General features: G+C 32.9%; 4 protein-coding genes and 1 pseudogene across 4 annotated transcripts; all 5 read left to right on the plus strand.

The window, feature by feature from the left end:
* Window positions 1–20,564: 20,564 nt before the first annotated feature.
* Window positions 20,565–21,515, plus strand: LOC141519575 (olfactory receptor 10AG1-like). The gene has a single exon (XM_074231779.1). The coding sequence runs from the start codon at window positions 20,565–20,567 to the stop codon at window positions 21,513–21,515; it is 951 nt and encodes a 316-aa protein (XP_074087880.1).
* An 8,537-nt stretch (window positions 21,516–30,052) lies between these two features.
* LOC141519576 (olfactory receptor 10AG1-like) lies at window positions 30,053–31,003 on the plus strand (annotated as a pseudogene).
* An 11,490-nt stretch (window positions 31,004–42,493) lies between these two features.
* On the plus strand, window positions 42,494–43,444 carry LOC141519577 (olfactory receptor 10AG1-like). The gene has a single exon (XM_074231780.1). It carries the CDS (start codon window positions 42,494–42,496, stop codon window positions 43,442–43,444), a length of 951 nt encoding a protein of 316 aa, XP_074087881.1.
* An 11,049-nt stretch (window positions 43,445–54,493) lies between these two features.
* On the plus strand, window positions 54,494–55,444 carry LOC141519578 (olfactory receptor 10AG1-like). Its single transcript, XM_074231782.1, has one exon. It carries the CDS (start codon window positions 54,494–54,496, stop codon window positions 55,442–55,444), a length of 951 nt encoding a protein of 316 aa, XP_074087883.1.
* Window positions 55,445–68,183: 12,739 nt separating this feature from the next.
* LOC141519579 (olfactory receptor 10AG1-like) lies at window positions 68,184–69,134 on the plus strand. Its single transcript, XM_074231783.1, has one exon. It carries the CDS (start codon window positions 68,184–68,186, stop codon window positions 69,132–69,134), a length of 951 nt encoding a protein of 316 aa, XP_074087884.1.
* The last annotated feature ends 2,955 nt before the right edge of the window (window positions 69,135–72,089 follow it).

The following is a 72,089-nucleotide window of genomic DNA, read 5'->3' on the forward strand; positions in this document are numbered from 1 at the left end:
CTCACACCTCTCAGGCTGACCAATCAGATGAGAAAGGACAATGACCGATTTTGGAAGAGATATGGAAAATCTGGGACACTAATGCATTATTGGTGGAGCTGTGAACTCATCCAACCTTTCTGGAGAGCAATTTGGAACCACATCCAAAGGGCAACAAAAATTTCCATAAACTTTTATCCAGAAATACCACTACTGGGTATATACCCTGAAGAGATTATGAAACAGGGTAAAAACATCACTTGTACAAAAATATTCATAGCAGTCCTGTTTGTGGTGGCAAAGAATTGGAAGTTAGTGGATGTCCTTCAATTGGAGAATCACATAACAAATGGTGGTATATGTATGTGATGGAACACTATTGTTCTATTAGAAACCAGGAGGGATTGGAATTCAGGGAAGCTTGGAAGGGCTTGCATGACCTGATGCTGAGCAAGATGAGCTGAATCAGAAAAAAACATTTTATACCCTAACAGCAATATGGGGGGTGATGCTTAACCTTGGTGGACTTGCTCATCCCACCACTGTAACAATCATGGACAATTTTGGGATATCTGAGTTGGAGAATATCATCTGTATCCAGAGAAAGATTAGAGGAATTGGAACAAAGACCAAAGACTATTACCTTTAATTTAAAAAAAGTTATTATTAGGTAATTCTTCTATGTCTTATACTTTATTTTTCCTCTTTAAGGATATGGTTATTCTCTCATCACCTTCAATTTAGATCAATGTATACCATGGAAACAATTTAAACACTAACAGACTGCCTTCTGTGGGTGTGGGGTAGGGAAGGAAGATTAGCGGGAAAATTGTAAAAGAAAATATGTAAAATCTTAAATAAAAATTAAAATAAAATAAGTGACCTGGGGAGAAAGATTTTCCCATAAAAGATCCTAGAGCACAATCCCTGTCTATTTAAATAATTCTGTCTTCCTTGAACTCCAAGGTCATTATTGGTGAAAAAAAAACTGTTGATTCCTATTATATTTTCCAGCTTTCATTCCTGGAAGTATTTAATGGAAAAATTAATTATATTGGATTGGAAAATGAGGTCAATTAATAGTTGGTATAGGTTCTGCGTTCAAATATCTTCTATTATTTCTATTATCTTCATGTTTCCATAGATCTTTTATATGTTCTGGACATTTTATTATTATTTTTTACACCTATGAAATGATGTGGTTAGAGCGAATGATGTTGGAGTTCCCTTCCAAAGATCTTTAAATTCATCATCTCAAAATCTAGAGACGTTTCAACCAACAAAGAGGTAAGATTTGAGAATATTTTGTATCCAATATCACTCATGACTCTTAGTAATGAATCTGAATAATTCGTTCAACATGTATGAGCTGCAATAGGAATCTAATAATTATTACCATACTTATCTCCCAATGGTTTTTGTAAATCTTATGATCTAATGTAAATACATGATTAATCAAGCCAAATTTTTAAAATATGTTTTCACTAATTTGCATTATTTTCCATGCATTCATCAAAGAAAGAAGGACCTGAATCACATTTTCATTCATTATCACAAGCTAAGGAAGGTATTTAAATGATTCACTAACTCTGTTTTCAGGTGTGATTGAGTGCTGTCTAGATGATTTTGAGCAAGTTTTATATATCATATATATCTATCTATATCTATATCTATGTGTCTGTGTGTGTGTGTATGTATGATCATAAGATCTGTATTTGAATTTAGCTTGCTGGTCTATAAAAGGAATGACTTATTCAAATTATCATTAATACTGCTTGAACTCTGTTTTCCATGATTTCTAATTTCCCCATTTACTCTATAATCAGATGATCCTTATCAGTCTTAAAAATTCAGTAAATAGAATGATTATATAAAAAGTTCTTTTTTTTTACACCATGGCATAACCTCCGCGATGTTGTGGTATTCTTTGAAAATGAAGAATAAACAATATTATCCCAATGCATTCATATACCATAACTTATTCACTTATTCCTAATTAATTGATAACCCCTCAAATTCCAAATCTTTGTCTCAAAAAAAGAGCTTCTAAGAATATTTTTGTATATGTGAGGCTTTTCTGCTTTTTTAAGCTCTTTTGGGGATATAGACTGTGTTACTGAATCAAAGGATATGCACAGTTTTATTGCTTTTAGGGCATAGTTCCAAATTGTTCTCCATAATAGATCAGTTCACAATTGCAACAACAGTATTTTAATTTTCCCACATCCTCTTCAACATTGATCATTTTCCTTTTTTTGTAATTTTAACCAATCTTATAGGTGAAGTGATACCACAATTTTTTTATTTTTTTTTTTTTGCTTTTTATATCACCTTTCTCCCCTTTGAAAGGAAGCACTCTAATATAATACAGGGACCACAATGTTAAAAAATATTTCCATATTAACCATGTTGTGAAAGAAAAATCAGAAGAAAAAGGAAAAAATGAGAATAGACATTAAACATAAAAATTACTTTTAAAAATTGAAAATTGTAACCTTTTACCTGCATTCAGAATCAACATTTTCTTCCCTGGATATGGATGCTATTTTTCATCACAAATCCTATTGAGTTTCTTTTATTATTGTATTGCTGAGAAGAGCAAGTCCACCAGAGTTCATCATAACAATTTGCTTTTAATGTGTTGAAGTTCTTCTGCTTAGGATCAGTTTATGCCAAGTCATTCCAGATTTTTCTGAAGGCCTGCCCTTCATGAGTTTTTATTTTTTTCTTATTTATTTTTACAAATACTGGTTATGAAAGTTGTTCAACTATCATATATATGTATATATACACACACATACATATATTATGTTACAACCCACATGACTTGGAAAAATACAATAATATTCATTTCTATTTATTCAACTATGTCCCAGTTGATGGACATCACTTCAGTTTCTAATTCTTTGCCACAATAGAAACCACTGCTAGTAATACTTTTATATATGTGGGTTTTTAATACTTTCTTGTGATTGTTTCAGGTTACTGACTGAGAATTGTTATTGTGAGATGAAAGGATATACACAGTTTTATTGTCCTTTGGACTTGTCAAGTTTATTGGCAGTCATCAATTATTTAATAATTAAGAGAACTTCTAGTATATTTTATCTCTTACTGATTTTTGAATTTTCTATGTATGCTTAAGGGAATCTTTTTTTCCTTTGTAGTCTTTTTTATAGCTCTAAATGGCTGAGTTATATAAGTATTTTATAAATATTTTATGGATAACATAAATAAAATAAAGGATCTGACCAAAAATAAAGGAGTTTGCATCATACCTGTTTTTCCTTCAATGGAGATCACAATAATGAATACTTTGTTGCCATTGCTATCTTCTAGGAGAATAAGGAATTGTTCATGCAACAAAAAGGAAGGAAAAAATTAAATATAGAAAATTAGAAATTCTGACAATCAAAGGAGAGTTCAATAAAAGTGAAAGTAAGAAAACTTTTGAATAAATTAATAAAACAAAAGTTTGTTTTATGAAAAAATAAAACCAAAAAAAAGATAAACCTTTGGTTAATTTAAATTAAAAAGAAAGGGAAAAAAGCCAAATTACCACTATCAAAAATTAAAAGGGTATATTCAACAATTAAGAGGAAAATTAAAGTAATAATTCACAGCTATTTTTCCCAACTGAATGCCAAATTGTCTGAGAATGTAAGTAAAATGTACGAATATTTACAAAAATATAAATTTCCCAGATTAATAGACAAAGATATGAAATACTTTTCAGGGAATAAAAGATATTCAGAAAGCCATCAATGATCTTACTAAGGAAAGATGATCAAGGGCACACGGATTTGCAAGTGAATGTTTCCTAATATTTAACAAACTTTTTTAAAGTACTGTGTATCGGGGTGGAGCCAAGATGGCAGCATGAGAACTGGCTTTCTCAGGAGCTCTCTCTAAAATATTTCAAAAGCCTTAAACTAAAATTTCAAGAGGCAGAACTCACAGAAAGGTCCAGTGAGACAATTCTCCAGCTTAAAAGAACCTGGAAAATAGTGGGACGGCTCTATTCTAGGGGTTGGAGGGGTGGCAAAAGAGCTTCAATCTTCCAGGAAAAGCCCAGGGCACCTGGGTCCCTGGGAGCACTGGCTCCTAGCTGCAGAATCAATTTCCTGACCTGCCACCCCAGGGGGCACCAAACAAAATTGGAACATCATCAGGGAGACCTCTGCTAGAGCAAGCACAAAGCCCAGGCCAGTGTGGCCCTCCTCAGCTACAGCTAAGGCACTCAGTACAGCCCAGAACCCAGGAAATGGTGGCAGGCCCACAGAGCCACCCAGCAAGGTGGTTTTGATCATATTCACACCCCAGTCAGTCTGGGCAGTCATAGAGCAGGGACCCCCCTCACAGCCACAGGGCAGAGTGGTATGCTTGTGGCCATCCAAAAGACCAAGCAAGTAGTTAGAACCTCACATACTAAGTCTCTGTGGGGGTGTCCAAATATTACTCAAAAACTCAGGAAGCACCCCAAAACCAGGGACAGGATGGGAAAATAATAAACAGGATAAAAAGTAACCTGACCAAAGACAATTACTTTGATCCCATGGAGGATCAAAAGACACACTCCGAAAGATGACAAAGACCAAGCTTCTACATCTAAAGACCCCAAGAAATATAGAAGTGGGGCTCAGGCTATGACATCTCAAAAAAGATTTTGAAAATCAAGTGAGGGAGATAGAAGAAAAATGCGAAAAGAAATGAGAGAGATGAAAGTGAAAATAAAGTCAACAATTTAGTCAAGGAGATCCCCAAAAAGATGTTGAAGAAAATAGCATATTAAAAACCAGTTAAGGTCAAATAGATAAAACAGTTTGAAAAGTTAATGAGGAGAAGAATGCTTTAAAAAACAGAATTGGCCAGAGGGAAAAGGAAATAAAGAAAACTCTCTAAGGAACACAAATCCTTCAAATGGAGAAAGGAACTAAAGGAAGCTGATGACTTTGTGAGTAATCAAGACGCAATATCTTAACAACAAAAGAATGAAAAATGAGAAGAAAATGTGAAATATCTCATTGAAAAGAATAAGGGATCTGGAGAAAAGATCCAGGAGAATATAATTTTAAAATTATTATGTTACCTGAAAATCATGATCAGGAAAACAGCCTGGACCTCATTTTTAAAGAATTTCACCAGGAAAATTGCTCTCATATTTTAAAGGTAGAGGGTAAAATAGAAATTGAGAGAATACACCATCTCCTACTAAAAGAGATTCAGAAGAAAACAGCCCCTAGAACTCCCAAGTGAAAGACAAAATATTGCAAATAGTCAGAAGGAAAAATTCAGATATTGTCTAACTACAGTCAGGATTAACCGGGATTTAGCAACATCCACATTAAGGGCTCACAGGGATTGGAATATAATATTCTGGAAGACAAAAGAGCTTGGAACGCAACCAAGAATCAACTCCACAGCAAAAATGAACATGCTCTTTCAGGAGAAAAAATGGACCTTCAATGAAACAAGAGAATTTCAAATGTTCCTACTGAAATGATCAGAGCTGAACAGAAAGTTTGATATTCAAGTTCAGGACTCAGGTGAAGCATAGAGGGAGTGGAAGATAAGGGTAAATTATGAAGGCTTTAGTAATGATGAAATGAGTGTATTCTTGCATGGAAAGATGATACTGATAATATTCATGTGAACATTCTCATTTAATAGAGCAGGTAAATGACCTTTTACAGATGAGGCACAGGAGAGAACTAAATTTGAAGGCAATGATATATTACAAAAATTGAGTCAATGAATGAAAAGGAAATGTACTGGGAGTAAGGGAAAAGAGACTTAGAATAGGCTGAAATATTTATTAAAAGAGTCAAGAAATAGCTTTTGCAATGGGATGGAAGAGGGGGAAGGAGAGGGGGAATGAGGGAGCCTTCATTCTTGTGGCTCAGCAAGGAAACAATATACACACCCAATACAGTATAGAAATCTAGAAGAAAAAGGAGAAAAAGGAGAGAAAGGGGGATGGGGGAGTAGAGGGGGGATGTGGTGACAGAATGGAAAGAGAGAGAAAATATAACAGATGGTAGTGGGAAGGAATGGATGGAGGGAATTTCAAACATCAGCAACAACTGTGGAAAAGTCTGGAAGTAACTTCTATGATGGACTTATGTTAAAGAATGTGATTGGGGAGGCTAGGTGGCATGGTGGATAAAGCACCGGCCCTGGAGTCAGGAGTACCTGGGTTCAAATCCGGTCTCAGACACTTAATAACTACCTAGCTGTATTGCCTTGGGCAACCCACAACCCCATTTGCCTTGCAAAAACCTAAAAAAAAATAAAAAAGAATGTGATCCACCTGAGACAGAGTTGATGACTGAATATTTTTTTCCTCTTTCCCTCACTTTCTCATGAGGTTTTATAGTTTTTTGTGGGGAGGGGGTATTATGATTACTCTTACAATAAGAATATTTTAGTAATATGTGAACAAATTAAAAAAAAAATTTAAAAAAGAACCAATAGTAAATAAAAAAATAAAATAAAGTAATACAATAGCTATTTGGATTATAAAAAAGTCAAGCCACATTTATAAGCACCATGCTGGTGCTTATAATTAAACCTTTAAGAACCTCAGATTATAGATAAACTTGAAGAAAGGAAATTATAGATCAATTTTATTGATGAATATTGATGCAAAATGCTTAAGTACAAGCATTTTTCATCAGAATCACATACTATCATCAAGTGAGTGGTATTCCATGAATGCAGGGATTCTTCAATATTGGAGGAAGATATTACCATAACTGTACATGCCAATAACAAAACTAACAGAAGTTATATGATTATCTTAAGGATACTGAAGTTTTTGACAAAATATACTGCTCATTCCATTAAAACCACTAGAGAACAAAAGAATAAATGGAGTTTTCCTTACATCGAAGAGCAATAAATGTAATGGCAGTTAGCTAGAAGTCTTCCAATTCAGATGCATTGTTTGTGGAGTACTGGCCCAAGTGAACCATTTTGGAGAGAATTTTGTTATTAAGCTATACTATTACTATACTAATTCTGCTACTATCAGAAAGACAGGAGTTTGAATCCAGTCTCTGACCTTGCAGTCAAGAGGATGGCAATTCAAATTCAAGTTCAGTCTCAGACACTTCCTAACTGTGTGACCTTGGGCAAGTCATTTTACCCTGATTGCCTCACATCCTGGGGTATTTCTGAATGCCCCGATTCAGATCTGACCACTAGACTCATATAGTTCTGGAGGAGAAAGCGAAGTTGGTGACTTAAATCTCCTCTCCATCAAATCCAATCCATGTGTTTGAAATGGCATACCCTCCGTGATATCATGGTCTTTTTCAAGAAAGAAGGACACTGTCATCATCATCATCATCATCACCCTGTCCCTTTCCAAAAGTATGTTGCATCTGATTTCCCTTTCCCATGATCTTCAATCTCTTCTATCACCAAAATCTCACCTTCCCTCCCCCTGTCCCCTTTCTCCCATTCCTTTCCTCTCCTACTTTCCTCTAGGGTAAAATATATTTCTATACTCAATACTGTGTATATGATTTCCTCTCTGAGCCACTTCCCATGAGAGTGAAGACTCACTCACTCCCTTTCACCTTCCCCCTTCCACTCCATTGCAAAAGTTTTTTCTTGCCTCTTTTATATGAAATAACTTAGTGCTTTCTACCTCTCTTTTCCCTTCCTCCCAGTATATTACTTTCTCATTCTTTAACTCCATCTTTATAAATATTAAACTGTGGCAGCTAAGTATTGGGTATAGTACCAGTCATGGAGTGAGGAAGCCCTGAATTCAAATTAGGCCTCAGATACTTAATAAATATCTAGCTGTGTGACCTTGAGCAAATCACTCAATTCTATCAAGGCAATTTTCTTGATTATTTCTTTAAAAAGGAAGACTAGGCTTTTGTCCTGGTTGCGACTTTAAAATAGCCTAATATTTTGCAAATTATATATCCTGGGCCTTGTTTCCAGAACATTTGTTTTTTCCAATGAGATGTTTCACATTTTATTTTTCCTTTATGTTTTTTTTTTATTCTTTTAGGTTTTGCTTCATTGTTTCTTAATTTCTCACAAAGCCATTAGCTTCCCTTAGCTCCATTCTACATATGAAAGAATTATTTGCTTCAGAGAACTTTTTTATCTCCTTTTCCATGTATTCAGTTCTACTTTTTAGGGCATTCCTCTGCTCATTGGTCTTTGGACTTCTTTTTTCTATTTGACCTAAATTAGTTTTTAAGATGTTATTTTCTTCATTATTTTTTGAACTTCACCAAGCTGATCATAATGGTTTTCCTGATTTTTGTGCATTGTTCTCATTTCTCTTCCCTTTTTTCCTTTATCTCCCTTGAGTTTCAAAATATTTCTTGAGTTCTTACATATTCTGAGACCAATTTGTACTTTTCTTGTAGTCTTTGGATACAGAGTTTGGACTTTGTTATATTCTGAATTTATGTTTTGATCCTCCCTGGGACCAGTCATTGTCTTTGGTTGGATTTTTGTTTTCTTCTGTTGTTTGCTCATTTCCACAGCCTATGACTTGATTTAAACTCTTTTTAAGGATAGACTGTGCTTCCAGGGTCAACTTTCCAAGTTTTTGAAGCATTTTGCAGCTGTTTTTAGGGACACCATCCAATCACTTCAATGCCATCAATGTGTCATGTGAGACTATGACTGCACTCCTGGCCTGTGCTATGGTCTTTTGATGACCATAAGTATACCCCTCTGCTCTGGGGTTAGGATTAGGGTCCCTGTACCTCTAAGCCAATAAATCTTCTTTTCTTGAGTCTGAGGTTCATATTGCAAGCTGCATCTGAGTATGGGCAAAGAACCAATGTCAGACCTTAAAGGTAGCAGAAAGATTTCTGCAGCCTGCCCCAACCCCCTAACTGTCCTTCAGTTGATGCTTACCAGACACAATAAAAATAAAATATTATTAAGATAAAAAAATCTCTGAGAAACTAACTTAATAGCGGTATCACTGGATCAAAGGGTATGCACAGTTTTATATCCTTTTCTGTATTCATATAACTTGTTCTCCATAAGTATATGGGTGGCTCCTCAGGGTGGCTCTGCCCTGAGTTCTGAGACGTCGTCAGCACCTTGTACACACTAATACAGCAGAGTTTTCCCACTGACCTTCCAAGTTGTCCTTGCAATCCCTGGACTGAGAAGTCTGGAAACTCAATACCACTGGCAAAGTCCCAAAGCTCCACCAGGGTGCCAGGTTCCCTTTGTTTGGTCTCCCTCTGGCATGGCTCAGGCTACCCTGGCATCCTTTCTAATTCCAATTTAACAGAACCTACCCTTGGATCTTCCAAGTTGTATTGGGTTGAGAAATTGTTCCACTCCATTGTTCTTTGTATTCTGCTATTCTAGAATTAAGTTAGAGTCATTATTTAAAGGTATTTGGAGTGGTCTAGGGGAGAGTTCCCAGGATTTCCTGCCTTCATGTCAACATCTTGGCTCTGTCCCAGAATACATTTTTTGTTTGTTTTGTCCTGAAAGAAATAATAAGCAGGCTTTCTGGTTGGTGTCAATCATCAGAGAGGATTGGACTTTCAGATACATCCAAGAATTAGGAAGGAAGAAACATTAGGATGTCATGTGGTTTTTCCTGTGCCTGTGCTATGTATTGCCAGTTCTCAGTCCACCATTGAGGCCCATCAACCCACCAGAGTCAATGGAACCTGCAGGCTGGGGTACAAGGCCAGGGAAAGTTATTTCATCCACTGAATCTGTATCAGCCATGGGGGTGTTAAAGAATCTAGATCCCAAAGTTGCAATCTGCAGCAAACCAATGCATCATGGTGTCAATAAACTGAAGTTTGCTAGGAACCTTTGAAAGAAGAGCCTGTTGACCACTGCTCTGGGAGCATAAGTGTCTTGAACTCTATTGGATGAGTGAAGATTCAAGCTACAAATTCTTTGAGGTAATTTTTATTGACCTTTTCCATAAAGTTATCAGACAAAATCCTGACATTCAATGGATCACCAAACCAGTGCTCAAACACAAGGGTATTTGTAAGCAGCCTTCATCTGGTTGCAAAAGCCAGGAACTTGGAAAGGGTCACACTGGAAGATCTCAAACTGCTTGGAGAAGACATAAAATTCCCCAACTGCATCAGTAGTGCTGATTGGCACACATTTATTTGTAAACCTTAATGTTTAATAAATGCAATTTATTGCCAAAAAAGGGGAATAAACAGACAGATTTCAGAAGAAACCTGAAAAGGCACGACCTGATGCTGAGTGACATGAACTAAGCTATAAAAAGTAAAAAAAAAATTGTGTGATGATCAACTATTATATATTCAGTTCTTCTCAGCCATAGAATGATTAAAAACAATTTTAAAATTCATGATATAAATAATACACACAATCAAATAGTCTGAATAGAGTTTCAAAGCATATTTTAACTTTTTCATTTATTTAAGTTTTTCATTTTTTATCTTCATTTTATCTTCTTGACAATTATTTCTCATTCTTCTGTTACAGTATAAATAATATGGAAATATATTTGACATGATTGTGCATATTTAACTTATATCAGATTGTCTGCTCTCTTGGGGATGGGAAAAGAATAGAGGGCAGGAGAAAAGCAATGGAATTCAAAATTTAACAATGATGAATAATTAAAAATATAATACTATTAAGACAGAAAAAAATTTGAGAAACTGACTTAATAATGTTATTGCTGGATCAAAGGCTATTCAACGTTTTATATCCTTTTGTGTATATGTCTAAAAGGCTCTTGATAACAGTTGGATAATTTCAGAACCTGTAGATTAATTTATATAGTGAGTATTAAATTCAAAAATATGTAATTGGAAAGGTTTAAGAATTCTTATTTATTCCCTGCCCAACTTTATTTGAAGACTGATAATACAACATATTCTTTATTATTGTCCAGAGAGGTGATGGAATAATTTTGAATAATGAGACTCATTTTTCATCATGATTATTTTGGAATGTTTTGCTGAATTATGCTTATTTGACGCAGGAGTTCTGCTTTCCTTTATTCCTTCCTTTCTCCTTTCCTTTTTTTTCCTTCTTCCCTTCTTTGGTTCCTTCCTCCATCACTTCCCATTTTCTTTACTTCTTTTCATACTGCTTTCTTTCCCTCCTTTCTTCTTTGATTCCCCCATTCTTCTTTCTATTCTTCCTTCCCTCCTTCCTTTCTTCCTTTATTTCCTCTCTTTCTTTCCTTCCTTCCTTCCTATGATATCAACACTTCTTGAGATTGATTAGTTTAAATATTTTTTTCTATTCTCCTTGAATATTTCTGTCTGTTGCTGCTTTTTCTATCTTTTTATTTCTTTCTATTTCTACCCACCTCCCCCTTTTAAATTCTAATACTTGATGGTTCTCCAAAATGGAGGCTGGAAAATATGCAAAGGGAAACAATTATAGCTAATAAATGAAAAACAAAGATCAGTAAAATATGTTGTTATTGTTTTAAGTAAAGACTTTGACTTTAAATAGCTATGGCTTCATAGTTGATAGGGAAAAGATTCTGAGAGTTCCGGTACAGTGCCAAGATGGCAGTGCGATGCTAGTTCACTGGTGGAGTTTTTCTCCACACCAAACTAAATGAACTTCTACATAGACATTCAAGCTAAAGATCCCACCAAAAAACAAACTGAACAAGTTTTTAACTTCAGTTAAAGTCTGTCTCTTTGGGGGAAAGGGGAAGTAAGCCCAGCTAGACAGGTGAAGGAGAAAGGAGGGTTCTAACCACAGTAAAGTTCAAGTCCTAGCAGCTAGAAAGCAGCTACCTGACCAAAAGGAGGGTCCCATCCCCAAAGTATAAGCCTTAGCAACACTAGGTCAATAGACAGGAATAGGTTGCCAAGGGACTTCTGCATAGGCGAGCCTGCACATAAAGGAGGAAACACACCTATAATCAGTGCCTGAGTTGCAAAGACTTGACTAGTGATGAGGCAGGGCTGAGGCCCAAGTCCCAACAGAAAAAGTTAAGAAATATGCTCCCTATACCCCTAGAAAAGAGTTCAACATCAAAATGAGCAAAAAAAAAAAATCAAAAAGTACCCTAAACATTGAAAGCTGCTCTTCAGATAGAAATGATAAAAAATGCTATCTCAGATGAAGGCAGAGACAATTTACCTGCAAAATGAGTCTATGAATTGAACTCAAATCAAAACCTTCATGGAAGAGCTTGAAAAGATTTTTAAAACCAAAGAAGAGAGGAAGAAAAGCAAGAAAAAAATAAATCAGTCATGCAGAAAATGATGAAAATAATGACCAAAGAAATTCACTCCTTTAAAATATAAATAAACAACTGGAAAAGAATGCTATCCGTCAAAAAACACAACTGACCAACTGGAAAGGGAATGCAACTTGTCCAAAAGAGAAACACATCAAATGGAAAATACATACAACAGAGGAAAATTTAAAACTAATGAAATGTAAAAAGGAAAATAACTTACTGAAAAATCAAACGAACTGGAAAAGGACACACGAAAGCTGAATGAAGAAAACATAACCCTATATGTTAGATTTGCTCAAAAAGAAACTCAGGAATCTGTGGGACAAAATTCCTTCAAACAAAATCAAAAGATGAAAAAAAATTGGAGATAATGTAAAGTAACTTCAGTAAAAACAAAAGCCCTGGAACATAGATCTAGAGTTAATTTGTGAATTAGAGGTCTAAAAGGAAGCCTAGATAAAAATGAGAGAGAGACTGGAAAACATCTTTCAGGAAATTTTCATAGAAAATTGGTCTAATGTACTAGATCAAAAAGACAAAATAGTTCTTGAAAGAATATGCAGAACACTTACATTCCAGAAAGATACCCTAACAGGGACTTGCATTACCAAATTCCAGAATGAACAAATGAAGGAGAAGATACTACAAGCAAACAGAATGAAACAATTTAAATATAAAGGGAACACAATCAGAATTAAACAGAACTACTCTGTGTAAACATTAAGGGATCAATTAAAGGATTAGAGTCAAGAGTTTAAAACCTTGTAAAATTTAGGATAGTCTATTGGGGGAAAATGAAATTTAGATAAAAATTGAAGATTTCCAAAGTGGTTTTGATAAAAAGATCAGAAATGAACACAAAATTCAATCTTCATATACAAGTTAGAAGAGATGTCTGAAAAAGGTAAACAGAAAGGGAAAAAATGCTTGTCAAGATCACCAAATTGTATACATAAGGGAAGATGATACTTGTAACTTTTGGGAACTGTGGTTTTCTTATAATAATTAAATGGTTGAATATGGTTGAAGGACTTGTACTTAGAGGATATGGTTATGGTTGCTTCTTTTCCTTCATTACTGAAGAAAATCAAAATGGAATCAGTATTGTTTAGACAAAATACAGTTTGACCAACTGAGATTGATCAGACTAACATGAGCTCAAAATGCTCTACCACAGGGCAGTCACAAACACTACAGTGACCATCTGGAGTATTTACTCTAAACTTCAGTATCTCACATTTCCTTTTGAAATACTTTAATTCTTCCTTGCTCCTAGAGTTCAGCATTTTCTCTGATGAGGGCATCTATACTCGGTGGTTCTGTGCCAATCTCTCAATTACATTACAATCAATTATAAAGTTCTTATGAGAACTTTAGTATGTCTCAGTAATTAAGCATACTTTGAATCTTTCTACATAATTAAATCAGAAGTGACCTCACTTTATTAGATACCTCAGTTAAGCAGGATGTATAGTACAAAAGGGGCAGAAAGTGGAACAGTACTTAGTAGGGTTGGACATAATTTGATTAGGAAATGATCTTTTCTTAATCCATACTTTAGTGAGCATAGATTTTAATACCATGGTTGGGGTGCTAAAGGGACTGAGGGAGAGAATGTACCCAGTACTTTGGGGAGGATGATTGGGTTATGGTTGGGGTATTGAAGGGGCGGGTAAGAGTGTACTTAGAGGGACTAGATATGAAAAGATCATGAAGAGATTTTGCTTTACTTGTCCCTGACTTCAATTGGATGGAGTGTGCTTAGAATGGTATAAATGGTTTATGAAATGATTTGACTTTGCCACATACTTTTGCTAAGGAGTATTGTGTGTCCATGTAGAGTATTTGAAAAGGGGGTAAGATATAAAGTGATTATAATTAGATGTGATTTATAACCCTTGAAAAGTACATTTCTAATGAAAAAGAAGGTACTGCTGCCTATCAAGCAAGCAGCCAAGCAAGCTATCAATCTTTGATAAAGGTATTTCTCTCAGAATAAAAGATATGTGTCTTGCCTAAGGAGTTGTGAGTTCAAGACAGCATAAAAAGAAAGACTATACTAGGAAAATGCTAGGGATTAGTGAATAAATAGCACCAGATGAAGAGGCACAAATCCTTATCATTAGTAAAAGTGAAGTTGGAATGGTATGATCATTAAGTAAATCGTACTAAATAGATTTGAACCAGAGAGGGAATTACATACATTTTCATTTGGGTTTAAAAATCTATACTATTCTACAAGGAAATGCGGGGGTGGGGGAAGGGAAAGAATGGAATGGTAACAGGGAAGGCAAAGTTAAAAGAGAAAGTAAATATTTAAAAGAAAAGTTTAAGGGGAAAGGGAGCAAAACACAGGTGAAGATGAATAAGAGGAAAGGAACCTCCTACTTTCAGAATTTGATAAATTTATTCTCCATCTAAATATATATTTCTTTTAGATTTCTGCAAGGCAAATGGGGTTAAGAGGCTTGCCCAAGCCCACACAGCTAGGTAATGATTAAGTGTCTGAGGCCAGATTTGTACGCAGGTACTCCTGATTCCAGGGCTGGTGCTCTATCCACTGTGCCACCTAGCTGCCCCTTCAATCTAAATATAAAGAAAATTCATAAAGTGAAAATGATTTTAGAATACTTAGAAATGACAGACCTATGTGAAAAACATCTGAATGGTATATGAGAAAAAAATTAGCTTTGTTCATACATGGCACCTACAAATAATTGATCATCTACTAGGGCATAAAATTCTCACTGCTGGAAAAACTGGAAAATTGTATGACAGAAACTAGGCAAAGCTCATCATCCCATACCTTTTTACCAAGATAAAGTCCAAATAGGTAAGGATTTAAACATAAAAGATGATTCAATAAAGCAGTTATGAGAACAAGCAAATGTTTATCTGTCAGCTCTATGGATAACGGAGTTGTTTATGAACAAACAAGTAATGGAGAATACTATAAAATATAAAATTAATAATTTGGAGTACATTAAATTCATAAGAATTTGCTCAAATAAAGCCATTGCAAAAATATTAAATGGAATGCAAAAAGTTGTTGGAAAATTACAACTGATATTTCTAATAATGGACTAATTTCTAAAATACCTAGAGAATTGAGTAAAATTTATAGCAATACAAGTAATTCACAGTAGTTAAAGTCAAAAGATGTGAATAGGCAGCTTTCAGATGAAAAAATTAAAAGTATATGAAGTAATATTAAATATGCTCTAAATCTTTATTGACAAGAAAAACAAGTTAAAACCACACTGAGATTTCACTTCATACCTATCAGATGGGCCAAGATGACAAAAAGAAAAATGATTAATGGTGGAAGGGCCGGAGGGAAATCTAGGACACTAATGAATTGTTGATGGAATGGTAACTTGATCCAACCATTCTCGAGAGCAATTTGTAATGTCCAAAAAAACTATAAAATTTCCCATAGATTTTTAATGCAATAAAATATTATTATTCCTGTCTCTCAAAGAGATTATTAAAATAGGAAAATCACAAATTTACAAAAATATTTATAGCAGCTCGTTTTAGAAAACTGAGGGCACGCCAATCAGTCAGTGAATGACTGAATAAATTATGGTATATGAATGTGATGGAGTACTATTAATCTTTAAGAAATCTTGAAGGTTAGGACTTCAGAAATGCTTGGAAATACTTGCAAGGACTTCTGCTAAGTGAAAAGAGCAGAACTAGAAGAACATTTTATATATTAAAGGCAACATTGTGTGAAGATCAATTATGGCAGACTTACTCAGGACTTACAGGAATGATTATTGAAGACTACCTGTTCATGTACTTGGAAAAATAAAAGAAGTATAAAAATAAATGTTAAAATAAAGCATAGTATAATTTGTAGGTTATTACTACATGTTTTGACATCATTGTACATTATGAGATACAATAAATTCAGCGATTGCTTCAAACAAAAATGAATTATATGACATTGTAATGTGGGCAGAGGAAGACAGAATTCTGTCTCTAAGAAAATTCATTTTTAAATGAAATGGAACAAAGCATATGATATTATTTAGATAGAGAGCTAGTAATGTGTTTCTTTGTAACCGAATATTAAATGACCAAAACTCTTTTCCTGTTGTCTGTCTTTATCCTCATTTCTTGTACCATGATTGATATGTTCATATGTCTTTGTAATTATAACTATAAATGAACATCATATTAGTATACATCTACCCATTCTTTCTTCTACATCAACTCCAGTTTCAGATAGACTCAAAGTGAAGGGGGAAAAATACTATTAGCTCCCCAAAATCACAAAACTTAGCAAATAAGCAGAAATTGCAAATTGACTACATAAAATTGATCAGATCAAATAGAATCCATTTTCTTATTAAATTATAAATATATTATTAAGTCCCCAAACAGGAAAACTGTTCAATATTAAGATAAGATTGGGAGGAATTAAAAGGAAACATAGGTAGTTAAAAATGAAAATGATTTTTCAATATTATTTTACCCACATTGACAAATGACATAGATGTAAACATTTTGATAGATATTTAGGGATACGTGAATCACTACCACTCAGAAAATAGAAGAATCATATGGAAAATTAAAAAAAATAAAGTTTCAATGAAGTGTTTTGATTCACTAATTAGTAAATACTATTAAATGACTCCAAACAGGGTTCTCTGATTTTAAACTCAGAGCTCTTTCCACTATCTCATGCTGCCTCATTACTATGCACTAACTTCCATAAATTTAGAGTAAAAAAAGTAGATAACTCATTAAAAATTAACAAGTGGCTTGGGAGAAAGTTATTCCCTTGGAAGACAGTACAGCAGGACACCTGGGTATTTAAAGATCTCTGTTTTGAGCTCAAAGGTCATTTTTGACAAGAACGTTAGTTTCTATTATATAATATCACTTTCATTCCTGGATATATTGAATGAAAAGACCAATCATGTTGAACTTGAAACTGAGATTACAACATAGGAGATATAGTGTCTGGGTTCAAATATCATCTCTGATTTCTCCTATCTGCATGTTTTACATAGATCATTTAAACAGACTAGACATATTGTTATTATGCTTTACATCTTTGAAGTGGTTAGAGTGAATGTCTTTGGAGTTCCGTTTCAAAGTTACATTTCAGAATTCATCTCTAAATTTATTATTTCAAAATCAAGAGAGGTTTCACCTACATTGGGAAAAGGTTTGAGATCATAATATAGAAAGTAGTTTCTATCCAAGATTATTCATGACTTAATTGCAAGATAATGTTAAATAATTCATTCTGCCTGTATGAGCTGCAGATTTATCATATTCAAAATCATAGGAAACTAATAATTGATGTATCAGTTATCCTCAAAGGGAGTTTTGCAATTCTAATGATCTAACATCTATACATGATTCTTCAACTAAAATCTTATGTTAATGTCAGTTTTCACAGAATTATATTATTTGCAATGCTTTCATCAAAGAAAGAAGAATCTGAATCTGATTTTCTTCCATTATCAAAAGGTAAGGGTTGACCTTAAATAGTTCATTGATTCTGGCTTTAAGTGTGATTGAATGTTGTCTAGATGATTTTGAGGAAGCATGGTAGAGGGAAAGAAATTTGAATCTAGAATCATTGGATCTGGGTTTGAATTCTTTTCTTAACTTACTCTGTGTTTTATAAGTCACTTAAATACTTTCTACTTAGCTTTGCTGACCTAAAAGTTGAATGATTTATTCTAGATGAACTTCAATACTCTTTGAACTCTGCATTCCATGATTTCTCATTTCATCATTTACTTTATTACGATCCTTAACATGCATTAAAATTCCATAAATAGATTGGTTATATTGGCACATTTTTTTAAAAAACTGAGATAGTAGTAAATTATTGTAGATTTTATAAAGGCAATTTTTAAAATATTTGACAAAGCTTCATGTTCTTTGAGTATTTACTGGACTATTTTTGTGTATGTGTTTGTTAAAAACATTGCATACTATGATATAGTAGTGGCTGCTAAATTTGGAGGTGGTTCAATGTATATTTAGAAGAAGAAATCAAGGAAACTATACCTGATACTACTTGTGTGATCTTGCAGTTCAGTCATTTTTCTGTCATATTCAACTCGTAGTAATCCCATTTCTAGTCAACATTATTAGCATGGTTTGACGTTTCCTTCTCTTTTTAAGGGAGAGAAAACTGAAGCAAAGAGGGTTTGCTTGTCTGCCATCACATTAATAGAAATTTTTGAGGACAGATTTGAACTTGCAAAGATTATTTTTCCTGACTCTCTTTCTGAAACTCTATTCATTGGGCAATATAGTTGTCTCTGATAAAATAAATATTTTTGGTAAAACTCTTAAGTAACCATCACATCATGATTCATTTGGAAAGAGATGATATCATTAAGACTAAATGATCACTAGCAAGGCAGCAAAATTGTTCACTATTAAGGCAAACCTTAGGAGAATTATGGTCTCAAAAGTTACTAGATATGAATTATGCAATCTAGTGATTAGGGAAAATTAGAAATCAGTCATTGGGATCTATTTTTGGTATAAGACAAGAAATAATAAAAAAATTTTAAAAGACAAAAAATAATATCCTGACTAATTCTGATGCCTGATAAACATCTATCAATAAATTGTTAAACAAGATAAATCTAGGAACACTAAGTCAGAGGATACAAAATTTCTAACCAAAAAATGGATGTAATCTTTTCAGAGATACAATTTCAATATGAAATATATGAGCATATATGTTTTTATTTTTGTATGTATGTTTTCTGAGAAAAAATCAAAGAAATGGTGTGGAATTAAAAATTGAACCCTAGCAATTTAGGCAATGGAGAGATTAATTTAAGTGTGAGTGGTCAATGAAAGTGCAATATTAAAAGAAATATATAGGGGTGGCTATGTGGTGCAGTGGGTAGAGCACTGGCCCTGGACTCAGGAGTACCTGAGACCTAGACAGACACCTAGCTGTGTGGCCTTGGGCAAGTCACTTAATCACATTTGCTTTGCAAAAACCTAAAAAAAGAATAAAAAGGAAATATGAAATGGGAAATAAGGAATTCTTATTACCTGATAAAGAAATTATTCCTGCAGGGAAAATTACATCATCCTCAAAAAAAAGTTAAAAAGTCCAGTGTTCATAAGAGTAATCATTAATAAGCAAATTATAGTTTTGCCTTTCACATTGTGATTTTTTTTCCATGAGTGTTTTGATTTACTTTGGAGCTATAATGAGAATTAACATGAAAAATAATATGGATTTAGTAGAAAAGTTTTGTGGAAGATGCAGATGACACACAATGATCAACAGACAAAAGAGAAAAAAGTTTAGAAACACATAAAACATACAATAGGATAGTATAATAGCTCCCAAATTTTATAAGGTACTGTAAGAACCCCATCAAAAAAAAATAAAGCAAAAGTAATTTCTCTGGTGTGAAGGGAAAACCAATTATTTTTTGCATGAATTATTTTTATTATTGAGTGGCAACTTAATAATAAAACTTGTAATGATTTTTGTAATTTATCTAGAGTTCCTCTATGGTGGCTCACAGGATAGAATATTGCCAATGGAGTGAGGATAAGCTGAGTTCTAATTCAGCCTCAGAAACTTGCTCGGTGTGTTACCCTGTGCACCTCCAAAATGAATGCTTGGGAGAATTAAACATCAAACTATTTCACCAAGACTTCCATAAATTGGATCAGAAAGTTTCAGACATGAGTAACTTTAAGTGATTGACCAACACCAGCTCTTTACAAAATAAGAGGTGTCTCCTCTTAAAAAAAGCATATTTTTAAAAGAATGACTAGTAAACATGTTATTTCATGCTGGTACATATTTTTGACATCTCGGTTTATTTGTCAATTTTAATGTCTAGATTTTTTACTCTATATTCTTTTTTTGGCAAGGTAATGAGTTTAAGTGACTTGCCCAAGATCACACAGCTAGGTAATTATTAAGTGTCTGAGGCCAGATTTGAACTCAGGGACTCCTGAATCCAGGGCCAGTGCTCTATTCACTGTACCACCTAGCAACCCCCTCTATATTTAAATCTGATATCCTCTAATCATAGTCTCTCAATTTTTCCTTTAAAGTGAAAGTATAATACAGATTTTCAGCATTATACATTCTGGACCTTAAAATACATAAAAAAAACTGTTGTTGCTGAACAGATATTTATTGTTGACACCACAAGTATCAGAAATAAACATGACCTATGACAGAATGTAAGGGTGAGTAAGGCATTTAACGAATAGAAGTTCAGATTTTAAAAAAAAGTAACATAGGAATAATGTATCTGAACATCTTCATTTTACAGAAAAAGAGGCAATCCATGAATTCTGAAGGGAATTCTCTGTACTGGATGCAGTATTTCTGGAGAAGGAATCCATGGAAATAAAGACAGAAGCAAACATCAGTCATTTGAATGAATTTATTCTTTTAGGATTCTCTGATTTACCTAATCTCCAACATATTCTTTTTGGTATTTTCTTAGTCATTTATGTAAGTATTCTGATTGGAAATGGTCTCATTATTATAATTACAAAATCTGATTCTTCACTCCAAACACCTATGTATTTTTTTCTTGGCAATTTTGCCTTCCTGGAAATCTGCTACACATCGGCTGTTCTTCCTAGAATGCTGTCAGATCTTTGGACTCGGAACAAAATTATTTCTTTGCTGGCCTGTGCTGGTCAATTTTTCTTCTTTTTGGTTATGGCATTCACTGAGACTCTTCTCATGGCGGTGATGGCATATGACCGCTATGTGGCCATCTGTAAGCCACTCTATTATACTCTTATTATGAACCACAAGATGTGTATTCAGCTAGTGATTGCCTCCTGGATCAGTGGGGTGCCCATATTAATAGGGCAAACTTATCAGGTATTTTCATTACCCTTCTGTAATTCTAATGTAATTAATCACATTTATTGTGACATGACATCAATAATGATGTTGTCTTGTGAAGTCACTTTTTGGAATGAAGTTTCAGTCTATGCAGATACTGTTTTATTTGGTTTTTTCCCCTTTCTGCTGATACTTAGCTCCTATACTAGAATCTTCATTTCCATTCACAAACTTCCAACAGTAATAGGAAGATCAAAAGCTTTTTCCACTTGCTCCTCCCACCTCATAGTTATGGGGTTATTTTATGGATCTGGAATTATTGCATCTTTCCAACCCAAGAGCAATTACACATCTGGAATAGAAAAAATTATTTCTCTTTTTTATACAAGTTTAACTCCTTTATTTAACCCACTGATTTATAGTCTTAGGAACAAGGATGTCATTATGGCAATGAAAAAATTATTTTCTCAATTAAGAATCATGAAGGAATGAGAAAGTTTTATATTTTTATTTTCAATCAACTAGTTTTGAAATGGTTATCATTTTAATCTTCTCAATTCTTGATGATCTTTTATCATTCCAGGTATAAATACAACAGATTTTATGAGCACAATTATTCACTGTTTCAAGCAATTATAGTAAGAAAATGTCTTTCCTATGAATGTGGGATGTGAAAGAGATGATTACTTAAATATATTAAAGTAACATCATTGGCTAAATGAAAAATGTACTCAAAAGGTTATTTGGGTCATTTGTTCAAATTTTTCTTTGTGTTATTAGATGAATCTATGAATTGACTTTGTTCTTAATGAGAGTCAACATCAATGTCCTCATTTTTTATGTCATTGCCTTTTTATAACTAAGATTTTTATACAACATGAGATTGTCATCAGATCTATGATTCATCATAGTAAGAAATTTTTGTGGCCTTACTTTTGGTGGATTTTTTTAGGTTTTTTCTTTCCTGAGAGGCAAATGGAGTTAAGTGGCTTGCCCCAAGGCCACACAGCTAGGTAATTATTAAGTGTCAGAGACCAGATTTGAATCCAAACTTTTGGTGGATTTTTGAGTTTAATTTATTGTAAATTTTCTGTATATTTTCTCATAATTTTTCTTTCCTTGTTTTGGATTATTTCACAACTTATTCCTGTTCTCCAAATGTTCTATATCTTTCTAAAACCTGGAACTAACACTCCAATATATTTACAAGACACAAATTTTTAATCACTCAGCAAGTGTTGGACATTTACTTTATTTTCTCTTTTTTATTTCTACATTTAGATCATATGTCTTTCATGTTGCACAGCTATACAAGAGGGGGCATGTGGTGGCAGAGTGTATAGAGCCCCGACCCTGTAGTCAGGGGGATCTTTAGTTAAAATTTGGCCTTAGACAATTAACAATTACCTAGCTGTGTGAACTTAGCCAAGTCACTTAACCCCATTGCCTTGCAAAAACAAAAACAAAATTAAACAAAAAACAATTTCTCCATTGCTTCTAACACAATCAAAAGGTCCTATTGATAAATGGCTTTGCACAAATTGATGAATAGTTTTTCAGAAACTCAGTACAGCTGAATTTTACAAAATGTTTCCCTCCTCTTTCCCATCACTTACTCAATGTGCCAGGAAAACTGGTCTATTTGTTATTTTATATGACTTTTTATATTTTCTACCTTTTTTAAAAAATCTTTGCATATCCTGCCCTCTTGTCTGAAATTCTGTCTCCTCAATTCTGTCTTTTATACTCCCTAAATTCTTTCAAGAATAAGTTCATGCCTGTTGCTGAGTGAGATGAGCAGAACCAGAAAAACACTGTACATCCTAACAGCAATGTAGGGGCAATGATCAATCTTGATGGACTTGCTCACTCCATCAGTGCAAGAAGCAGGGACAATTTGGGGCTCTCTACAATGGAGAATACCAGCTGTATCCAGAGAAAGAACTGTGGAGTTTGAACATAGACCAAGGACTATTACCTTAATTTAGGGGAAAAAAAAACCTGATATCTTATTGTCTGATCTTGCTATTTCTTATACTTTATGTTTCTTCCTTAAGTTCATGATTTCTCTCTCATCACACTCAATTTGGATCAATGTATACCATGGAATCAATGTAAAGACTGGCAAATTGTTTTCTATGCGGGGTGGGGGGAGAGATGTAAGATTAGAGGAAAATTGTAAAACTCAAAATAAATAAAATCTTAAAAAAAAGATTAAGTTCATGCCATGTCCTTTTTAATTCTTGATTCTTCAAGTAATTTTCTACATTAAAAATTGAGATGTATTAATTTACTGTAACATGTCATCATTAATGACACTGTTCAGCAAGTGTTGTGTAATTATGTTACATCTCCCCATTGGATTTCTGACTGCACAATTCAAGTTAAGAATGGATAATGTCATTTATATGTGTTCATTTTTTGCCAGTCACAATTTTATTATACTACAAATTCCACACAATATCCTCTCTTATTCGAACCCAATCATAAGCAGTTGGTCATTATAAATTGACTTTAAGATTACTAGGGCTATGAATAGAAAATACACATTTTTAGAAATGTATTCCTGATTTCAATCAAAGCAGAGCTTCACACTTCAAAGGAAAATGATAGGGATGAATTTTGGAAAACAGTATATAAGTAACTCCTCTCTTAGGAAAAATTGCTACAATTAAAATTGGAGAATATTATTGGCTTTGGAAGTAACATTTATACAATATGTATACAACAGATATCTTCTGATACCTGAATCTGAGAATTTCAACATTTATGATATGTTTATAAGATACTGATATCAAGCAGAGTAAGAAAGAAGCATTCAATAGACTTGAAGTGTGTATGAGACATACATATGACATATATATATATGTGTATGTTTATACATAAATATATACACATATGAATAATTCCCATTCAATGAGGTAATGTGTACCATTTATAGAAAGATAAGTAACGCTTGTCCTGTTGACTCTGTTATTCTAAGTTACAGCTATAAACATTCTTTGGATGAAAGTGTTTTATAGTCAATTTAGAACCTGACTGTAGGTATGGACACCTTTAGTTAAAATCCTTCCTTGTACTGATGATGTGAAATTTTATGTACCTCTAAAGAGGGAAGTGATAAAGTCAATCCACATTAAAGCATGCATTCCTTTAAAACTTTTTTTTCCTGTTTATGGGCATGTGTTTCTTTTGTATCATGGCTACTATGTAGTCATATTTTCCATGTATAATGTATAATCTGTATCATATTAATTTCTCATGGAACTGTAGGAGGGAAAAAATTGGAATTAGATATTTTTAGTTGATCTCCAAAAATATTTCAGGTAATTGGGAATATTTAACAAAAGAAATAAAACTATATATTTTAACTCCCTGATTTACACACTTATTAGGTATATAACTCTAGAAATTTCACTAAATGAAGATGAGTTTTCTACTGCAAAATAAAGTCATAAGATTATATGGTCTCTAAACCATGTTCTTATCCTAAATCTGTGATCTGATAACACAATGAAATATTTCAGATCAGTGAGGAGGTGGAGGTTTCTGAATTTGAAGAGGCTCAGTTCCAAGATTCTAATTTGATAAATCCATAATGACATTATTATCTCAATAAGTTAATTGGTGTTAATTTTTTGTGCATTGTATTAATTTCCTATATCAGAGGTCTATTATATATATATGTGTGTGTATATATATATATATGTATATATATATATATATATATGTATATGACAATTATAGTGGGATAATCACCATGTACACTACCCTGTCTTATTTGTAGTACATGGTATAATAGAATATTACATTTAGAATTAAAAGGAACCTCAGAGATTACCTAGTATAACTCCATTCTTCCATTTAAGAAATCAGTGGTCTGTAGAAGTTGTAACTTTCTCAATTCACACAGAAATAAATGCAGAAGGTATAAAAAAATTTAGGTCTGAAAGTAAATCCAGAAATGGTTTTCAAAACTGAAAACCTTGCTCTTTTTTGTTATAAATATACAGATTTGTTTGTTATTTAAGGTTTTTAAAACAAGTACTAGACTCCTTTCCTGACTTAATTGTCATTATTTTTAATAATATGAGGAATATAATAAATGGCTTATACTAAGGTACAATTTTTCTTTCAAAAACCCAAACAAACAACTTTTTTCCAAGTCTTTTCTTTTTGTCAGTCTTCAATTATTTAATAAAAAGCAAAACTTCTAGTATAAATTAGTTATTACTGATTTTTAAAATTTCCATGCTTACCTATGGAAATTTTGTTGATTTCTAGCATTTTCTTTTACATCTCTAATCTGCTGAGATTTCTATTTGAATATTAAAAGTATTTCATGAGTTTTGAATTTCTTATAAATGCTAAGGGCATTTTCATCATACCTTCTTTCGTGGAGTTATACGTAACATATTTCTATGTCTTCAGTGGAAATAAGTACTATGAATCTTATTCCTATCTGCCAGTCACTACTGTTAGATTTCAAGTAATGAGAAAGTTGAAATATCATTCATATTCATGAGAGATGGGACATTTTCAGAAAAAAGAATCAAGAATATTCCAGAAATGATACATCTGCAAATGTATTACTAGTCTTGTCTTGTTTCCTTGCTATTCTATGAGAGGATCTCAAACTGGTTCTATTTTTCAGTTATGTTGCCTTCATTCTCATCATTAAATCATTTTTTCCCCTCATTGACAACCAATTCATTCCTAATCCCTGTGTCTGGTCACTACCACGACCAGCCCAGGAGGCCTTCTTTGGACACATCATTAGGGAGATGTTGATTTGTACCTGAAATTTATGATTTTATAAATATAAGGGACACTTAGGGTGAAAACTCTTTCTACCAACAGACATAAGCAAATATTCAGAAATGTATAATTTTGGAGAGTTGTCTCGACCACTGATAGGTATTTTTATTTTTCCCCAATTTTATATAGTAGTTACGTATCTGAGGAAGGAGTATAATTCCTAAATCTCAAGCTAACTCTATATTCATCACACCGTGATTTCTTTAAAGTTAACAGGCTATTAGAATACAATTCACTCTCTTATCTTCCAAAATTTTATGGAATACTTCAAATAAGTACTATTCATAAATAACATTGTGAATTCTCCAATGGAGATCCAATGACTAAATATTCACACAATATAGGTGATTTTACTATTTGAGTCTAATGAACATATAAAGGAATATAACTTATGAATGCCTTATTAAAAAATTAACACAATATTCAAGAATAGATGCAGGATAACTAAATTTTATGTTGATTGATACCTGTAGAGCATAATATGAAGGCTTTTAATTAGGAACTTTATTGTTCAATCCCAACAATACATTTATTATATATATTATATATATTATATATATTATATAAAGCCATTCCCAATAGTTCACCTGATAATTCAACTAAGGAATTATTAGATGGGAAGATGGAGGAGCCTGAATGGGGTAAATCTCATTAAATTAAGGGGTACAAAAGGGGTACAAAAGACCTATTGAAATAAAGGGAAAGAAGGGAAGAGGTGAGAACTAACTCAATCTTCCTGTCATCAAACTTGGCTTAAAGTTAACTTACACGCACTCAGTTGAGCTAAGAAATTTATTTTACTGTTCAAGTATTAAAGGGGAAAAGAGGAGGGGTGGGACAGGGAGGTAGAGAAAAAGGGAAACTAGCAGAAGGAAAGGAAAGGAAGGAAGAAGGGGAAAATGGAAAGGGGAAAGACAGGGGAGGAGGTTGATATAGGACAGCAAACACACTGATGGTGGTGATATTCAGAAAGAAAACACTGGGGAATATGGATAAAGGGAAAAAAGGGGGGAAATTACAAATAGAGGGAAGATAGCATGGAGGGCAATATAGAGTTAGGAATTATAACTATGAATGTGAATAGGATGAACTCTAACTTAAAACTTTAGCTAATAGAAGAGTGGATTAAAAAAACAGAATCTACAATATGCTGCTTACAAAAAAAAAAAAACTAATTTGAAGCAGAGAGTTGCCTCTATAGTAAAGATAAAAGTCTGGAGTAAAACATATTTTGCTTCAGCTGAAGTGAAAAAAGCAGGGGTAGCAATCCTTATTTCAGACAAAGCAGCTGCAAAAATAGATAGCGTTAAAAGAGATAAAGGAGGAACCTATATCTTCCTAAAAGGTACCACAGACAATAAAGTAATTTCAATATTAAATATGGATGCACCCAATAGGATAGCAATCAAATTCTTAGAGGATAAGTTGAAATAGCTACATGAAGACAGACAGCAAAACTCTACTAAGTGGGAGACCTCAACCTACAGCTCTCAGATTTAGATAAATTTAATCATAAATTAAATAAGAAAGAAATTAAGGAGGTAAAAGATTGTTAGAAAACCTAGATACGAGAAACATATGGGGAAAATTGAATGGGGATTGAAAGGAATATACTTTTTTTCCGGCAATACATGGCACTTACACAAACATTGACCATGTACTAGGGCATAAAAACCTAATGATCAATTGCAAAAAGACAGAAATAGTGAACACATATTTCTCAGATTTTAATGCAATAAAATCATACATAATATTGGACCAGGGAGATATAGTCCCATAAATGAAACTAAATAACCTCATTTTAAAGAATGAGTGGATCAAACAACAAATTATAGAAAGGATTAATTATTTCATCCTATATAATGACAAAAATGAAATTACATACCAAAACCTATGAGATTCACTCAAAAAAGCTGTCATGAAATATATTTTATCTTTAAAATCTTATATGAATAAACTAGAGAAAGAGGAAATCAATGAACAAAGTATGCAACTAAAAAATTAGAGAAAGAAAAATTAAAGACCCTCAATTAAATACCAGATTAGAAATTCTAAAAGTTAAAGGATAAATTAATAAAATAAAAAACAAGAAATCTATAGAACTAATAAATAAAACCAAGTGCTGGTTTTATGAAAATACCAATAAAGTTGATAAGTCTCTGGTCAATTTGATTAAGAAAAAAGAAGAATAAAACAAAATTGCTTGTATCATGAATGAAAAAGGTGAACTGACCACCAATGAGGTAGAAATTAATCATTCAGAATTATTTTGCCCAACACTCTGACAATAAATATGACAATCTAAGTGAAATGGATGAATATTTACAAAAATATAAGTTGGCCAGGTTAAGTGAAGAGGAAATTAAAAACCTAAACAACCCTATCTCATAAAAAGAAATTGAATAAGCCCTTATTGAACTCCCTAAGGAAAAAAATCTCCAGGGCCAGATGGATTCTCAAGTGAAGTCTATCAAACATTTAAGGAATGACTTTTTTTTCTAGATGGCCTATAATACTGTTTGAACTCTGCATTCCTGATTTCTAATTTCACCATTCATTTTATAATCATATGATACTTATCATACATTAAAATTCCAAAAACAAAATGGCTATGTTGACAGTTTAAAAATGTAAATTAAACTGAGATATTCAGAAATAATTGTAAATTTAATTAGATTTTATAAAGGTGATCGTTAAATCATTTGACAATCTTTCTTGTTCCTTGAATGTTTATTAGATTATTTATGTATATGTATACATTAAAAATATTGTTTTCTGTGATGTTACTCTGATAAATTTGGAATTGGTTCATCTTAGAAGAAGAAATCAAGGAAAGTAAACATGACAATTTTGTTGTCTTGTAATTCAGTCATTTTTGTGTCATATTCAACTCTAAGTGATCAATTTTTGATCTTCCAAACTACACTCCTAGCATGGTTTTACATTTCCTTCTTCAAGTCATTTTATGTGGAAGAAAACTGAAGGAAATGGGGTTAGTGACTTTTCTGGCAGCACATCACTCATAATGTCTGAGGATAGATTTGAACTTGCAAAGCCTATTTTTTCCTGACTCTAGGTCTGACACTCGATTTGTTATGCAACATCATTGTCGCTTATAAAATATGTATCTTTTTGTTAAAATCTATAAGTCACCATCATGTCACTATCCATTTGGAAATAGATGACAACTTTATAACTAAAATGTCACTAGCTAGGCAGCGAAGTGCTTCAGTGATCAGGAATAAGAGAAATATGGTCTTAAATACCCACTAGATATATACTAAATAATCAAGTGATTAGGGAAAATTAGAAATCAGACAGTGAAATGTATATTTGGGGCAGCTTATGTGCATAAAATTTTACAAATAATATACTGACATACCCTTATATCTGATAAACATCTATCAATAAATTCAATATATTGCTATAGAAGATAAATCTAGGTTCATAAAATGAGAGAATACAAAATTCCCATCCAGAGAAGTTAATAAATAATCTATTCAGTGACACAATCTTAATATAGAATATATGAACATATATAATTGTGAATATATATGTTTAATAACCAAAGCCAAATTCAGCCTTAGATACTTCCAAGGTTGTGAACCTGTGAAGCTCCAAAATGGATGCTGTAGAGAAAGAAACAGAAAAATACTCCAGTATTTTTGTCAAGACCATAACAATTTGGGTCAGACATGAGTAAGTAACCAAAATTGAATGAATGACAACAGCTCTTTATAACATAAGTGATGTCTCCTCTTAAGGAGCTGTATTTTTAAATGAATGAACGGTGATATGTTATTTCACATTAGAAACATATTTTTGAAATCTGAATTTATTTGCAATTTTAATATGTCTAGGGATTTCACTATACATTTAAATCTGATTCCCTCCTATCATAGCCAATCAATTTTCACTTTGAAGAAAAAGTATAATACAGATTATAGGACATTAGAATTATTATGGATCTTAAAACATAGGATAAAAACGGTTATTGCTGGATAGTTTTTTGAAGGTCATCAACATAAATATCAGAGATGAACATGACCCAAGACAGAATGTTGAGGGAAAGTTAGGGGAGTGTAAAAGGTCAGATGAAAAAAATGCAATTTAGCAGTAATGTAGTTAAATCCTCATTTTACAGAAAAGGAGAAAGTCCTTGCATTCTGATATGAATTGTCTATAGTGGATCCAATACTTCCAGAGAGGAAATGGAAAGAAAGACAGAAGCAAATCGCAGTCATTTGAATGAATTTATTCTTTTAGGGTTCTCTGATTTACCCAGTCTTCAAGATATTCTTTTTGGTATTTTCTTAGTCATTTATTTAAATATTTTGATTGGAAATGGTCTCATTATTATAATTACTAATTCTGATGCAACTCTCCGAACACCCATGTATTTTTTTCTGTAAAATTTTGCATTCCTGGAAATCTGCTATACATCTGACATTCTTCCTAGAATGTTGTCAGACCTTTGGACTCAGAACAAAAATATTTCTATGCTAGTCTGTGCTGTTCAGCTTTACTTCTTTCTTTTTCTGGCAGTTACTGAGTCTCTGCTCATGGCTGTGATGGCATATGACCGCTATGTGGCCATCTGTAAGCCATTCTATTATACTCTTATTATGAACCACAAGATGTGTATTCAGCTAGTGATTGCCTCCTGGATCAGTGGGGTGCCCATCTTAATGGGGCAGACCTACCAGGTATTTTCATTACCTTTCTGTAATTCCAATGTACTTAATCACATTTATTGTGATATGTCATCATTAATGATGTTGTCTTGTGGAGACACATTTTGGAATAAAGTCTCAGTCTATGCAGATATTGTTTTACTTGGAATTTTTCCCTTTCTGTTGATACTCAGCTCCTATACTAGAATCTTCATTTCCATTCACAAGCTTCCAACAGTAATAGGAAGATCAAAAGCTTTTTCCACTTGCTCCTCCCACCTCATAGTTATGGGTTTATTTTATGGATCTGCTATTATGGCATATTTACTACCCAAAAGCAGTTACATATCAGGAATAGAAAAAATTATTTCTCTTTTCTACACAAGTTAAACTCCTTTGTTTAACCCCCTGATTTACAGCCTTAGCAACAAGGATGTCATTATGGCAATGAAAAAATTATTTTCTAAATTAAGAGTCATGAAAGAATGATATAAAATTATCTATTAATATTTCATCTCTACTTGTTTCATAATTTCTCCATTATGACACTTACTGTTTAATCCTGTGCCTTTGAAATTATCAATATTTTCATATTCTCAATTCTTGAAAATCTCTTCCATAATTTCAGGTATGACTACAATAATATTATGTTTCAATCACTAATATTAAGAAATTATCTTTCCTATGAATGTGAGATGCCAAATTGATGTAATTAGATAAATATATTAAACCACCAACGCAGAGTACGTTAAAAATGTACAAGAAACTGAGTTTATTACATGCCTTTATCATAAGATGTAAAGATGAATGTTCGAATCAAATTTTTATTTGTTTATTTAGAAATCCATGTGAATTGTCTTTATTCTTAATGGTGGTCAGCACCAAAGACTCAGTTTCTTATAGTTTTTTTCTTTTTACAATAAGGAAGTTATACATCAAGAAGTAGTCACCATATCTATGATTCATCAAAGCAATAAAAATTTTGTGACCTTACTTTTGGTAGCTCTTGAATGTAAATTAGTGTAAATTTTGTATATATTGTTCTCATGATTCTTCTTTCCTTGCTTTGGATTATTTCACAATTTATCCCTGTCTTCCAAAGGTTCTACTACATATTTGTGAAAAAAAATCACACATTCTCCAATTTATTTGCAAGCCTCTAATTTTTGTCATTCTGCAAGTGATGGAAATTTGTTCTTTTTTCTTTCACCTCTCTACATTTAGATCATATGTATGATCATTTCACACAATGACTCAAGAGGCTTCAAGATCTTCCCATTGCCTCTAACCCAATCTAACACTCCTATCAGAATTGATATACAGCTTTTCACATTCTCAAAAACATTTCACACCCTCAAAATTGCATTCTCCAAACTTTACAAAAAATAATCCTGTTGTAACATAAAGTTACTCAATGGGTCAGGCATGTTGTCTATTTGCAATTCTCCATGAGGTTTCACGATTTTTTCATCACATATCCTGTTCTCCTGCCTGAATTTTTGTCTCTTCTCAATTCAGCCCTTACATTCCCTGAATCCTTTCAAAAACAAATTTATATAATTTCCTTTGTTTCAATTAGTTATATTTTATCTATTACTTTATCCAAATATATGCAATGGCAGTTTTTATCAATCCTTTTTCTTTGGCTAGGTTTTGAGTTTTATAGCTCCCTCCCTTCTTTCAAATTGATATGATATAGACTTTACATATATAACCATGCTAAACATAGGTCCATATTTATCATGTTATGAGAGAAGAATCAGATCCAAATGGAAAAAAGAAAAGATTAGAGAGATAAAAACGACATACTGCATTAGACAACTTTTAAAAATTGAAGTTCATAAGCTTTGGTCTTCATTTAAACTTCAGAGTTCCTTCTCATGGTATGGATGGTATTCTCCACCACAAGTCTGTTAAAATTGTCTTGATTATCGTACTACTGAAATGAATCAGTCCATCATGTTTGATCTTCACCAAGTTGCTATTAGTGTGTACAATGTTTTTCTGGTTTGAACAATGCCAATTCTACAGAAGTTTTTCATTTTATATCTCAATAAATCTGTTTTAGCTCCTTCAAGGTCTTTAATGTTTAATCAAGTCTCCTGGAGGGGCACCTCCTCTTAGACATGGGTCATAGGAGACACTTAATGAAAGCTTATTTTTAAGGGATAGTAAGGTCACTTAATGTGATTATTTTGGTCCCTCTGTTCAGGATGGATTGGAGGAGGGAGTCTCTGAATGCAGAGAGTCCATTTCTGAGGAGGATACAATAGTTAGATAATACTGTTTTTGTATAATGAGAGAACAATAAAATTTAAAACTATAGTTCAGCTACTGTTGTTCTGGGGTGACTATTATAGGGAACAGAACAATTTGGAGATTATATGTCCTACATGAAATACCATAATAGCTATATCCATTATGAGTCTTGTATTTAGACTCAAGAATTACTTCGCAATTTCAATCCTTTTTTTGACATACTTTGTGTTGCTGTTTCTTGAGGTCAGTTATATACCTGTGATGAATCATGATTCAGAGCTGGAAATGCAGGTGTGGAAAGAAAATAGAGTCTTATTATTAGAAGCTGCAACACAAGAAAGTGATAAGTAAAGCGAGAGACAGAGAAGAAAGAATAGTCAATCAGAGTTGACTGGGACATAGAAAGAGAGGCAACTGACCTGGGGCAGAGATCCAGCTCAGATTTTATGGTATTGCCCCTTACCCAGAGGGCAAAGGGGGAATTCTCTTTCCCTCCCCTTACCTGATGGAATTAGGTAGAAAGAAGACTGAGGAGATCAGGATACAAATTTTACATTAAACAGTGAAGCAATGTAGTCAATTTACATCTCAAGAGCAGGAAACCTCCACTCATATAACAAAATTTAAGACCATTTAAGATTATAGATTTTGCTTTTACTTCCTTCATAATTTGATAAATCTGGTCCCTGCAACATTTCCCCCATAAAATTATTTGGAACACACATTCTCCTGGTCCTTTCAGAATCCATGAATACATTGGAATAAGAACTTCACTGAGGCAGGGTCCAGAGAATGGTTGGTTGGCAAGTTAACTGGAACACCTCAAAAGCTGGTCTTGGAGATAAACAGGTAGAGAAACGAAACTCAAGGGAAAAATTGAACAAGAAGCTATTTTAACAGAGAAAGCTATTTATCACAAGTCTAATAATTAGGACAAAGCTAGGTCTATAAAGAGCAAGAATTATACTTTCTGATCCTAAGTCAGTATCAAAATACCTTTTAAGAGAACATGGGTTCCACTATAACACAGATTCCTTTATGCATGCCATATTAAGTTGAAAAACCCTCAAAAATAGTATAAAAATCTGCCGAATAAGCATTTTTAATTGCACATGTCCAAAAGGTAACTTGAAACTAAATTTTCTATTTTATCTTTATCCATATTTAGAATGAACAAAAATTCTAATTGAAGAATGGGTCTTAGGGGGCAGCTAGGTGGCACAGTGGATAAAGTACCAGCCCTGGAGTCAGGAGTTCCTGAGTTCAAATCCGGTCTCAGACACTTAATAATTACCTAGCTGTGTGGCCTTGGGCAAGCCACTTAACCCCATTTGCCTTGCAAAAGACCTAAAAAAAAGAATGGGTCTTTCCTTTAAATCAGTTTAAAAAAAAGAGATCAATAGGTATTATCCTGATATATACAGCCATACTGATATTTCCTTTCCTTAAGGGAATGTTTGATAAAGTCACATGCTATGTTAAAAGGCTAAGAAAAAATATTTGTCAATTATTTAAAATTTAGAAGAGTTTCAATGGTTCACTCTTAGACTTAATTATGATGCACTTGAATTGACCATGGCCATTTGCCATTACAGAATAGAGCAGGACATGAGGACATGTTCCCTCATGAATTAGATGGCTTTTATAAGCAGAAGTCATACTGGCAAATCTTTTCAATGGGTCAGGCTCCAGGTATGACAGATAAGAGATTCCACTGTTCTTTCAAAGACCACTCACTCCATCTGAAGTATGTAAAATCACACTCCATAGGGCTAATGGCTTCATTGGCATATTGTCTGTTGGGAGCCAGGGTCTCTAAGCTGTTTGACACAGTTGCATTAAGAAGACTCAAGGCACTCACACTGCCTGATGGAACAACATTTCCTTCTTCAATATATATAGGGATTCCATGCATACCAATATTTATAGGTTTATTATTGATTTCAATATTTATTCACACTAATACTGGAATAACTATAAAGGAAGGATTTCAGAAAAATTCCTTGAATAAAACAAATTGTAAACTCTGTCCAAATTTAACAGGACTGCTTCTCCCTGAGGCATACAAAAGGCTTCACCATTATGAAATCTCTGGAAAACCCAACACTGGGAATTCCAAGGAGATGCCAGAATATATACAGGGAAAACAGATACAAGATGGGTCAGATAGAATTCCAGGTAAATTAATAGGTTTCCCCCCCTTACCATACCCAGGAATATATGGAAAAAGATGGTGAGAAAATAGTTAGTACAGGTGACTGATATATGAGCTCCAGCAGCCTTAGTTTCATGGGAAAGAATAAAAAAGTAACAGAAACTGTGGCTTCTACCAACAAGGCCTGAAGGAAAAATTGGTTATTGTAAGAGTTAACGCATGGGTGGACAAGCATGAAGACCCTCACTATAGATTGTTAAGGAAGTGTATCAAAAAACATTACTTACACAAAAATATAAAAAAAAAACTTTCCATTAAAAGAACTGCTTAATTAATAACTTTAAATGAATTAACAATTATACAATGTAGTAATAAGTAAGATAACAGACAGGTTAAGGTCATCATGGTCTGAGTAGGTATAAGAAATCAATTAACTATATGATTATTACTTAAAACTTGTAATCACACTATTAAAACTTATAACCATGTGAACTATATGATTGATGATGAAAACTGTACACTTTTGTAACCAAGGAAATGATCTCAGCTTGCTTGCTTGCTTGAAACATCCATGATTCTGAAACTATAAAAATAAATCCAAGCAGCTGACAGTCAGTCAACCTGCTCCTGCCTTTACCCCCTTGTTGACTCAACTCATTTCGTCGACTCTATCCCTCCTGTCAGGTTCCAAGGACCCTGCTGAGGCTGGACCCCCACAATTGTCTTTCTATTTTAACACACCTGATGTCAGACAGATCAATAATTACCTATAATCAGAGCTTCTAACTTAAGTACTAAGGAGAACCAAGAATGTACCAGGTTGTAGTTTAGTTTAAAGACTTAAAGGGAAAATTATAATTCAACTGTTGATCATTTACCTAAGCAAAGTGCTATAAATGAAATGCAATAAACAGATTTTGAGATGTAAAAATTCAATAATCCAAATTCATATTTTTTATAAAATCAGCTTTTGCAATGAACCCATTTAGTTATTAACTATGTATAAAATAACTAAACATCTCCTTTTGACTAGGAGGTTGAGAATCATTTCCAAACTTCTGACATAACAATTGTCTAGAGATTGCCACAAAGAAATCTCAAATTATCATTATTATTTTATCGTCCTCATGTTACATAAGTGCTTTTCCCTTAAAACAACCAAAGTTTAATCCCAGTATACATATGTAATTTTCCTGGTTTTCTAGAATTCTTGGATCTGAAAAGGGGTGTGCTTTGCACCTACTGTGCTCGATCCAGTTTCCCAGGACTGGGCAGAGACTTATCCTGGCTGACTCAGCAAAATATTGCTGGGGTTTTTTGAGTTTGAATATGTATCTGTGATGAATCATGACTCAGGTCCTGGAATGCAGGTGTGGAAAGAAAATAGAGATTATTTAAAAGAAATTATAACAAAAGAAAATGATAGGTAAAGAGAGAGAGAGAGATAAAAAGAACAGTCAAACAGAGCTGATTGGGCCAGGGAGCAAGAGGCAACCAGGCCATCTCCTTTTAAAGTCTTGATTCTTCAAGTAGTTTTCTACACTAAATATTGACATGAATTAATGTGCCCATACCTGTGTCAGTGTTTATGTTACATTTCCTCATAGATTTGCTTACTGCATAGTGAAAAGTTAAGAATGGACAATATAGGGGCAACTAGGTCATGCAGTGGATACAGCACTGTCCCTGGGGTCAGAAGGACCTGAGTTCAAATCTGCCCTCGAATACTTAATACGTTCCTAGCATTGGGACTTGGACAAGTCACTTAACCCCATGGCTTTAAATAGAAATAATAAAAGAAATCAAGAATCGATGTCATTTACATGTGTGCATTTTTTCCAGTCATACCTTTATTATGCCGCAAATTTCACACAATATTCTGTCTTATTCAACTCAATCACAAATAGCTGGTCTTGAAAGCATGGGAGAGGTATACATTGACTCTAAGTTTAGTAGAACTATGAATAGAAAATAGACATTTTGGGAAATGTCTTCCTGATTTCAATCAAAGCAGAGATTCACACATCAAAAGACCATGATTGGGATTAATCTTGGAAGGCAGTATGTAAGTATTTCTGCTCTTAGGAATAACTACTAATATAACTATAGTGTTTGCTTTGGAAGTAGCCATTAGAGAATAGCCGAATTCTAGAGACCCGAACCTGAGAATTTCAAGATTTATGATGTCTTTACAGGATACTGATATGAAGCAATGTTCAAGAAGCATCCAATAGATTTGAAGTGTATGGGAGACATATATTTCACATGTGTATATACGTATATGTGTAAATATGTATGAAAATGAATAATTTGAAAAGGATTTTAGAAAATTAAGAAATGACAGCGATTTGCAAAAGCAAAATCTGAATGGGAACAAGAAGAAATAGATCTTTTCTCTGCAGGACATGGAAGCTACATATAATTGACAATCTACTGAATCCTAAAAATCTTAACGGCTAGAAAAACTGGAAAACTTTATGGTAGAAACTTGATAAAGAACCATATCCTCAAATTTACCAAGATAAAGACAAAATGGGTAACAGATATAGTCATAAACGATGATTCAACAAGGCACTTAGGAGAACAATGACATGTTAATTTGTCAGATCTCTGAAGAATTAGGGTGTTCATGAAGAGCAAGTGATGGAGAACATTATAAAATGAAAAATTAATCATTTTGATTACATTAAATTAATAAGCATTTGCACAAAGAAAACTAATACAAAAAGCAAGTTGGTTGAAAATTACAACTGATGTTTCTGATAATGGACTAATTTCTAAACTACCTAGATAATGGAACCACATTTATATTACAATTCATTAACAGTAGATAAACAGTCAAATAGTAAAAAATAATATACAAATATGAATAGAAAATTTTCAGATGAAAAAATAAAAGCCCTTTTTATTAATAGGAAATAAACTCTAGATCATTACTGATAATTCAATATAAATTGAAACCACTCTGAGATGTCACTCCATAACCATTAGATTGGCCAATATGGTAAAAAAGAAAAAATGATTAATGTTGAAATGAACGTGGGAACACGAGGACACGGATCCAACCATTCTGGAGAGCAATTGAGAGCTATATCCAAAGAATTATAAATTTTTGCATAGCTTTTTATCCACTAAATTATAATTAGATCTGAATCTCAAGGAGGTTTTTGAAAAAGGGGAAAATACCCAGACTAATAAAAATATTTATAGCAGCTCTTTTTAAATGTGGGTATTTGGAAATTGAAGGCATTCCTATCAGTTATTGAATAGCTGAACAAATTATAATATCCGAATGTGATGGAGGACTATTAAACCGTAAGAAATCATGAGGGATGGGACTTCACAAATGCCTGGAAAAAATGCATGAACTCCTGCTAAGTGAAAGGAGCAACACCAGAAAAATATTTTACACATTAATAACATCTTGTAATGATCAACTGTGATGTATTTCCTTATCTCTGAATGCAATAATGCTCACCAATTTTTAAAGACCGTGATGGAAAATGCCATCTAGATCCAGGAAAGAAACTATGGAGGCTGTATACAGCTCAAAGATAGCTATTTTCAATTGATAAATCTGTCTTATGATTTCTGTTTTCCCTCTAATGTTTTTTCCCTTCTTATTCTGATCCTTCTTTAGTAATAAGATTAATATGGATATTGTTGAAATATTTTTGAATGTATACATTATATTAGATTGCTCTCTTTCAGGGGAGTGGGGATAGGAAATGAAGGGAAGAAGAAAAATTTGGAACTGAAAATTTGACAAAAATGAGCATTGAAGGCTATCTTTGCATAGAGTTGAAAGATAAATGAATTTAAAAATAAATATTAAAATAAAGCTAATTCTAATATAATATAATTGCTACATGTTTGGTATAATTGCATATGATGAGATATAACAAATTCAGTGGTTGCTTCAAACAAAATTGAATTATATGGCATTTTAATATGGGCAAAGAAAGTAAGCATACTGGCTCTATGGAAGTTCATCTTTAAAATGAAATTGAACAAACAAATATTATTTACATAGAGAGCTTGTAATGAGTTTCTTTAAAATTCAATATCATATGACTAATACTTCTTTCCCATTAACTGTCTTTTATCATTTCTTGTGCTAAGATATATTTGTTCCTAACGTCTTTGCAATTAGACCTAATAAATTAACATAATATTATTCTAATAAATATCTACTCATTCTTTTTGTCCATCAATATCCAGTTTCAGAAAAATACATAGTGATGAAGGAAAAATAAGAATTTCCCTAAAATCACAACACTGAGACAATAAGTTGAGATTGCAAATTGGCTTCTTAAAAGTGATCAAATCAGCTCTATCTTTTTGCTTATATTATAAATACAGTGAAAAAATCCCCAAACAGAAATAATTACGCACCATAAAAATAAGATTGGAGGTTATTAAAATGAATCCTATGCAGTTAAAAATGAAAAGGATCATTCAATATTACTTTGACCCACATTGACAAATGGCATGGATATAAATATTTAGATGGACCTTGAGGAATACTTTGCTCAAGGCAACTCAGATTGTGTGGAATTATATTCTAAATTAAAAAGAGAAGAAAATATTTTCAATGAAGTGTTTGATTCACCAATCATTAGTCTTACTAAAAGACACTACCTCCATTCATTATTCTCCAATTTTAAACTCAGAGTTCTTTTAACTGTGTCATGATGTCTAATTTGCTATGAGCAAATTTCTCTAAATTTAAAGTAAAAAAGTACATAGCTAATTAAAAATTAACAAGTGAACTGGGGAGAAAGCTATTCCCATTGAAGACTCTAGAGCTGGACTCCTGTCTATTTAAATAATTCTGTTTCCTTTGAACTCAAAGGTCATATTTTATAAGGATGTGGTTCCTAACAGATAATCCAGCTTTCCTACCTGTAAGTGTTGAACAGAAAGAACAAACATGTTGATCTTGAATCTGAGATCACACCATAAAAGATTAAGGACATGGGTTCAAATATCATCTCTGATTTCAAATATCTGCATTTTTGTCACAGATCATTTAAATACAATAGCCAGTCTGTTTTTATGTTTTAAATGTATGAATGTCCTTGGTATTCCATTTCAATCTTTTCCAAATTTATTGTCACAAAATCATGAGAGGCTTCATGTATAGTGGGAATATATTTGAGATCATATTGTAGAAAATAATTGATATCCAGGATCACTTATGGCTCTTAGTAGGAAGGTAAAGTTGAATAATTCATTCAGTATGTATGAGCTACAGATTTATCCTTTTAATATGATAGGAACCTAATAATTGACTTGGCAGTGATGTCATGGAGGGTTGTGCAGTTCTAATGATCTAATGTCTATATATGATTCTACCACTAAAAATCTTCTGTTAACATCAATTTTCACAGTTTTACCTTTTTTTCCAATTCATTCAACAAAGAAAGAAGGATGTGAAACTGGTTTTCTTCCATAATCAAAAGGTAAGGGAAAACTTTAAATGGTTCATTGTATCTGATTTTAGGTGTGATTGAATGGAATGCTGTCTAGAAAATTTGGGGGAAGTAAGGTATAGGGAAAGAAATTTGAATCTATAATCATAAGATCTGGGTTTGAATTCTCCTCTTTAACCTATTCTGTTTTTCAAGTCATTTAAGTCCTCTGTCTCTCAGCTTGCTGACCAAAAAAAAAGAACGACTGATACTTAGAAGACCTTTAGTAATACACTTTGGACTCTGCAGTCTATGATTTCTAATTTCACCATTTATTTTATAATCATATGATCCTTATCATGCATTAAAATTCAGTAAATGCAAAGGTTACAATGACAGTATTTTTTTAAACAAATAATTAAGATATTTGGAAATAATTGTAGATATACTGCAATAAAATTTTCTAAAGGCAATTGTTAAAGCCTTTGAAAAGCCTTCATGTTCCTTGAATGCTTATAAGATCGTTTGTGTCAATGTGTGTGATTAGAATGTTGTATCCTGTGATGTGGTAGTGTTTGGTAAATTTGGAGTTGATTCACTGACTAATTAGAAAAAGAAATGAAGGAAAGTGTACTTGATACTTGTGCTGTCTTGCACTTCAGTCATTTTTGTGTCACGTTAGGCTCTTGGTGAGCCATTTTTGATGCTCTAGTCAGTGTTATTAGCATGGTTTGCCATTTCCTTCTCCTAGTCATTTTGTGGTAGAGAAAAATGAAGCAAATAGGGTAAAATGTCTTGTCTGACTTCACATTGCTAGTAAGGTCTGTGGACAGATTTGAACTCACAAAGACTGTTTTTCCTGACTCCAGGTATGACACTCTATTCGTTGTGAACTATAGTTGCCCCTCATTAAATAAGTGTCTTTTCCTAAAACATTATAAGTAAGCATCACATCACTATCCGTTTGGAAATGGATGATATCATTAAGACTAAAATGTCACTAGGTAGGCAGTGAAATGGCTCAGTAAGGAGAAGGGATAAGAAGAACTATTGTCTCAAACACTAACTTGATATAAAATATATACTATAGTGATTTTTGAAAATTAAAAGTCAGTCCATGAAACATATTTAAGGACAGAAGGTGTGCATAATGCATTAGAAATAATATGACATATCTGATAAACAGCTCTCAATCAATTGCTATTCAAGGTAATGAAGTAAGAAAATACAAAATTCCCACCCAAAGAAGTTTATATTCTAGTCACAGACAAAATCCTAATGCTGAATACATTAACATATATGTTTGTATATATTTCTGTATGTATGTTAGCTAACCAAAGACCAAATCAGCCTCAGATACTTCCTTGGTGTGTGAACCAATGCAACTCAGAAAAGTTTATTCTGGAAAAAGAAACAATTGTCCATATTAGGGTTTTTTTTGTTCAAAACTACCGCAAATTGGGTCAGAAAGGTTGGACATGTATATGTAAAAGTGACTAAGCAAGAACATTTTGATAATTTAAGTATCCTCTTAAGAAACTGTATTTTTAGGAGGCAGCTAGGTGGTGCAGTTGAGAGAGCACACGCCCTGGAGTCAGAAGTACCTGAGTTCTAATCTGACCTCAGACATTTAATAATTATCTAGCTGTGTGGCCTTGGGCAAGTCGCTTAACCCCATTTGCCATGCAAAACTATAAAATAAAAAAAAAAAGAAATTGTATTTTTAAATGGATGAACAGTAAATATGTAAATTCCTACTGGTCCATATTTTTGACATCTGGGTTTATTTGTCAATTTTAATTTGTCTAGGTAGTTTGCTCTATATCAAATCTCAACTCCAACCATAACCATTCAATTCTTACTTTCAAGGGAAAGGATCATAGAGACGATGGGCATCGGCATTATTATCGACCTTAAAATATAGGATAAATACAGTTGTTATTGGTCAATAGAATAAATTTCAGCGATGAGCATGACCCAAGGAAGAATATGAGGGAGAATGAGGAGGCTAAAACATAAAAGATGAGATGGGGAAAATGCAACTTAGCAAGAATTTAACTGCACAACCTCATTTTTTCAGAAACCGAGGCAGTCCTTGAAATCTGAAAAGAATTGTCTGTCTTGGATTCAGTACTTCCAGAGAAGAAATCCATGGAAATAAAGACAGAAGCAAATCTCAGTCATTTAAAGGAATTTATGCTTTTAGGGTTCTCTGATCATCCCAATCTTCAAGATATTCTTTTTGGTATTTTCTTAGTCATTTATTTAAATATTCTGATTGGAAATGGCCTCATTATTATAATTACTAAATCTGATGCTGCGCTCCAAACACCCATGTATTTTTTTCTGGGAAATTTTGCCTTCCTAGAAATTTGCTATACATCTACTATTCTTCCTAGAATGATGTCTGATCTTTGGACTCGGAACAAAAATATTTCTTTGCTGGCCTGTGCTGTTCAACTTTTCTTTTTTGTGGTTCTGGCAATCGCTGAGACTTTGCTCATGGCTGTGATGGCATATGACCGCTATGTGGCCATCTGTAAGCCACTCTATTATACTCTTATTATGAAGCACAAGATGTGTATTCAGCTAGTGATTGCCTCCTGGATCAGTGGGGTGCCCATCTTAATAGGGCAGACCTACCAGGTATTTTCATTACCCTTCTGTAATTCTAATGTAATTAATCACATTTATTGTGATATGTCATCATTAATGATGCTGTCTTGTGGAGACACATTTTGGAATGAAGTCTCAGTCTATGCAGATACTGTTTTATTTGGCTTTTTTCCCTTTCTGTTGATAATTAGCTCCTATACAAGAATCTTCATTTCCATTCACAAACTTCCAACAGTTATTGGAAGATCAAAAGCTTTTTCTACTTGCTCCTCTCACCTCATAGTTATGGGTTTATTTTATGGTTCTGGTATCATTGCATATTTGCAACCAAAGGCCAGTTACAGATCAGGAATAGAAAAAATTCTTTCCCTTTTCTACACAAGTCTAACTCCTTTGTTTAATCCCCTAATTTACAGTCTTAGGAACAAAGATGTCATTATGGCAATGAAAAAATTATTTTCTAAATTAAGAGTCATACAGGAATGACATAAAGTTATCTCTTAATATTTTCTCTCTATTTCTTTCGTACTTTCTCCTTGTGACATTTTCTATTTAATCTTATGTGCCTTTGAAATTATCAACATTTTCATATTCTCAGTTCTTGAACATCTCTTTTGTCATTTCAGGTATGACTACGATATTACTATGTTTCAATCACTAATATTAAGAAATTATCGTTCCTATGAATGTGAGATGCCAAATTGACATAGATAAATATATTAAACCACCAACGCACGGTATGTTAAAAATGTTCAAGAAACTGAGTTTATTTCATGATATTATTTTAAGATGTAAAGATGAATGTTCAAATCAAATTTTCTTTATGGATTTAGACATATGTGTGAATTGTCTTCATTCTTAATGGTGCTGAACACCAAAGACCCAGTTTCATATAGTATTCTCTTTTTTACATTAAGGAAGTTATACATCATGAGGTAGTCATCATATCCATAATTCATCACAGTAATAAAAATTTTGTGACCTTACTTTTGGCTGCTCTTTGAGTGTAATTTATTGAAAACATTGTTTATATCATTCTCATTATTCTTCTTTCCTTGCTTTGGATTATTTCACAATTTATCCCTATTTTCCAAAATTTCTTTTACATCTGTCTGAAAAATCACAGAAATTCTCCAATTTATATACAAGTCGCTAATTTTTGTCATTCTGCAAGTGATGGGCATTTACATTATTTTCTCTTTCACCTTTCTACATTTAAATCATATGTATGATCATGTTCCACAATGACTCAAGAGGTTTCAGGATTTTCCCTTTGCCTCTAACGCGATCTAACACTGCTATCATTAGAATTGATAAATAACTTTTCACATTCTCAGGTTTTCACACACTCAATGACCTCCTCCAAACTTTACAAAAAATAATCCTGTTGTAACATAAAACTTATTCAATGTGCCAGGTATGTTGTCTATCTGCAATTCTCCATATATGAGGTTTCACTCTTTTTTCATCATATATCCTGTCATACTGCCTGAAATTTTGTGTCTTCTCAGTTCAGTCTTTACATTCCCTGAATCCTTTCAAGAAAGAATTTAAGTAATTTCCTTTGTTTTCATTATTCATATTTTATTTATTAGTTTATCCAACTATATGCAATGGGAATTTTTATAAAACCTCTTTTTGGGGCAGCCAGGTGGCACAGTGGATAAAGCACCGGCCCTGGACTCAGGAGTACCTGGGTTCAAATCCGGTCGTAGACACTTAATAATTACCTAGCTGTGTGGCCTTGGGCAAGCCACTTAACCCCATTTGCCTTTCAAAAAAACCTAAAGAAATAGAGATAAAACAAAATAAAACCTCTTTTTGCAAGGTTTTGAGTTCTATAATTTTCTCCCTCCCTCCCTTCAAAACAATCTGCTATCGACTCTACATTTTGTCTCCAGGCTAAACACAGATCTATAATGCTCATATTATGAGAGAGGAATCAGATAAAAATGGAAAAAACAAAAAATTAGATAAAAGTGACATACTGCATTAGACAACCTATAAAAATTGAAGATAACAAGCTTTGGCCTTCATTTAAACTCCACAGATCCTTCTCTTGGTATGGATTTTATTTTCCAGCACAAGTCTTTTAAAATTATCGTGATTATTGTACTAATTACATGAACAAGTCCATCATAATTGATTTTCACCACATTGTTATTAGTGTATATCATGCTCTTCTGGTTTGAGCAATGCCAATTCTACAAAAGTGTTTCATTTTACATCTTTAAGAAATCTGTTGTAGTTCCTTCAAGATCTTTCGCGTTTAATGAAGTCTCCTGGAGGGGCACCTTCTCTAAGACATGGCTCATTGGATGTACTTAATAAAAACTAATTTTTAAGGGGCAGTAAGGCCACTTAATGTGATTATTTTGGTCTCTCTATGCAGGATGGTTTGGAGGAGGCAGACTCTGAAAGCAGAGAGTACGTTTCTGAGGAGGATGCAATAGTTAGATAAGACTGTTTTGGATAATGAGAGAACAATAAAATTAAAAACTATAGTTCAGCTACTGTTGTTCTAGCGTGACTATTATAGGCAATGAACAATGTAGGGATTATATGCCCTACAGAATATAATCGTTATATCCATTATGAGTCATGTATTTAGACTCAGGAATTACTTTGCAATTTCAATTCTTTTTTTGCCATTGACATACTTTGAGTTGCTGTTTCTTGAGTTCTGTTATACACCGCCCCCTCCCTGAAAAATCATGATTCAGAGCTGGGAATGCAAGTGTGGAAGGAGAATAGAGACTTATTATAAGAAGTTCCAACCCAAAAGAAAGTGATATGTAAAGAGAGAGACAGAGAAGAAAGAGAGTCAATCAGAGTTGACTGGGACAGAGACAGAGAGGCAACTGACCTGGGGCAGAGATCCAGTTCAGATTTTATGGTATTGCCCCTTATCCAGAGGGTAAAAGGGGAATTCTCTTCCCTGCCCTTACCTGATGGAATTAGGTAGAAAGAAGACTGAGGAGATCAGGATACAATTTTTACATTAAACAACGAAGCAATGTAGCCAATTTACATCTCAAGAGGAGGAAACCTCCACTCATTTAACAAAATTTAAAAGCATTTAAGAGTATAGATTTTGTTTCTACTACTTCCATAATTCTCTACATCTGTTCCCTGCTACATTTATCCCATAAAATTATTTGGAACACTGATTCTTCTGGGTCTTTCAGAATCCATGAATACCTTGGAATAAGAACTTCACTGAGGCAAGGTCCAGAGAATGGTTGGTTGGCAGGTTAAGTGGAAGACCTCAGAAGCTGGTCGTTGGGATATACAGGTAGAGAAATGAAAGTCAAGGGAAAAATTGAGCAGGAAGGTATTTTAACAGAGGAAGCTATTTATCAGAGGTCTAATACTTAGGAAAAAACTAGACCTATTAACAAGATTTATACTTTCTGATCCTAAGTCAGTATCAAATAAACTTTTAAAAGAACATGGGTTCCAATATAACACATATTTCTTAATGGATTCCATATTCAGTTGAAAAACCCTCAAAATTTTATAATAATTTATCGAATAAGCATTGTAACTGCACATGTCCAAATGGTAACTTGCAACTAAATTTTCTATTTTATCTTTGTCCATCTTTAAAATGAACAAAAATTCTAATTGAAGAATGGATCTTTCATTTAAAACAGTTTTAAAAAAAGATATCAATAGGTATTATCCTGATTTAAACAGCCATACTGCTATTTCCTTCCTTAAGAGAACTTTTGAAAAAGTCACATGCCATGTTAAAAGGCTAAGACAAAATATTCGCCAAGTATTTGAAATTTAAAAGATAGAGTTCCAGTGGTTCACTCTTAGACTTAATTATGATACACTTAGACTTAATTATGATAAACTTGGAATGATCATGGCCATTTGCTATTACAGCCTTTTCAATGAGACAGGCTGCAGGTCTGAGAGAGGAGAGATTCCATCATTCTTTCACCATCTGCAGTATTTAAAATCATACTAAATAGGGCTAATGGCTTCATTGGCATATTGTCTTTCTATTTTACTATACCTGATGTCAGACAGATCAATAATTACATACAATTAGAGCTTCTGACTTGAGTACTAAGGAGAACTAAGAGTGTGCCAGGGTGTACTTTCGTTTAAGAGAGAAAGGGAATATTATAATTCAACTGTTGCTCATTTACCTAAGGACAATGTTGTAAATGAAATGCAATAAATAGATTTTGAGATGTAAAAATTCAATTATACTAATTCATATTTTTTTATAAAATCAACTTTTGCAATTAATCCATTTAGTTATTAAATATGTTTAAAATAACTAAACATCTCCTATTGACTAGGCATTTGCCCATCATTTCCATACTTCCTGACATAACAATTGTCTAGAGACTGCCACAAAGAAATCTGAAATTATCATCATTATTTTATCTTCCTCATGTTGCATAGGTTCTTTTCTCTCAAAACAGATGACCCAACTTTAGTCCCAGCATATGTTTCTAGCAAGAAACTTGTATGCATAAACTTTTGACTACTAGCAATCTTCAAAATACAAATTATTACAATCAAAATTCTTTTAAACTATTAGGACATCTTTTGTAACCTTACATTGCTAATATGAGATTTTGGTTCCAATGGAAAAAAATTGTAAAATTAACCAGGTGTTCAAGTCAATTAACACATGCATTAGTAAATTTTACAAAATAATATTTGCATCATTGTATTATGAATGAATCCATAGACATATCCCACAAGGTGTGATAATTTGTAGTATTTCCCTTATCACCCCTTCAAAGCAATCACATGTTAATTCTAGGCTTTAACATTAGAGTATTCAAATAACTTTTATGTTCATAAGAGATAAACAAATATTGTAAATATCATCTCTTTCACTTCACAAAAGTATCACATAATTGATAAATGCCTCATAATATTTATTCAATCATATCAGAAACCCGCACATTAGCTGTCTGCATTTAACCATAGGAAAGTCCACATTCTTGATTCTTTAAAATTAAACATACATTATTAATTTACATTGAACATAAGATTCTTATTTAAACATCTCATCCCCTCTTAGAACAAGAGCAAAATAGTACAAATGCTAGGCAATGATAATACACATTCTTATTTTCAAATTGCAGATCTTAAGTAGATTTTACTTATTCCCTCCATAGCCATACACTAAGATACAAAGATTATTACAAACTTACTTCCTTATACCCACAAAAGACCTTGTGACTTTGTTGACAATGTATTATCAATATCAATTTAACACCACAACAAATCAGAAAACAAAACTTAGAACAGTATTTCTCTTTGCAAAAAGAAATCAGTTAATATAACATTTAAATATGATTCAATCTTCCAAATTCCTTGGCATACATTTTATCCCAATTATATTTTCCTTCTTAATAACACATAAATTCCCAGATTTGTTACAGAACTTTCAAATACTTTGAAAGATCAAAGGTGACTAAATTACTCTCTGATTTACCTCTCCAAAAGCTTTTCTCTTTTTTTAGCTTAAGGAAGGGACTTTTTCCTTTCTCCTTCTCTTTTCACAGCCTCTTGAGGGCAAAAAGTCTGCATTTACTAAATCTTAAAGTTCAATTTACCATAAGTTGAATACAGCTGTCAATCAACATTAACCTAACAAAAGCTTGGTTCACACGTGATAACATTTCACTAACTTGCACCTTACACACTTTCAGATGTACAAAAGGTAGTAAGATTCCCTAGTGATGGGGGAGGCTCAGATCCCAACTCCATTATTTAATTACTTCACTTGAAATGAGACATTTTAAGGCACTTAAATTCAAAACCGAAACCTAAATTTAACTCAGATAACTGTAACTATTTCTGATCTAAATTACACACACACATACACACACATACACACCTACAAAGGAGTTTAGAAACAAACACAAACATAAGGACGTTTGCATAAAAATTTCAATTTTACCAAAGTGAGATTTTTGGAAACCATGAGTGGCACTAACATTTTAAAATATCATAATGTTTTCCCACCTCTCCAGGTCAGTGGAGAGATGTGAAAATATCTGATTGATGTTTAAATACACACATACATATATATTTATATTATCATTATTTTTTGAATGTGCCAATTAAGACCAGTCAAAAATATTTTTTAGAATAAATCAGAATTTCTTGAGGAACTTCTCATATAAAAATATATAAATTAAGATTTTGAAATAGCCAATCAACAGTTAAAGTTGAATACATTCTTTAGTTAAGTTATAAGGTTCAAATCTATTTACTCTATTACACATATATTAGTTATTAGCACAGGCTTAATTAAAAGAGGAAATGTAAATTTCTAGTCTCAGAAAAAAGTTAACTTCTTTTTTTTCCCTCTTATCCAATTGACCTTGAGGCTTCTCAATCAATCTGCCCATTTCCCCTTCCACCTCCCAAGGGTGGGGCTTTCTCAGTCCAGCTAAAGCTGATAGTGGATTTGGCTTGGAATAGATAACCATGTGTAGTCTAAATAAAATGTGGTTGCTTGTCCACCCCACACCCTCTCCAAACCAGGAAGAAAGCATGGGGATCCCCTATTTTAAACAATGAGGCTAAAACTACCTGGGGGAGGGGGGGAAATCATGCTTCCTGCAGTGAAGCACTCATTGCAGCTGGGATTTGGGTTGGGGTTTCTAAGTTCCAAAGGAAGATTTTTTTATTTCCTTCTCCCTCCCCTTTCCCCCTGCAGAATGTGGGGACCACAAAGAGTGAGAAAGTATTTCAAAGAGAAAGAGAGAGAGAGAAAGTTTCACTCGAGATAATTTCCAGGAACTCAGGTGTTTTGCTGACAACTAGCTTTGTCAAATCTAATTTCTGCCAAGAATATAGCACAACTTCGGGGAGCGGTGGGTGGAAGTCTTCAGCACCAAGTTCTGCAAGAGGCAACCAGCCCAGCTCCTTTTTATGACTTGATTCTTCAAGTAGGTTCCTACACTATATACTGACACGAATTAATGTGCCCATACCTGTATCATTGTTTATGTTACATTCCCCATAAGTTTTCTGACTGAATAGTTAAAAGTTAAGAATGGATAGTATAGGGACAACTAAGTGATGCAGTGCATAGAGCACTGTCCCTGGGGTCACCAGGACCTGAGTTCAAATCTGCCCTTGGATACTTCATAAGTGCCTAGCTTTATAAACTTGGACAAGTCACTTAAAACCATTGTGTAAATAGATTTCATAAAAGAAATCAAGAATGGATGTCATTTATGTGTGCATTTTTTCCAGTCCTACCTTTATTGTGCCACAGATTCCACACAATATTCTGTCTTATTCAACTCAATCACAAATAGCTGGTCTTGAAAGCATGGGAGAGGTATAAATTGACTCTAAGTTTAGTAGAACTATCAATAGAAAATAGCCATTTTTGGAAATGTCTTCCTGATTTCAATCAAAGCAAAGATTCACACATCAAAAGACCATGATTGGGATTAATTTTGGAAGGCAGGATACAAGTAATTCTGCTCTTGGGAATAACTACTAAGATAACTATTGGAAATTAGTGTTTGCTTTGGAAGGAGCCGTGAGAGAATCACTGAATTCTAGATACCTGAATTTGAGAATTTCAAGATTTATGATGTCTTTATAGGATACTGATATGAACAAGTGATCAAGAAGCATCCAATACATTTGAAGTATGTGGGAGACATATATATTTCATATGTGTACATATATATAAACATGTATGAATATGAATCATTTGAAAAGGATTTTAGAAAAGTAAGAAATGATAGATAATCGGGGAAGAAAAATATGAATGTGCATAGGAATTAACAGACCTTTTCTCTGCAGTGCATGGCAACTACAAGTAACTTACATTTTTTGATGTATAATTTATATTAGATTGCTCTCTTTCAGGAGAGTGGGGATAGGAAAGGAAGGGGAGAAGAAAAATGTGGAAATCAAAAATTTAGAAAAATGAGTATTGAAAGAATTTTAAAAATAAATATTAAAATAAAGCTAATTCTAATGTAATGTAATTATTACATGTTTGGTATAATTGCATATGATGAAATATAATAAATTCAATGATTGGCTCAAAGAAAATTGAATTATATGACATGGTAATATTGGCAAAGAAAGCATACTAGCTCTATGGAAGTTCATTTTTTAAAATGAAATTGAACAACGCATATAATATTTACGTATGGAGCTTGTAAAGTGCTTCTTTAAAATTCAATATCATATGAGTAATACTTCTTTCCCATTAACTGTCTCTTCTCATTTCTTGTGCTGATATACTTGTTCCTAATGTCTTTGCAATTAGAGCTAATAAATTAACATAATATTATTCTAATATATATTGACTCATTCTTTTCTCCATCAATATCCAGTTTCAGAAAGGTACATAGTGATGGGGGGGGGGGAAAAAACTAAGAACTTCCCTGAAATCACAAAACTGAGAAATAAGTTGAGATTGCAAATTGGCTTCTTAAAAGTGATCAAATCACCCCTATCTTTTTGCTTATATTACAAAAACAGTGAAAAATCCCCAAACAGAAAGCATTACGCACTATAAAAATAAGATTGGAGGGTATTATAATGAATCCTATGCAGTTAAAATTGAAAAGGATCATTCAATATTCAATTGACCCACATGGACAAATAACATGGATAAAAATCCATAGATGAATATTGAGGAAAACTTTACTCACAGCAACTCATATTTTGCAAGAATCATATTCAAAATTTAAAATAGAAGAAAATATTTTCAATGAAGTGCTTGATTCACCAATCATTAGTACTATTAAATGACACAAACTCCAATCATTGTTCTCAGATTTTAAACTTGGAGCTCTTTCAACTAGGTCATGATGTCTAATTACTATGAGCAAATTTCTCTAAATTTAAAGTGAAAAGGTACATAACTAATTAAAAATTAACAAGTGAACTGGGGAGAAAGCTATTCCCATTGAAGACATTGGAGCTGGACTCCTGTTTATTTAAATAATTCTATTTGCTTTGAACTCAAAGGCCATATTTTATAAGGATGTGGTTCCTAATATATAATCCAGCTTTCATTCCTGGAAATATTGAACAGAAAGAAAAATCATGTTGAACATGAATCTGAGATCACCACATAGGAGATAAAGGGTCTGGGTTCAAATATCATCTCTGATTTCAAATATCTGAATTTTTGGTAGAGATCATTTAAATACACTAGACATTCTGTTTTTATGTTTTACATGGATGAAATGGTCAAAGTGAATGTCGTTGATATTCATTTCAATCTTCTCTAAATTTATTATCTCAAAATCATGAGAGGTTCATGTACAGTGGGAATAGATTTGAGATCATATTGTATAAAATAATTGATATTCAGTAACATTTCTGACTCTTAGTGTGAAGGTAACATTGTATAATTCATTCAGCATGTAAGAGATACAGATTCATCATTTTTAATATGATATGAAACTAATACTTGACTTGGCAGTGATGTCATGGAGGATTGTGCAATTCTAATGATCTAATGTCTATACCTGATTCTACCACTAAAGACCTTCTGTTAACAACAATTTTCGCAGATTGATTTTTTTTCCAATGCATTCAACATAGAAGTATGTGAATCTCATTTTCTTCCATTATCAAAAGGTAAGACAAAACTTTAACTGGGGTCATTGTATCTGATTTTCAATGTGATTTAATGCTTTCTAGATAATTTGGTGGAAGTATGGTACAGTGAAAGAAATTTGAATCTATAATCATAGGATCTGGGTTTGAATTCTCCCCTTTTACTTATTCTGTTTTTCAAGTAACTTAAGTCCTTTGTCTCTCAGCTTGTTAACCTAAAAAAAACAAAGAATGACTTATACTAGATGCCCTTTAATACTCTGTGGAATCTGCAGTCCATGATTTCTAATTTCACCATTTAGTTTATAATCATATGATCCTTATCATGCATTAAAATTCAGTAAATGCAATGGCTACAGTGCCGGTTTGTAAAAATATAAATTAAGTTGAGATATTTGGAAACAATTGCATATATATGTAGATTTTCTAAAGGCAATTGTTAAAGCCTTCGAAAAGCCTTCATGTTCCTTGAATGCTTATTAGATTATGTGAATGTGTGTTTTTGGAATATTGTATCCTGTGATGTGGTAGTGTTTGGTAAATTTGGAGCTGATTCAATGCCCAATTAGAAAAAGAAATCAAGGAAAATGTACATGATACTTGTGTTGTCTTGTACTTCAGTCATATTTTTGTCATTTTCGACTCTTGGTGATCCCATTTTTGATCTTCTAGTCAGTGTTATTAGCATGGTTTGACATTTCCTTCTCCAAGTCATTTTATGGGACAGAAAACTGAAGCAAACAGGGTTAAACGTCTTGGCTGACTTCACATTGATAGTAATATGTGCAGACAGATTTGAACTCACAAAGACTATTTTTCCTGACTCCAGGTCTGACACTCTATTCATTGTGCACCATAGTTGCCCCACATAAAATAAATATCTTTTTCTAAAACTCTATTAGTAAGCATCACATCACTATGCAATTGGAACTAGATGATATCATTAGTACTAAGTCACTAGCTAGGCAGTGAATTAGCCAATACTCAGGAAGACATTAGAACTATTAGCTCAAACACTAAATATATAATATATAATATAGTGATTAGTGAAAATTAGAAGTCAGTCAGTGAGATATATATTTAAGGACAGTGGGTGTACATAAAGCATTAGAATTAATATCCTGACGTATCTGATAAAAAGCTATCAATCAATTGCTATAAAAGGTAACAAAGTAAGAAAATACAAAATTCCCACCCAAAGAAGTTTATATTCTAGTCAGAGACAATGTCCTAATACAGAATATATGAATATATGTGTTTGTATATATTTACGTATGTATGTATGTTTGCTAACCAAAGACAAATTCAGCCTCAGATACTTCTTTGGGGTGTGAACTGATGCAACTCAACAAGGGACATTCTGGGAAAAGAAACATTAATCCATCCTTGTTTTTTTGGTCAAGACAACCCCAAATTGCCAGTAAGGTCAGACATGTATATCTATAAGTGACTGAATGACAACATCTCTAAAATATAAGTAAGGTCTCCTCTTTAAAAAATTGTATTTTTAAATGGATGAACACTAAATATATAAATTCACACTGGTACATATTTTTGATATCTGGGTTTATTTGTCAATTTTAATATGTCTATGGATTTTGCTCTTTATCAAATCTCATCTCCAATCATAATCACTCAATTTTTACTTTAAGGTGAGAGTATAGTACAGAATATGGGACATTGGCATTATTTTAGACATTAAAATATAGAATAAATACTGTTATTGCTGGATTGTTTTTTTTTAAGGACAACACTATAAATACCAGAGATGAACATGACCCAAGAAAGAATATGAGGGAGAGTGAGGAGTTGAAAACATAAAAGGTGAGATGACCGTTAGCAATAATTTAACTACACAACCTCATTTTTGCAGAAAAGAAGGCAGTCCTTGAACTCTGAAAAGAATTGTCTGTCCTGGATTCAGTACTTCGCGAGAAGAAATCAATGGAAATAAACATAGAAGTAAATCTCAGTCATTTGAATGAATTTACTCTTTTAGGGTTCTCTGATCATCCCAATCTTCAAAATATTCTTTTTGGTATTTTCCTAGTCATTTATTTAAATATTCTTATTGGAAATGGCCTCATTATTATAATTACTAAATCTGATGCTGCACTCCAAACACCCATGTATTTTTTTCTGGGAAATTTTGCCTTCCTGGAAATTTGCTACACATCTGCTATTGTTCCTAGAATGCTGTATGATCTTTGGACTAGGAACAAAAATATTTCTTTGCTGGCCTGTGCTGTACAACTTTTCTTCTTTTTTGTTCTGGCAGTCCCTGAGACTCTTCTCATGGCGGTGATGGCATATGACCGCTATGTGGCCATCTGTAAGCCACTCTATTATACTCTTATTATGAACCACAAGATGTGTACTCAGCTAGTGATTGCCTGCTGGATCAGTGGGGTGCCTATCATATTAGGACAAACCTACCAGGTATTTTCATTATCTTTCTGTAATTCTAATGTACTTAATCACTTTTACTGTGACATATCATCATTAATGATGTTGTCTTGTGGGGACACATTTTGGAATGAAGTCTCAGTCTATGCAGATACTGTTTTATTTGCCATTTTTCCCTTTCTGCTGATACTTAGCTCGTATACTAGAATCTTCATCTCCATTCACAAACTTCCAACAGTAACTGGAAGATCAAAAGCTTTTTCCACTTGCTCCTCCCACCTCATAGTTATGGGTTTATTTTATGGATCTGCTATTATTGCATATTTACAACCAAAGGCTAGTTACATATCAGGAATAGAAAAAATCCTTTCTCTTTTTTATACAACTTTAACTCCTTTGTTTAACCCCCTCATTTACAGCCTTAGGAACAAGGATGTCATTATGGCAATGAAGAAATTATTTTCTAAATTACGAGTCATGAAAGAATGATGTAAAATTATCTATTAATATTTTCTCTCTACTTGTTTCATAATTTCTCCATTATGACACTTTGTATTTAATCCTATGTCCCTCTGAAATTATCAATATTTTCATATTCTCTGTTCTTGAAAATATCTTTTATCATTTCAGGTATGACTACAGTAACACTATGTTTCAATCACCAATATTAAGAAATTCTCTTTCCTATGAATGTGAGATGCCAAATTGAAGTAATTAGATAAATATATTAAACCACCAACACAGGGTATGTTAAAAATGTACAAGAAACTGAGTTTATTTAATGAATTTATCTTAAGACATCAAGATGAATGTTCAAATACAATTTTTCTTTGTGGATTTAAACATTTGTTGGAATTGTCATTATTCTTAATGATGGTCAACACCTAAGACCCAGTTTTATATATTATTCTCTTTTTAAAATAAGGAAGTTATACATCATGAGGTAGTCACCATATTCATGATTCATCACAGTAATAAACATTTTGCGACCTAATTTTTTGCAGCTCTTTTAGTGTTATTTATTGAAAATTTTGTTTACACTGTTGTTATGATTCTCCTTTCCTTGCTTTGCATTATTTCACAATTTATCCCTGTTTTCGAAAATTTCTATTACATCTTTCTTAAAAATCACAGAAATTCTCCAATTTATTTACAAGTCACTTATTTTTGTCATTCTGCAAGTGATGGACATTTAATTCTTTTCTCTTGCACCTTTCTACATTTAGATCATATATTTGGTCATGTCACACAATGACTCAAGAGGCTCCAGGATTTTCCCATTGCCTCTAACACAATCTAACACTCCTATTATTAGAATTGATATATAGCTTTTCACATTTTCAAAATGTTTTCACATCCTCCATTACTTCCTCCAAACTTTACAAAAAGTAATGCTGTTGTAACATAAAACTTACTCAATTTGCCAGGCATGCTTCTCTATTTGCAATTCTCCAGATATGAGGTTTCACAATTTTTTTTTATCACATATCTTGTCCTCCTCCCTGAATTTTTGTCTCTTCTCAATTCAGGCTTTACATTCCCTGAATCCTTTCAAGAATAAATTCATATAATTTCCTTTGTTTTCATTATTTATATTTTATTTATTAGTTTGTCCAACTATATGCAATGGAAATTTTTATCAAACCTCTTTATACAGGATTACAGGATTTTGAGTTCTATAGTTGTCTCCCTCCCTCCCTTCAAAACAATCTGATATAGACTCTATATTTATAACTAGTCTAAACATAGATCCATATAGATCATGTTATGAGAGAGGAATCAGATAGAAATGAAAAAGAGAAAACATTGGACATAAAAATGGAATAGTGCATTAGACAACTTATAAAAATTGAAAGTAACAAGCTGGGGCAGCTAGGTGGCACAGTGGATAGAGCACTGGCCCTGGAGTCAGGAGTACCTGAGTTCAAATCTGGGCTCTCAGACACTTAATAATTACTTAGCTGTGTGGCTTGGTCAAGCCACTTAACCCCACTGCCTTGCAAAAACCTAAAAAATAAAGGAACAATCTTTGGCCTTCTTTTAAACTCCACAGATCCTTCTATTGGTATAGATGGTATTCTCCAGCACAAGTCTTTTAAAATTGTCTTGATTATTGTACTACTTAAATGAACAAGTCCATCATGATTGATCTTCACCACATTGTTATTAGTGTAAATAATACTCTTCTGGATTGAGCAATGCAAATTCTACAACAGTTTGTCATTTTACATCTCAAGAAATCTATTGTAGCTCCTTCAAGATCTTTCACTTTTAATGAAGTCTCCAGGAGGGGCACCTTCTGAAAGCAGTGGCTCATTAGATGCACTTAATAAAAACTAATTTTTAAGGGGTGGTAAGGCCACTTAATGTGATTATTTTGGTCTCTATGCAGGATGGATTGGAGGAGGCAGACTCTGAAAGCAGAAAGTACATTTCTGAGGAGGATGTAATAGTTAGATAAGACTTTGTGTAATGAGAGCACAATAAAATTAAAAGTTATAGTTCAGCTACTATTGTTCTAGGGTGACTGTTATAGGCAATGAACAATTTAGGGATTATATGCCCTAGATAATATAACAGCTATATCCATTGAGTCTTGTATTTAGACTCAGGAATTACTTTGCAATTTCAATTCTTTGTTTTCGATTGACATGCATCATGTTGCTGTTTCTTGAGTTCAGTTATACACCCCTGAAAATCATGATTCAGAGCTGGGAATGCAAGTGTGGAAAGAAAATAGAGACTTATTATTAGACATTCCAACACAAAAGAAAGTGATATCTAAAGAGAGAGACAGAGAAGAAAGAAGAGTCAATCCTAGTTGATTGGGACAAAGAAAGAGAAGCAATGGACCTGTAGCAGAGATCCAGCTCAAATTTTGTGGTATTGCCCCATAACCAGAGGGCAAAGGGGGAATTCTCTTCTCTGCCCTTACCTGATGGAATTAGGTAGAAAGAAGACTGAGGAGATCAGGATACACATTTTACATTAAACAATGGAGCAATGTTGTCAACTTACACCTCAAGAGCAGGAAACCTCCACTCATTTAACAAAATTTAAAAGCATTTAAGAGTATAGATTTTGTTTCTACTACTTTCATAATTCTCTACATCTGTTCCCTGCTACAGTTCTCCCATAGAATTATTTGTAACACAGATTCTTCTGGGTATTTCAGAATCCATGAAGGTTTGGAATAAGAACTTCACTGAGGCAGGGTCCAGAGAATGGTTGGTTGGCAAATTAACTGGAAGACCTCAGGAGCTGTTCTTGGACATATGGTAGAGAAACAAAACTCAAGGGAAAAATTGAGCAAGAAGTTATTTTAACAGAGAAAGCTATTTATCTGAGGTCTAATAATTAGGAAAAAACTAGGTCTATAAAGAGCAAGAATTATACTTTCTGATCTTAAGTCAGTATCGAAATACCTCTTAAAAGAACATGGGTTCCACCATAACACAGATTCCTTTATGGATGCCATATTAAGTTGAAAAAACCCTCAAAAATAGTATTAAAAAATCTACCGAATAAGCATTTTTAACTGCACACGTCCAAAAGGTAATTTGCAGCAAATTTTTTTCTATTTATCCTTAACCATCTTTAGAATGAACAAAATTTCTAATTGAAGAATGGATCTTTCCTTTAAATCAGTTTTAAAAAAGAGATCAATAGGTACTATCCTGATTTAAACAGCCATACTGATATTTCCTTTCCTTAAGGAAACTTTCGATAAAGTCACATGCCATGTTAAAAGGTTAAGACAAAATATTTACCAAGTATTTAAAATTTAGAAGATAGAGTTCCAATGGTTCACTCTTAGACTTAATTATGATGCACTTGGAATGATCATGGCCATTTTCTATTACAGAGTAGAGTGGGGCACGAGGACATGTTCCCTTATGAATTAGATGGCTTTTACAAGCAGAAGTCATACAGGCAAGGCGTTTCAATGAGTCAGGCTCCAGGTCTGAGAGGTGAGAGATTCCATCATTCCTTGAAAGACCACTCACAACATCTGCAGTATTTAAAATCAAACTCCATATGGCTAATGGCTTCGTTGGCATATTGTCTTTCTATTTTAAGATACCTGATATCAGATAGATCAGTACCTATAATCAGAGCTTCTGACTTGAGTACTAGGGAGAACAAAGAGTGTGCCAGGTTGTAGTATAGTTTAAGAGAAAAGGGAAAATTACTATTCAACTGTTGCTCATTTACCTAAGCCCAGTGCTGTAAATGAAATGCAATAAACAGATTTTGAGATGTAAAAATGCAATAATCCTAAATCATATATTTTTTATAAAATCAGTTTTTGGCAATGAACCCATTTAGTTATTAACTATGCTTAAAATGACTAACTATCTCCTTTTCACTAGGAGCTTGCCTATCATTTCCATACTTCTGACATAACAATTAACTAGAGATTTACAGAAATTAATTTCAAATTAACATCATTATTTTATCTTCCTCATATTACATAGGTGCTTTACCCTCAAAACAAATAACCAAATTTTAGTCCCAGTATACAAATGTAGCAAGAAATAAACTTTTAACTACTAGCAATCTTCAAAATGCCTTAAATCACTAACAAGAGCTTTTGATTCCAATGGGAAAAAATAGTAAAAATAACCAGGTATTCAAGTCAATTAACATTCATATTATAAAATTTTACAAAATAATATTTACATCATTGTATTATGAATGAATCCACAGATATATCCCAAAAAGGGACATAATTTGTGGTATTTCTGTTATCACGCCTTCAAAGCAATCACATGTTAATTCTAGGCTTTAACGTTACAGTATTCAAATAGCTTATATGTTCACAAGAAATAACCACATATTGTAGTTATCATGTCTTTGAAGATACAGAAGAATCACATAATTGATAAATACATCTTTTTTATCAATAAGTTATTTTACAGTGGACCCACACAATTGCTATTTGTTAAATCATCTGCCAGATTCATCCACATCAGCTGTCTGCAGTTACCATGAGAAAGTCCACATTCTTCACTTCTTTAAATTAAGCATACATCAAACATAAGATTCTTATTTAAATATCTCATTTCCCTTAGAACAAGAGCAAAAGGTTATAAATGTAAGGCAATGTTAATACAATTTTTTATTTTTCAAATTAGAGATCTTAAGTAGATTTTACTTTTAGTCATATACATATTTCTTCCACAATCATATCTTAAAAGGCAAAGATTATTACAAACTTTCTTCCTTTACCAACAAAAGACCTTGTGAGTTTGTTGACAATGTGTTATCAGTATCAATTTAACACCAAGATAAATCAGATTACAACCTTTAGAACAGTGTTTCTCTTTCCCAAAAGAAATCAGTTAATATAAAAATTATATATGATTCAATGTTCCTAAATTCCTTGACATAAAATTTATCCCAATTACATTTTCCTTCTTAATAAGACATATAAATTCTCAGATTTGCTACAGAACTTTCAAATCTATTGAAAGGTCAAAGGTGACTTATTCTCAGATTTGATTTAGCTCTCCAATAGTTTTTCTTTTATTTTTAACACAAGGTAGGAACTTTTTCCTTTCAGAAGCCTTCTGCCTCTCTCTTCAAAGCCTTTTGAGGGCAGAAAGTCTGCATTTATTAAATCTTAAAGTCTAATTTAACTTAAGATGAATACAGCTGTAAATCAATATTAAGTTAAGAGAAACTTGGTTCACAGGTGAGAACATTTTACTAACTTGCATCTTAAACACTTTCAGATGTATGAAAAGTAGTCAGATTCCCTAGTAGTAACGGAGGCTCAGATCCCAACTCCATTATTTAATTACTTCATTGGAAATCAGACTTTTTAAGGCAGTCAAATTCAGTGTCCAAGGGTCAGTGGAGAGATGTGAAAATGTCTAATGGATGTTTAAATACACACATACACATATATTTCGAATATCATTATTTTTGAATGTGCCAAATAAGACCAGTGAAGAAATAATTTTTAGAATCAATTAGAATATCCTGAGGAACTTCTCATATATAAATATATTAATTAAGATTTTTGAAATAGATAATCCATGCACACAGTTGAATGCATTCTTTAGTTACCTTATAATGTGAACATATCTATATTATAGAGATATTAGTTATTAACACAGGTTTAATAAAAAGATGAAAATTTCCTAGACTCAGAAAAAAGTTAACTGCCTCTTTTTTCCTCTTATCCAATTGTCCATGAGGCTTCTCAAGCAATCTGCCCATTTCCCCTTCCACCAGCTATTGCTGTTAGGGGAACTGGCTTGGAATAGATAACCATGTGTAGTCTAAAGAAAATGTGGTCACTTGTCCACCCCACCCCCTCCCCAAACCAGGAAGAAGGCATGGGGGACCCCTATTTTCAACAATGAGGCTAAAACAATTTTGGGGGAATCTTACCCTTCCTGCAGTGAAGTAGGCATTCCAGTTGGGATATGCATTTGAGTTCCTAAGTTTAAAAAAGGAAGATTTTTATTTCATTCTCCCTCCCCTCTCCCCCTACAGAGAGAGAGAGAGAGAGAGAGAGAGAGAGAGAGAGAGAGAGAGAGAGCACATTTCAAAGAGAAAGAGAGAGTTCCACTCAAGATAATTTCCAGGAATTCAGGTGTTTTACTAATTGCTAACTTTGTCAAATCTAATTGCTGCCTAGGATATAGCACACAACTTGGGGGTGGGGTGGGGCTGGACCGTCTTTAGCACCACCTTTTCCTGCGTTTTAATTCTCCTAAATTTCTAGATAGGGAAACACATCAATGGGACCTACAGACAACAAATATTCTTTCAAAATAATCCAACACTCTTCCAGTGGAGTGAACACCAAACTTCAGCTATGCCTCTCCCCAGTCAGTCTACAAAAACCCCAGGCCAGCCCTACATAAGGACTACTGCAAAACACCACATGGGATCAGAGTGTGGGGTCACATCTGATGCCACACCTCTGCTCACTCCCCAGAAAACTCAGCCTTCTTTCACTATCCAGGAGGTGGAAAAGGGTGGCTAGAGGGGTCTAATTTGAATTTTCCTGGTTTTCTAGAATTCTTGGATCTGAAAAGGGGTGTGCTTTGCACCTACTGTGCTCGATCCAGTTTCCCAGGACTGGGCAGAGACTTATCCTGGCTGACTCAGCAAAATATTGCTGGGATTTTTTTGAGTTTGAATATGTATCTGTGATGAATCATGACTCAGGTCCTGGAATGCAGGTGTGGAAAGAAAATAGAGATTATTTAAAAGAAATTATAACAAAAGAAAATGATAGGTAAAGAGAGAGACAGAGATAAAAAGAACAGTCAAACAGAGCTGATTGGGCCAGGGAGCAAGAGGCAACCAGGCCATCTCCTTTTAAAGTCTTGATTCTTCAAGTAGTTTTCTACACTAAATATTGACATGAATTAATGTGCCCATACCTGTGTCAGGTTTATGTTACATTTCCTCATAGATTTGCTTACTGCATAGTGAAAAGTTAAGAATGGACAATATAGGGACAACTAGGTCATGCAGTGGATACAGCACTGTCCCTGGGGTGAGGGGGACCTGAGTTCAATTATGACCTCAGATATTTAATAAGTTCCTAGCATTGCGACCTTGGACAAGTCATTAACCCCATTGCTGTAAAAAGATTTAATAAAAGAAATCAAGGATGGATATCATTTATATGTGTGCATTTTTTCCAGTCATATCTTTATTGTGCCACAAATTCCTTACAATATCTTGTCTTATTCAACTCACTCACAAATAGCTGATCTTGAAAGCATGTGAGGGGCATACATTGATTGTAAGTTTAGTAGAACTATGAATAGAAAATAGATATTTTTGTTAATGTCTTCCTGATTTCAATCAAAGCAGACTTTCACACATCAAAAGACCATGATTGGGATTAATTTTGGAAGGCAGCATGTAAGTAATTCAGCTCTTGGGAATAACTAGTGGGAAAATAGTGTTTGCTTTAGAAGTAGCCATTAGAGAATAGCTGAATTCTAGAGACCTGAACCTGAGAATTTCAAGAGTTAAGATGTCTTCACAGGATGCTGATATGAAGCAGTGATCAAGAAGCATACAATAGATTTGAAGTGTGTGGGAAACATATACATATTTCATGTGTATATACTTATATGTGTAAATATGTATAAATAAGAAGAATTTGAAAGGTTTTTAGTAAATTAATAGAAGATAGCTATTTTGGGAAGAAAAATCTGAATGGGCATAAGAAGAAATAGATCTTTTCTCTTCAGGACATAGCAACTATATATAATTGACAATCTACTAAGGCATAAAAATCTTTTTTGCTGTAAAAACGGGAAAACTGTATGACAGAAACCTGACACAGACACACATGCTCAAAGTTACCAAGATGAAGAGAAAATGGGTGCAGGATATAGATATGAAAGAAGATTCAACAAGGCACTTAGGAGAACAAGGACTCATTAATTTGTCAGATCTATGAAGATTGGGGGTGTTTATGAAGAAAAAAAGTGATGGAGAACATTATAAAATGAAAAATTAATCATTTTGATTACATTAAATTAATAAGCATTTGCACAAAGAAAACTAATACAAAAATAAGTGGGGTGAAAATTGCAACTCATGTTTCTGATAATGACTAATTTATAAATTACATAGAGAACTGAGCAAAATTTATATTACAATTCATTAACAGTAGATAAAGAGTCAAATAGTGAAAAAATATACAAATATGCATAGGCAATTTTCAGATGAGAAAATAAAATCCCTTTTTATTCATAGGAAATAAACTCTAAATTATTATTGACAAGAGAATATAAATTGATACCACTCTGAGATGTCACTCCATACATGTCAGATTGGCCAATATGGCAAAAAAGAAAAATGACCAATGTTGAAATGAATGTGGGAACACTAGGACACTGATCCAAACATTCTGGAGAGGAATTGGGAGCTATATCTAAAGAACTATAAATTTTTGTATAGCTTTTTATCCACTAAATTATAATTAGATCTGAATCTCAAAGAGATTTTTTGAAAAAGCGGAAAGTACTCGGACTTAAAAAAAATAATTAAAGCAGCTCTTTTTTTTTAAGTGTGGGTATTTGGAAATTGAGGGCATTCCCATCAGTTATTGAATGGCTGAACAAATTATGATATCCGAATGTGATGGAGTACTATTAAACTGTAAGAAATCATGAGGGATGCGGCTTCACAAATGCCTTGAAAAAATGCACGAACTCCTGCCAAGTTAAAGGAGCAGAACGAGAAGAATATTTTACACAATAATAACAACATTTCATAATGATTAACTATGATGGACTTACTTATTTCTGAATGTAAAAATCCCAGACAATTCTTAAAGACTGAGATGGAAAATACCCTCTAGATCAGGAAAGAAACTATAGGGACTGAATACAGATCAAAGATTAATCTTTTCTATTGATAAATTTGTCTTGTGATTTCTATATTTCCCCGTTATGTTTTTTTTCCTTCTTGTTCTGATTATTCTTTAGTAACAAAATTCTTATGGAAATTTTTCAAATATTTTTGCATGTATAAATTGTATTAGATTACTCTCTTTCAGGGGAGTGGGGATAGGAAAAGAAGGGGAAAAAGGAAAAAAAGGAAACTAAAAATTTTACAAAAATGATTATTGATGCCTATCTTTGAATAGAGTTGGAAAATAAAAGAATTTTAAAAATAAATATAGAAATAAAGCTAATTCTAATGTAATGTAATTACAATGTTTGGTATAATTGCATACGATGAGATATAATAAATTCAGTGATTGTTTCAACCAAAATTGAATTATATGGTATTGTAAATGGGCAAAGAAAGCAAGCATACTGGCAATATGGAAGTTCATCTTAAAAATGAAATTGAACAAAGCAAATATTATTTACATAGAGGAGCTTGTAATGTGTTTCTTTAAAATTCAATATCATATGACTAATACTTCTTTCCCATTAACTGTATTTTATCATTTCTTGTGCTAAGATATATTTGTTCCTAATGCCATTGCAATTAGACCTAATAAATTAACATAATATTACTCTAATAAATATCTACTCATTCTTTTTGTCCATCAATATCCAGTTTCAGAGAGATACATAGTGATGGGGGGAAAAAATAAGAACTTCCCTAAAATCACAACACTGAGAAAATAAGTTGAGATTGCAAATTGGCTTCTTAAAAGTGATCAAATCAGCTCTATCTTTTTGCTTATATTATAAATACAGTGAAAAAATCCCCAAACAGAAATAATTTTGCACCATAAAAATAAGATTGGAGGGTATTAAAATGAATCCTATGCAGTTAAAAATGAAAAGGATCATTCAATATTACTTTGACCCACATTGACAAATGGCATGGATATAAATATTTAGATGGACATGAGGAACATTTTGCTCAAGGCAACTCAGATTGTGTGGAATTATATTCTAAATTTAAAAGAAAAGAAAATATTTTCAATGAAGAGTTTGATTCACCAATCATTAGTGCTACTAAATGACACAAACTCCAATCATTGTTCTCCAATTTTAAACTCAGAGTTCTTTCAGCTGTGTCATGATGTCTAATTTGCTATGAGCAAATTTCTCTAAATTTAAAGTAAAAAAGTACATAGCTAATTAAAAATTAACAAGTGAACTGGGGAGAAAGCTATTCCCACTGAATACACTAGAGCTGGACTCCTGTCTATTTAAATAATTCTGTTTCCTTTGAACTCAAAGGCCATATTTTATAAGGATGTGGTTCCTAATAGATAATCCAGCTTTCCTACCTGTAAGTGTTGAACAGAAAGAACAAACATGTTGATCTTGAATCTGAGATCACACCATAAAAGATAACGGATGTGGGTTCAAATATCATCTCTGATTTCAAATATCTGCATTTTTGTCACAGATCATTTAAATACAATAGCCAGTCTGTTTTCATGTTTTAAATGTATGAATGTCCTTGGTATTCCATTTCAATCTTTTCCAAATTTATTGTCAGAAAATTATGAGAGGCTTCATGTATAGTGGGAATAGATTTGAGATCATATTGTAGAAAATAGTTGATACCCAGAATCACTTATGGCTCTTAGTAGGAAGGTAAAGTTGAATAATTCATTCAGCATGTATGAGATACAGATTTATCATTTTTAATATGATAGAAATCTAATAATTTACTTGTCAGTGATGTCATGGAGGGTTGTGCAATTCTAATGATCTAATGTCTATACAAGTTTCTACCCCTAAAGACCTTCTGTTAACATCAATTTCCACAGATTTACCTTTGTTTCCCAATGCATTCAACAAAGAAAGAAGGATGTGAAACTGGTTTTCTTCCATTATCAAAAGGTAAGGGAAAGCTTTAAATGGTTCATTCTATCAGATTTTAGGTGTGATTGAATGCTGTCTAGAAAATTTGGGGCAAGTAATGAATAGGGAAAGAAATTTGAATCTATAATCATAAGATCTGGCTTTGAATTCTTCCCTTTAACCTGTTCTATTTTTCAAGTCGCTTAAGTCCTCTGTCTCTCAGCTTGCTGACCTCAAAAAAGAATGACTGATACTAGACCTTTAATACTCTTTGAACTCTGCAGTCCATGATTTCCAATTGCACCATTTACTTTATATTCATATGATCCTTATCTTGCATTAAAATTCAGTAAATGCAATGTTTACATTGACAGTTTTTTTCAAACCTAAATTAAACTGAGATATCTGAAAATAATTGTAGATATAATATAATTAGATTTTCTAAGGCAATTGTTAAAGTCTTTGAAAAGCTTTCATGTTCCTTGAATGCTTATTAGATTGTGTGAATGTGTGTTTAGAATATTGTACCCTGTGATGTGGTAGTATTTGGTAAATTTGGAGTTGATTCAATGCCTATTTAGAAAAAGAAATCAAGGAAAATGCACTTGATACTTGTGTTGTCTTGGAATTCAATCATTTTTCTGTCATATTCAACTCTTAGTAATCACATTTTTGATCCTTTAGTCAGTGTTATTAGCATGGTTTGACATTTCCTTCTCCAAGTCATTTTATGGGAGAGAAAACTGAAGCAAACAGGGTTAAATGTCTTGACTGACTTCACATTGCTAGTAATGTTTGACAATAGATTTCAGCTCCCAAAGACTATTTTCCTGACTCCAGGTCTGACACCGTATACGTTGTGGAACTTAGTTGTCTCTCATTAAATAAGGATCTTTTTCTAAAACTCAATAAGTAAGCAGTACATCACTATCCATTGGGAAAACGATGATATGATTAAGATTAAAATGTCACTAGGAACGCAGTGAAGTGGTTCAGTAATCTGGAAGGCATTAGAAGAACTATTGTCTCAAACACTAACTTCATATGTATTATATATTATAGTGCTTAATGAAAATTAGAAGTCAGTCCATGAGATATATATGTAAGCACAGTGGGTGTTCATAAAACATTAGAAATAATATCCTGACAAATCTGATAAACAACTATCAATCAATTGCTATAGAAGATAACAAAGTCAGAAATTACAAAGTTCCCACCCAAAGTTTATATTCTAGTCAGAGACAATGTCCAAATACAGAATATATGAACATCTCTTTTTGTATCTATTTATGTATGTATGTTCGCTAACCAAAGACAAATTCAGCCTCAGATACATCCTAGGTGTGTGAACTGATGCAACTCAAAAAGATATTCTGAGAAAAGAAACATTAATCCACATCAGTTATATTTTTGGCAAGACTACACCAAATTGGATCAGAAATCTCAGACAAGTATATCTAAAAGTGACTGACTGACAACATCTCTATAATATAAGTGGTGTTTCCTCTTAGGAAAGTGTATTTTTAAATGGATGAACACTAAAATATATTATTTCACACTAGTACATATATTTGACATCTGGGTTTATTTGTCAATTTTAATATGTCTAGGGTTTTACTTTATATCACATCTGATCTTCAATCATAGTCAATCAGTTGTTACTTTAAATTGAAAGTATAATACAGATTATGGGGCATTGGTATTATTATGGACCTTAAAAGAAAGGATAAAATTGCTGGATAGTTTTTTAATGTCAACACCATAAATATCATAGATAAACATGACCCAAGCAAGAAAGTGACAGAGAGTTAGGAGTTTAAAATATAAAAGATGAGTTGGAAAAAAAATGCAACTTAGCAAGAATTTAACTACACAACCTCATTTTTGCAGAAAAGGAGGCAGTCCTTGAATTCTGAAAAGAATTCTCTGTCCTGGATTCAGTACTTCGAGAGAAGAAATCAATGGAAATAAACATAGAAGTAAATCTCAGTCATTTGAATGAATTTACTCTTTTAGGGTTCTCTGATCATCCCAATCTTCAAGATATTCTTTTTGGTATTTTCTTAGTCATTTATTTAAATATTCTGATTGGAAATGGCCTCATTATTATAATTACTAAATCCGATGCAACTCTCCAAACACCCATGTATTTTTTTCTGGGAAATTTTGCCTTCCTGGAAATTTGCTATACATCTGCTGTTCTTCCTAGAATGCTGTCTGATCTTTGGACTCGGAACAAAAATATTTCTTTGCTGGCCTGTGCTGTGCAACTTTTCTTCTTTTTTGTTCTGGCAGCCACTGAAACTCTTCTCATGGCTGTGATGGCATATGACCGCTATGTGGCCATCTGTAAGCCACTCTATTATACTCTTATTATGAACCACAAGATGTGTATTCAGCTAGTGATTGCCTCCTGGATCAGTGGGGTGCCCATCTTAATAGGGCAGACCTACCAGGTATTTTCATTACCCTTCTGTAATTCTAATGTAATTAATCACATTTATTGTGATATGTCATCATTAATGATGCTGTCTTGTGGAGACACATTTTGGAATGAAGTCTCAGTCTATGCAGATACTGTTTTATTTGGCTTTTTTCCCTTTCTGTTGATAATTAGCTCCTATACAAGAATCTTCATTTCCATTCACAAGCTTCCAACAAAAATAGGAAGATCAAAAGCTTTTTCTACTTGCTCCTCCCACCTCATAGTCATGGGTTTATTTTATGGATCTGCTATTATTGCATATTTGCAACCAAAGGACAGTTACAGAACAGGAATAGAAAAAATTCTTTCTCTTTTCTACACAAGTTTAACTCCTTTGTTTAACCCACTGATTTACAGCCTTAGAAACAAGGATGTCATTATGGCAATGAAAAAATTATTTTCTAAATTAAGAGTTATGAGGGAATGACAGGAAATTATCTCTTAATATTTCCTCTCTACTTGTTCCATAATTTCTGCATCATGATGTTTTCTATTTCACCCTATGTGCCTTTGAAATTATCATGATTTTCATCTTCTCAATTCTTGAAAATCTATTTTATCATTCCAGGTATGACTACAATAGTACTTATGAGTTCCCTTATTTGATGTTTCAAGTATTATTATTAGAAAATTATCTTTCCTATGAATGTGATATGTCAAATTGAGGTAATTAGTTAACTTTATTAAACCAGCATCATCTGGTATATTAAATATAAACAGAAAACTGAGTTTATTTTGGGACTTTACCCAATTGTCAAGAAAAATGTTCAAATTTAACTTTGAGTTATTAGAAGGTTATATGATTTGTATTTATTCTTAATGATGGTCAAGAACAATGAAACAATTTTATATATTATCTCCTTTTTAATATCAGTGAAGTTTTACATCATTAGCTTGACATCATATACTTGATTCATCATAGTAATAAAAGTTTTTGACTTTACTTTTGGTAGTTCTTTGAGTGTAATTTATTGTAAATTTTATTTATATTTTATTTATGATTCTTCTTTCCTTCCTTTGAATTATTTCCCTATTTATCCCTGTTTTTCAATGGTTCTATAAAATCTTTCTGGAAAATGACACTGATACTTCAATTCATTTATAAATCACTAATTTTTAGACATTGTGCAAGTGATGGGCATTTGCTTTCTTTTCTCTTTCATCCTTGTGCATTTAGGTCATATGACTTATCACGTCACGTAATGATACAAAAGACTTCCGGATATTTTCATTGCCTCTAATACAATCTAATGCTCCTATTATTAGAATTTACACACACACACACACACACACACACACACACACACACACACACACACATATATAGTTTTTCACAACCTCAGTACATCCAAATTTTACAAAAATGTGACCATCTTATTTCTTATCACTTACTCAATTTGCCATGTATATTTGTTTATTTGTTATTCTCCATATATGATTTTTCACTGTTATATTTACATCCCCAGTCCTCAATTCAGTATATTATACTCACTGAATCCTTTCAAAAATAAGTTCATGTCGGGCTGGCTAGTTGGCACAGTGGATAAAACACCGGCTCTGGAGTCAGGTTCAAATTCGGTCTCAGACACTTAATAATTCCCTAGCTATGTGGCCTTGGGCAAGCCACGTAAGCCCATTTGCCTTGCAAAACCCCCAAAAAAACCCATAAAAAATTAACAAAAAAATAAGTTCATGTCATCTCCTTTTTAAGTCTTGAGTTTTCAAGTAATTTTCTATACTATAAATTGATATGAATTAACTTTCCCATACCTATATCAGTGATTATGTTACATTTCCCCATAAGGTTTCAGACAGCATAGCTCAAAGTTAAGAATGGATAGTATCATTTATAGGTGTGCTTTTTTGTTCAGTCATAATTTTATTATACCTCAAATTTCACACAATATCCTGTCTTATGCAACCCAGTCACAAACAGTTGGTCTTGAAAGCAGGGGAGGGGCATAATTTGACTATTATTTAGGTAGAACTATGAAAAGAAAATAGACATTTTTGGAAATGAATTCCTGATTTTCATCAAAGCAGAAATCTACACATCAAAAGTCCATGATTGGGATTAATTTTTGGAAGTCAGCATGTAATTAATTCCTCCCTTGGTAATAGCTGCTAACATAACTATTGAGAATATTGTTTGCTTTGGAAATAACCATTAGAATAGCTGAAATCTAGATACCTGAATCTGAGAATTTCAAGATTTATGATATCTTTATAAGATACTGATGTGAAGAAGAGTGAGCAAGGACACAATAGACTTGAAGTTTGTGTGAGACATACATATGACATATGTTTATATATGATAAATGTATATGTATATGAGTAATTTCCCTTTTTGCAAAGTCATGTGTACCAGTTATAGTAAGATAAGTTGTCCTATTGGCTTTCATATGCTAATTTACAGGTATAAGGATTCTTTGGAAGAATGTGAGGTACAGTCAATGTGGAACTTGATTTTTGGTATGGACTACTTCCTTGTACATACAAATAATGAAAAATACTATAAAATTCAAGACAGGAAAGTGATAATATCAGAGTGAATATTAAAGCATGCATTATTTTAAAACTTTTTTCTTGTTTGTGGGTATGTGTTTCCTTTTGTAACATGGCTACTATGTATTCATGTTTTGTAGGAATTCATTTGTGAAATCTTTATCATATTACTTGTTTTCTCAAGTTAGGGTACAGAATTGGAAAAATGATATAGGTAATTGGGAAATATTTAACAAATATTTGACAAAAGAAATAAAATCTATACATTTTTAACACCCTATCCTAAACTTATTAGGTATTTAACTCAAGAAATTTCACTAAATGAAGACATTTTTCAACTGCAAAATAAAGTCATAAGATTATATGAACTCTAAGCTATGTTCTTGTCATCAATTTATGAACCAATAATTCAATGAAATATTTCATATCAGTGAGGAGGAGGAGGTTTATGAATTTAAAGAGATTCAGTGCCAAGATTTTAATTAGATAAAGCATAATAACATTATTTTATTTAATGAAGAATTTTATTTATTGTAAGATTTACAAATTTACTCCTATTCTTGCTTCCCTCCCCCCACCCCCCACAGAGGTTAATGGTATGCATTGATATAAGTTGAATGTGATGAGAGAGAAATACAATCCTTAAGGAAGAAAAATAAAGTATAAGAGATAGAAAAATTACATATTAAGATAATGATTTCTTTTTTCTAAATTGAAGGTAATAGTCTTTGATCTTTGTTCAAACTCCACAATTCTTTCTCTGGATACTGATGGTATTCTCCATTGCTAATAGCCCAAAATTGTCCCTGATTGTTGCACTGATGGAATGAGCACATCCATCAAGGATGATGATCACCCTCCTGTTGCTGGCAGGGTG

The sequence above is a fragment of the Macrotis lagotis genome, chromosome 3, assembly GCF_037893015.1.
Source record: "Macrotis lagotis isolate mMagLag1 chromosome 3, bilby.v1.9.chrom.fasta, whole genome shotgun sequence".
In the NCBI taxonomy this organism is placed as follows: domain Eukaryota; kingdom Metazoa; phylum Chordata; class Mammalia; order Peramelemorphia; family Peramelidae; genus Macrotis; species Macrotis lagotis.

Excerpts from the sequence above, each read along its gene's own strand:
- LOC141519575 (XM_074231779.1), top strand. The coding sequence starts at position 20,565 with ATGGAAATAAAGACAGAAGCAAACATCAGTCATTTGAATGAATTTATT.
- LOC141519577 (XM_074231780.1), top strand. The coding sequence starts at position 42,494 with ATGGAAATAAAGACAGAAGCAAATCTCAGTCATTTAAAGGAATTTATG.
- LOC141519578 (XM_074231782.1), top strand. The coding sequence starts at position 54,494 with ATGGAAATAAACATAGAAGTAAATCTCAGTCATTTGAATGAATTTACT.
- LOC141519579 (XM_074231783.1), top strand. The coding sequence starts at position 68,184 with ATGGAAATAAACATAGAAGTAAATCTCAGTCATTTGAATGAATTTACT.